General features: G+C 47.0%; 2 protein-coding genes across 3 annotated transcripts in view; one reads left to right on the top strand and one right to left on the bottom strand.

The window, feature by feature from the left end:
• Positions 1–14,645: 14,645 nt before the first annotated feature.
• PRDM11 (PR/SET domain 11) lies at positions 14,646–40,499 on the top strand (the record flags this gene model as incomplete). Of its 2 annotated transcripts, XM_082000723.1 has the most annotated exons (7): positions 14,646–14,761; positions 15,327–15,430; positions 16,344–16,606; positions 17,554–17,621; positions 33,570–33,757; positions 36,847–37,497; positions 38,335–40,499. In XM_082000723.1, the coding sequence occupies 7 exons, from the start codon at positions 14,646–14,648 to the stop codon at positions 40,497–40,499; spliced, it is 3,555 nt and encodes a 1,184-aa protein (XP_081856849.1). The 2 variants fall into 2 exon arrangements, with proteins under 2 accessions (XP_081856849.1, XP_081856850.1); XM_082000724.1 differs by lacking the exons at positions 33,570–33,757; positions 36,847–37,497; positions 38,335–40,499 and adding exons at positions 24,246–24,658; positions 26,444–27,131.
• A 17,308-nt stretch (positions 40,500–57,807) lies between these two features.
• SYT13 (synaptotagmin 13) overlaps positions 57,808–70,908 on the bottom strand; it is a gene marked incomplete at both ends in the record, with an annotated part of 14,579 nt that continues 1,478 nt past the window's right edge. The window contains 5 exons of the mRNA XM_082000454.1: positions 57,808–58,112; positions 58,397–58,526; positions 62,944–63,257; positions 64,870–65,004; positions 66,898–67,120. Coding sequence (XP_081856580.1) covers positions 57,808–58,112; positions 58,397–58,526; positions 62,944–63,257; positions 64,870–65,004; positions 66,898–67,120 — 1,107 coding nt within the window. The remainder of the gene's footprint in view (positions 58,113–58,396; positions 58,527–62,943; positions 63,258–64,869; positions 65,005–66,897; positions 67,121–70,908) is intronic.

The raw sequence follows: 70,908 nt of genomic DNA, 5'->3' as shown, positions 1-70,908 counted from the left end.
GGGAAGAAATGAGCTGCTGAAAGTTGACCTGAAGGTACAAGGCTGGGTAGCTGTAAGAAGTAACAACTCGTGTTCCCAGTTGTGTGAGTGCAGGTGGAAACTTTTGATGCCTACTTTGCGTTGGGAAGATGTGTAGCCGAGACCTATGAACAACCAGTTTTCCTAAGGAAGCCAAAACAAGCAAACATTGCTTTTATTCGGGTTGCAGCTTTCTGGCATTTTAAGAAATCTGGAGTCAGTTGGACGTGCATCCGGGTAGGCTTGATGTGTCTTCTTGCGTCAGCGTTGAGTTCTCTGATCTCAGCTGTCACCTGAGCACAGGTCCTTCGGACCCCAGGGCTGCGACCTGCTTGAGGCACAGACGTAGCAGGTTAAGGTGGGTCGGCACATGCAACACCCTTGGGCATTGGGCAAGTGGCAGAATTCCTGCCGCCCTGCTGCTGGGCAGCCCTGCCGCGGTGTGGGATACTAGCTTTCCGGCTCCACATCTCGCTCCTTGTTGTTGTGCTCGCGGCCTATTTCATTGCAAGCAGTGAAGTTTCTTGGACCAGAGCTCCTGTGCAGCTGCAGACAGTTTTAGTGCCTTCTTTTGCCCTGACCTCTCTGCAGTAGTGGAGTGAAGAAGGCTTTCAGTTCACAGGCTCTGCCGTTCTTCCTGTGACCTGTTCTCTGCTACAGAAGGCTCTTTTAAATAAAGCTTCTAGAGCAGTGGTCCTTCTGAAGCTGCGTAGTGAAATGTTGCTTTTCAGGAATCCCTGCTGGTTAAACTTGCTCACGCAAGCAGATTCCAGTAGCAAGTCCAACCTCCTGAAGAAAAAGCAGAGAGAGAGGTTCGTGTCGCCTTGTGTGGCATCTTCAGAAAGAAGGTGAGGGAAAGGCGCTTCAGAAAGGGACGAAGTTTGCAGGTAAAAAGAGGGCAAACAAAGAGCGATGGAAAACAGAGCAATCCTGTGGCTTCTTTGGAAGGTGCGAGCAGCCAAGGTGGATGGAGAAGAAACCTGGTGAGGAGGGCAACAGAAGCGTCCCATGTTAGAGAAGTTTTTCTTCAAAATGCCCACTGTGAGATAGGCGCTGCATTACTAATAGAAAAGACTGTGAGGATTAAGAGCAAGGAGGGAAAAAATCGGAGGTGAAGGCGCTAAATTGTGACTTGGCATCTAGAATCACATTTACAATGTGAGTTTTTAGAGGTCTAGTCACTGTCCTCACCATTTAGGCTTTTGAATTCAGCTGGAGTCGGTGAAGGTGATACTGGCACTGGCATTTTTCCTCCTTCCATCCCAAACTCTGCACATCATTACAAGAACCCATGTCTCTGCTGAGAGGCAGTCCAGCAATTAAAAATACTGACACTTAAAGCTTTGCTATTGTTCTTCCTGGTCATCGGTCCGTTCGTGCGCGTGGGATAGCTCATATCCTTGACAGCTGTTGTTCAAAGGCAGGGCAGGGAGGCAGCACTCGGAACAGTCTCTCTGCAGTCAGAAGGTAAAAACATTATACATACAATTTAAGGTTTAAGCTGCATAAACTGGCAGCCTCCGGAGAGAGATCAGTAACGTGTACAGCAGAAGACTCTTCCAGCGCAGCCCCTCGGTCACAGGCAGCCATCAGTAGGGGGCCCATCAGAAGGGTACTGTAAGCAAAGTCGTCCAATTTGAGCATGCTCTGATAAATGGCTTCATTCCTCTGCCCCCTTTCTTCTCTCCTCCTTAGGCTTCGGATTTTCGGCAAGGGGAGTTTTACTTCGACTGTAGCAACTCATCCCGGAGGAGGGACTGCCGTTCTGAAATACGTGTTGGCGTTGAGACCCGGCAGGGCCGGTGCTCCCGGCGGCTCGGCCGGGCTGCCTGCGCTGCTGTCAGCTGGGGACTGGGTTTTGCTGATGGAACATTGTTCGTGGGTGCTGAGGGTGATGTATGAGGATGTGTATGAGAGTGGTGAAAGTGCATGGGAGGTGACGTGGGGGGCTATCTCATGCGTCAGCTCTAGAATTGCTTTAATTAGCTACCCCTGGGAGCCAGCGGCGCTCCCGACTTGCGCAGCGTGGAGCCGATGCACCAGGCGTCCTTTGCCGGTCCCCAAACCAGGTCATCGCTGCGCGCTGGGCAGCGCTGGCTCCAGGCTCAGGGTGGCTGTGGGCAGGCAGCCCACAGTGTGCGGCTGTGTGGCTCAGGGCGCTGTGGGCAGGCAGCTCCCGTGGCTCCCCGCAAATGCCCTTTCGGAGCGCTTCAGAGTGTTGAAGGCCAGTAATTGGAGCTGATGTTGGTCAAGGACATCAGCTGTTTCCAGGCTGATAACCGACGTGAAATATTGTCCAGTACATTCCTTTTCGGTACAATGAAGCTTTATTTTGAAAATGTATCATGTAAACTGTATCATAATACGCTGAGCGGAGTTAAATGTGGTCCTTCAACTGCAGGCTCAAACAGCTGAGCAGACTAAGTGTAGATAGCATCTTCCTTGAAAGACGTCATAAGTTTGACAGGGATTACCTTTCTGCTCCTAGCATGTTCCTCTTTACACCTGTAATTTGGATAGACTTCCTCATCTCTGTGTATATTGGGGCGGGTTTGCTGTTGTTTTTTTTTTTTTTAATTTCTTCTGTTCTGAGGCTGCTCAAGTACTTCATGTGGTCTGCTGCTTTCTTTAAGTTGGAGACCTTCTGCTTGGAAAGGCTAATGCAACTGTTAAATACACCACAGTTTGCAGAGTCCACTCCTTTTATCCTTTCGGAGAAAATTAATGAGAACACTTGGAAACTGACTGAAGGAAAAATCAATACTGATGACATGTGAACATACTTCTGTGAACAATAAAGTACGTTCTAGAGTTGTCATGTGTCACCTTAGGCTTGCAGATTATTTTTTTGAGCTCAAATGAGATCAATCAGCTTTTGAAGAATAGAAGCTTTTGAATTACTGAATTTGTCTTCCTTTCATGATTGGGAAGAGAACTTTCTTATGCACAGTATGTGTGAAAGGTGTTTTGTCCTTGAGAAATTTTTCCTAAACCATGTAGCGAAGGACTGCTGGATGAGTGCAGCGGTACCTGACCCTCAGCGCAGAATCCCAACCAGCTAATGCTGCATTGCTGTTGCAAAGGCAGTACCTCCAGGAAGGTAGATCCACTTGCTGCATCTCCTGGACGTGTTGAGAGCTAGCACCAACTAAATCAGATGCTAACATATTCTTTTTAGGTCTGATGGACTTAACTGGTGGTTGGTTGTTGTTTTTTTTTAACTAAGACTCATTCTGTAGTCAGGTGTTGAAATGTTGGTTTTGAATTCTCTTGGGGTAGTTGGTGAACTTTTGTAGTCCCTCCGTGACTTGCATATGTGAAGTCACTGTGACCTGCTCCCTCTTTTTTTTTGGACTGGAATTGAATGAATTCTTGGGCTCTTTCCATGCTTCTGCTAATCAGTGTTCTAAAAATGTCTGTAGTGTAGAGGACCAGGTATTTCTGTGCAACCCAACACCTTCATGTAGAAGATGCACTTGAAGAATAAGGGTTGAAGGGATGGGCCAGAAGTGCTTGGCCCCTGCTGGAAATTTTGTACTTAGCTGCGTTAGGATATACAGGGTCTGAACATCCCTCTCTCTGTGTGGAAGGGAATGTGCTGATCAAGTGGTGGTGGTAGTGAATTCAGCACACGGATATCTGATTTCTTGGCAGATCTGACACTGGGAGTATCTGGACTGCTGCCTGCCCCAAGGAAAAGAGTGTCGGTGTGACCCATGCTCAGCCAGTACTCATCCAAGCAGTGTAACATGAGCTCCTAACCTGTAGACAGTTTTACCAGCCCTGAATAATGTCTCTTGTACTGTGAGATCTTATCTCCCTAATGGCCTGCAAGAGGGTACAAATGAGGAGAAATAAATATGGCTCTTGCTTTTGCTTCCTCTGCATTTTGTGGAACAGTTGATTTTTTTTTTTTTTTTTTCTTGTTATGCCTTGTGTGTTCATTAGTGCTTTTAAAGGACTGAGCTAGTTTGTTAGAATTTTAGGGACAACTGAAAATAAGATTTGCTCCTACCTTCTTGTCACCTCCCATCCCCAAATATTCTTTCCCATTTTGCTGAACAAGTAAAAAGGAAGGAGCTGCTTGCCATGTCCTGAAGCCCAAGTAGAGTCAAACCACTGTAACAAACATAGAGGAACTGTCATGTAACATCCTTCAACAGAATTGAACAGGCACCAACTAGACCAAACGGTACAAAAGCAGGATTTCATCTTTATGTTGCATCTGTACCCATAGGTCCCAATTGAATAGTGATCCCCCTGCAGCGGAAACTACCTGCCTAGTGGTATTGGTGCTGCAGAGGCTTTACAATTTGACGATTTATTCCTGAAGCTTTTTAGTAGGTGGTGGGAAGGGGCATTGCTCAATAACCAGGTGCCTACTGGAAGTCCAGAGGTCTCTAGAAGGGGTGGGGGTTTCTCATCTGCTTTTGGGGTAAAGAGCTTTGGGTTGCAATTTGTAAGTAATACCATCTGCTCAAGAAGCTTGCTGTCATGTGGTGGTATGAAGGGTGAAATTGTGTTTTGTGGTTCATGCTTTTTACGTGACAAAAGTTAAGGGCAGTCTTACAAAAATCACCAGTGTGTAAAAAGGCAGACCAACGCTCGGTTGTCACTGTTGAGCGCATTGTTGGCTTTGTGCAGGAAAAGGGTGCTCTGGTGAAATGCGCTGAGCTTTCCGACTCGATGGGGCAGTTTGAATTTCATGCATAGCTTGGCTGTGGCTTACAGATACGTGTGTGAGCCTGTCCGTCCCATCAGTCCATCCCCTCTAACACCACTAAACATTCACCAGTGGAAGAAAAACACTGAGTACTGCAGGTAGCCTTTTTTTTTTTTTAAAAAAAAAGAAAAAACTTGGAACTTCCAGAAAAGTGTTGAGTGAAAGGCTGTCTTGCTAAAATATGGATGTGCTCTCCAGAGGGGCTAATTTAGCCACTAAGGAAATATATGTGGAGCTGATTGCTGGCTGGGTGCCAGTCACTGAAGGGCACCGGAGGCTGAAATGCCAGGCAGCGCTGGTAGTGCTGGCACTTCAGCCCATGACGGTTGGGTTGCATGAATTATCTCTCTGCCTTCCAGCTAATTTTATCCTGTTGATTTTTCATGAATCATTTCCCATCTCTGTGGGTTAGAAATTAAAGTGGAAGTTTGCTAGCCAGAATAGCCACATCTGCTATTTAGAAAGTAGTGTCTGGGGTTTGCTTCCTGCCCACCCCCACACCTTCCCTTCCCTTTCCCTTTTTACCTCCGTCAATGTTCAAATATGTAAATCACTGGTGTCACTTACCCACGGAAATTTCTAGGCTGGTCAGCCTGCCCAATGCAGGGGTCCTCCTGATGTGCGTGAGCCCGCGGTTGGGTGGCCGGGTGACGCTGGCGGCAGGTGGGTGCTGAGTGCTATGTGGCAGGGTCCCAGGCGCACAGCGAGGCTGGCAGGACCCTATCGGGGCATCTTGAATTTCCTTCGTGTGTCTTATAAAACATTAAAGGTACTCCAGTGTCTTTTCCCTCTCCCAGCACAGCAGAAGAGTGGGAGTGCTGTGGTGCCTCAGCCTGCTGCGTGCCTACCAAGCACTTCCTCACTCCAGCCTTTTTATCCGTCCATGGACGAGAGTAGAAGGTCGTTTGGGCAGTAAATTCACATCTCTGCTTTCTGTAAAAGCCTCTGAGTGATGGAAAACTTACACCCAAACGTAACTTCCCTTTGTTGAGCTGTGTGCGCCTGATTGCTGTTGAGGCTCCTATCTGGGCTAGAAGCAAGGAGAGAATAAGTTCATTATCCAGAAGCTGAGCCCTGTAAGTAGGGATCTAGGGACCCACACAGGAGTTGCGTTAGCATGGATCCTGTGGGTAAGCAAGGTTTTGCTGGCAGCTGTGCTTAGGGAAAAGCCCTTTCTCTTGAAACAAAGTGAGCACTAGATAAACGAGAGGAGGTCTCTAGCTTGCTGGTGTTCATTTTTTATCAGTCTTGGCAGATCATAGCAAATCCAGGAGACCGGAAGAGTGATCACGTTGGGACGGTTCTGAAAATCGCCAAGTGGATGGCCCAGGAAATGATAAGTTGGGTAGCATGACACCAGTCCTGAGCAAATATAAAGTAATTTATGCTTGAAACTTGATGTTATGGGAAGTGTCTTGTACTTCTCAAACAGGTTTGATTTTGTTCTTTGAGAAGCTTACTGTTGGTTTAAAGGAAGATCCGTAGATGTGATATAGTTTGGTATATAAGGCAGTTAACTCGGTGCATGAGGACCCTATTAATATCTAATGCCAAAGAATATCAATGAAATACGAGTGGCTTAGGAAGTGAAGGTAGTGATTGATGGAGAGTCAGCATCCAATAAATAAACTGAAGTGGCAGTATAAACAGTAAGGAGGATGAAGGATACTCCAAGCTAAAGGACAGTATTAGCACTCTAATAAATCAACTGTTTGTGGATTAACTTTAAGATGAAATAGAAAATGGTTTTTCAGCATCAAAAGATCAAGGCTCTGTCATTGCCGCCTTAGATGAGGAGAGCAAATAATCCAGCTATTTTAAGCTAGAGCTTGATCATTTTACAGTTTACAGAAGAGTCTCTGCAACGTGATATGTGGAGACTGCCTTTTCAAAGAAGTAGACTCGATGACCCTTCCCTTCAAATGAGGGGAAGGGAGAAGCCAGTTCTGCCTGACCCTTACTCAATGATGCAGAAAAAAGCGTGACTCTCTGCTGGCGAAACGTGTAGATGAAACAAGTTTGGTGAATTGTAGCTATTGATACGGGCAGGACAGTGTAATGCAGTTTGTTTAGGAAATGGACCCATTGAAACAAAATTATTTTCATGCAGACAAGGGGAGAGTTATGAACCTGGAAAGGCATGTCCCAAACGTGATCTGCAAAGAGGGGGCTGTGTCCTTAGCAGTCCCATGTGAGAACTCGGGAGTTGGAAGAGCGAGCAGCTCCAGGGAGCTTTCTGTGCCAGGTCCTAGCTGGAAAAGATGACCGTGATTTTGGACACACAAACAGGGAGGTAATGAATCAGAATGAGGAGGTAGTTTTATGTCTGTTGCCCTTATATTTACTTCAGACTCAGTCTTACATCAGCGTGGCTTTCTGGTGCCAGCATCTTGAAATAATGTGGAGAAAATTGGAAGAGTTACACAGAAGAATGATGAAGATTATTGGAAAGCTGAGAAGATACTGCATGGGTACATATCCAGGGCTCTGCTCTGTATGTATTTTTATTCAGTTCTTATCGCTATTGCTATCCAAACACCCTTCAGTAGTGCCTTAAGGAACAAGGCTTACATCTGCCACTTGGTTGTACTCTTACTCTGTCCTTGGGGAGAAAAATGTTGGTGGAATAGCATCTTGTTTTAGTACTGGGGTGCTGTGACTGTTTGTTTTAACCTCATAAATCTAGGTACATATTTATGTTGAAGAAGCCAAAGGCAAAGAAGTGCAACTGGTAGTCCTGACCAAAGATGGTGAGGTTTGTTACGGCTGTTAACCTGGGAAGCAATTCTTTCCATTGGCTCAAAGCAGCGTTCCAACATGCCAGGTATTTCAGCCTCTCCCACCGGGTTGCAGGGCCTTTTGAAGGAGCTGCTGACTGGTGCCCAGAACTAGAGAGATTCACATATAGCTTGTCCGTGGTGGGGATTAACAACTGAAATGAAGTGTTGGCTTCTCTTCCCCTTGCCAGACTCAGATGGAGATTTTGTCCTGTTTGTAGGCTAAAGGTAAGGGCATGTGACATATAGGGGATCAGCCAGGTTGACCTAATTCTCCTTCCTACCCTTAAACTTTGCATCTCTGAGATCAATGCAGAGAACCAAATACAGCAAAAATGAGAAGTTTCCAGTTTAAGGGAATTATTTTTAATATATTTTAAAACCAGAAGTCACATTCTTTTAGCTGCAGTAAGTATCTACCTTGGCTCTGTGGCATGCTGCACTGTTTCAGAGGCTTTTAGGCTGCATGGGAGCTTTCCATTGTCAATATCCTGCTGTGTTGAGTCCTTACTCAACACTTAACACAGAGAAATTGTATCAAATAATACCTGGTTTGCAGAGGCTTGTGCTGATCCATGGCACTAGCTTCCCTCTCTGAGATCAACAAAGGGCAAATGCTCCCAACTAACCATAATACAGAATTTTGTGGCAAATGCTGTAAAGTCAGCAGTATTTTCCACCTTCACTAGAAGCCACCATAAGACAAACTTAAGGCTAGTTCAGGGATTATTTCAGAGGTTCTTTTCCTTCCTCCCCCTCTGAAATGCATCTGTCAGTAAGTTGATCATGGCAGGTTTTGATGACGTTTTGCCAATGAACATGTGAGACTGACAGTGTGAACACATCTTGCATCCATTTGGAATGACAGGAGGAGTTCCACGTTAGCAACTGGGAATTTCCCAGTCCCCAGCCTGTCTGCAGTTGGGATGACACCGAGAACTTGGTGTTGTAGCACCATGATGTTGTTTGTCATGTCATTTGCTGGTCTTGAGCAAGTCACTGAAACCACTGGGAACTCCCTGCTGTAAAACGGGTTTAAGTCTTGTGATTATGAAGCTTGCTCTCCAAGCTTCATCAGAAAGCTTCAGTAAAACTGGTGGTGCTTCCAGGTATCTTTCTTGTAGTCCTGACCTCCTTCAGTGTTTTGAGAATTCAAAACTCAAAGAAAATGTTTCATGCTTCTGGTGAATTTATGGTTTCTGACTGTAGTGGAGTAATTGGCAATGATTTAAACAAGTCCTAGTCGCAGCCCATGCTGCTCAAATCCTACATCATCCATGCCCTATAATTGTCACTAATTAAGTTTGAGTTTGTGACTGCCCCAGCTTGTCTCCAGCTCCGCAGGCTGCGTTCATCCCTGCTCTGTGGCTGTCGGGGAAGAGCCCTGGCCTCGCATCAAGGTGGGATGCAGGTCATCGGGACACTGCTCCGCTGCACCGCCGGGTGGAGGACCGCTTTGCCCGCAGGAACGTTGTATTTTGGAGGGGAAAGTTAAGCCAGCGCTGTGGCAGCTGTCAAGGCAAAAGCAATTTTCCCAGCGGAGTATGGGGTTAGCGTCTGTCTGTGGACAGTTGGTCCTCCTCCGAGCTAACTGATTCTCCCTCTTATTTTGTGGGATCTCTCAGTGTTTGCACTGGCTGCACGTGTGAGCTGCGTAGCCAGCTGGTCCTTCATGAAGTGACCTGAAATGGTTGGCATGGCTGAGGACCTTGGTAAGTGAATTCACCTCAGGGAAAACAGTCTTTCGTGGCTGTTTGGAGGGGGGAGCTCAGAGCCTTGAATGCTGTGCTTTATTCCCCCTTCCCGGCTCATCAGTAGCTGACTGTTCTGGATTACTATTTCTGGTAATAATATGCAACTGTAGAAAAAGCATATGAATTCAAGTCCATCTTTCACCATGGGCCTGCACTTTAAAACGAAACCGTGGTACAAGCTAAGCAAGATCTTTCTTAAAAGAAGAGGGGATGACCTCCAGAAGGCTGGCAGTGAGAAACTGAGTGAAGGAGCTGTGTGCTGAGAAGGGGATGGATTCCTATAAGGCTGTTTCACATGCAAGAATGTCCCAATCTGGGAAACTTGCCAGTAAAATGTAAAATTAAAGCTCTGTTTTGGAGGCAGATCCACGCAGATAAGAGTCTGTGGCTGTTAACTAGTAACTACAAGAGGGGCAGTGATAAAGAAGGCATACGTGAGGACAGGAATTCACAGGTTCGTTCATGCTTAACCCCATTTGGATTTTTTTTTCCCTGCATTAGAGATTAACAGCTCAGATGTTCTTGTGGTTTCTACTTCCCTGATTGTGAGCAACATGGTAAAGCTACTGGAGATCTTAACATGTGTCATGCAGAAGCGTGACAGGTCCTTGCCTACTTTGTAAAGAAAACAGGAGAGGTTATGTGGCACTGCCTGTGAACCTGAGGATTACCTCTTGGGATTTGTAGCAGTCGCGCTGGTGTCCTGGGCCTGTGGAGGGGCATTGTGCCTCATACCGCGACTGCCTTTGCTGTCCAAAGGACTTGCTGATGTGTGCAAACTGCAGCTGGATCTTCACAGCATCCCTCTTGCCTAGGGATTGCTCTCTCTAAGATGCTGCTAGGACTTTGCAGTGGTCTGTGTGCACACTGACGCTAGGACCGACTATCCCGATGGCCACAGGGCTGAAGCCCTCCCAGAGGTACTTTCAGCAGCAACCAAAGGAACCTGCTCTGCTTACACTTACATGGTGCTTCTCCTCTGAAGTCCTCCACGGTGTGGGATTTAATATTTAGGTATCAGAACCAAGACAACGATAAAAATTGCCCCAAAAATGGAGTGAAAAGTGCAGAATGTCAACTGGAATCTTGTAGTTGTGGAGAACTAAATGGGGAGGGGAAAGGGCGAGAAAGAGAACAGTAAAATTAAAAGCAGCTTTAAGTGCATCAGAAGCTAAAAGAGTCCTAGAAACACAGTCATGTACTGATGCCTGGAACTGGAGCTGTTGAATGTTTCTTTCCTGTAGCTGGCAGAAAAGCTTGATGATGCTACCAGTTACAGCAGCAGCGTAATGCTCTCTGTTGTAGCAGTAGCTTGGGAAATTACCAAATAGCGGCTACTACAGCAGTACATTTTTAAGTTTGCTGTTCTGGCTAACTTGCAACCAGGGATTTTAAAAGGGCTGGCTGAGCAGCGCTCTCTGGGCCATAAATGCTAATTTTTAATTAAAAAACCATATATGTAGTGAGTTCAACTGAAAAAAATGTTATGTATTAGTCATAAACGAGTAAGCTAATACCAAGTCTAATCTGGGCAAACTAGAAAAATCTGGGCAACCTGCAGTTTGATGTTGGTTTCCAGTAAAATAATGTAATAGCTGATATGGGTTGGATCTGTCAGGAGTTAAGAGGGTGTTAATTGTAATAAATCTGTGCAGATTATTTTTAAAATAAGTCTTTTCTAACATGTTGTGATTATCTGATGTTGCTATAATTTTGCTCGATAAAGGTAAAACTGTTTGATATGTCTTGCATGTTTAATGCACTGAAGTTGTGCCACAGGTCATCGGAATAAGCAGGTAGAGTGATTCAGTGTGTCACACACTGTTGAAGCGGGTCCAGAGGAAGGCCACGAAAATGGTCAGAGGGTTAGAACACCTATCCTATGAGAAAACACTGAGAGAGTTGGGGTTGTTCAGCCTGGAGGAGGGAAGGGTCCGGGGACACCTTATTGCAACCTTCCAGTACTAAAAGGTGGCTTATAAGAAAGATGGTGACAGACGTTTTAGCAGGGTCTGTTGCAATAGGACAAGGGGTAATGGTTTTAAACTAAAAGAGGGTATATTTAGACGAGATATAAGGAAGACATTTTTTATGATGAGGATGGTGAACCACTGGCACAGGTTGCCCAGGGAGGTGGTAGATGCCCCATTCCTGGAGCAGACTGGATGGGGCTTTGAGTGACCTGATGTAGTTGAAGATGTCCCTGCTCATTGCAGGGGGGGTTGGTCTAGGTGACCCTTAAAGGTCCCTTCTAACCCAAATTATTGTATGAATAAACAAAAACATGAATAAATGAAAGGTCAGTGTGACAATGAAAGTAGAGCCATTGCTGATAGTGTATTTCTAGTAGTGTCAGCTGGGAATTGGTTTTTTTTGGTTTGATGCTAATCAAGAAGTGGGTGTCAAGCTCTTCTCCCAAGTAACTAGTGGTAGGCTGAGAGGAAACGGCCTCAAGTTGCACCAGGAGAGATTTAGATTGGATATTGAGAAAAATTTCTTCACTGAAAGGGTTATCAAGCACTGGAACAGGCTGCCCAGGGAAGTGGTTGAGTCACCATCCCTGGAGGTGTTTAGAAGACATGTAGATGTGGTGCTTAGGGGCATGGTTTAGTGGTGAACTTGGCAGTGTTAGGTTTATGGTTGGACTTGATGATCATAAGGGTCTTTTCCAACCTAAATGATTCTGTGATTCTATGAGTCTGAGTTTGTCAGTGTCCTGGAAGAAAACACAGAGTTAATTTGGATTATGTTTGTGGGCAACACAAAGTCTGGGCAAGTCACAAGTAATGAAAAGAAGCAAGTAAGTGGTGGAGTTGTGATGGCAGGTATGCTGGGTGAGACAACAAGGAGTTGTGTGAACATCTTAAAAGTGGGCACCTAGTCACAGAGCAGGTAGGTGGGCTGGCATGGGGTGCGTGGTGGCCTGGGAGGTGTTGCAGGAGCTAGGGCTCTTATGGCAGCGTGGTGGTTCACCGAAAAGAAAACCCCAGCTGGACATGGTGGCCAGAAAGTAGATGCGGTACTTGGACACAACCATGGAAATCCTGAGCAGGGGCAGGGAGGGTGTTATCTCGGTGCAAGGTGCTGCACCCGTCAGCACAGGAGCGCTGCGCAGGAATGTTGCTGATAAGTTGGAGGGAGTTCAGGGAGGGCCGTGAGAGGGGAGGGATGAAAAATGTGCCATACAGTAAAATGAGGAGCTCTGTGTGTAAAATAAACACTGGATTTCTCTTTTTTTGTGGGCTTTTTTTCTTGTTGGAGGTACACTGTAGTTTAACCAGGAGTTCACTGAAGGAGGTGCTGTGGCCTGCCTCGTGCAGGAGGTCAGACTGCGCCGTCGCAGGGTCTCTCACTCCATAATGAAGGAGTTCCCATGAGGGAAGAGTGGGAAAGGAAAAGCCATTGTCTCTTCAGAGGCACTCTTCCTACTGAAGCCTTGGAGGTTGTGCGTGTTTAAACTCTAGGTGCCCTGTCTGCTGGGCTTCCCAAATGGGTGGGTTTTCTGAGAGCATCTTGCTGTGCAGCCTGCGTCCGCCTCTCCTTGCACCAGCGCAGGCCCCACAGCTAACCAGCTCAGTGGCAGCACCCGTCTCTTCTTGGTTTTTAACCTTTCCCCTTTCCCCCAGCTGCTCCTTTTTCCCTCCTGAGCTGCTTTACTGCGGACTTTTCAGGGAAGACCTTTCCTTCTCCTCAAGGAAGAGCAGGTAGCCTCGGCCTGCAGCACTGGCTGATGCATGGGGACAGCACTGGAGAGCTTCCCTCTCGCTCTGGAGAGCACAGACCAGGGGCTCAACCTGTCAAAATAATGAGCCCCTCCTTCCCCTTAATATCGCTTTCCTTCTGACTGGCTGTGGTAATTCGGAAGGAAAATGTATGCTGTTTTGGGCATCTTGTAAAGGCTTAGAAATGTGTGTATTTGCATGTATCTGGTTGTACTTACGCTGAGTCTTTGCTATCAGAGCATTATATGAATATTAACTAGTGCTTGCTTGATACGGGCTCGGTAGAGGTCTTTCAGGCTGCTCGTTGGCATGTGAGAAGTTGGGCTGGAAAAATTAATCTTTGTCCCCTGGCACAAAGAGAAGCCACAGAAACTGGGAGTAGCGTTCCTTCTTGCTGCAAACAGGGCACAGATGCAGACCAGACTTCCATGCTGCTCAGTCCCGTTCAAGCACGTGTGGAATAAGACAATTCCTGTCTTCAGGGGTTTGTGACCTCAGAACATGAATTTTGGGATGCCCAGAGCTAAGTCGTGTTGGGGATGGGCTTTTCCACCAGCACCCCTGACAGAAGGGGTCTGTCTGCTCAGCTGCTGAGGCCCTGCCGTTGGACATAGCGTAACGGAGTGTGCCATTAGGCAGAGGACATGGAGAGGGGCATCTCAAGGGGGCTGTGCGGGGAGCAGCTGTGAAGTCTGTCTGATCTGGTATGGTGCCTCAGAGCAGCCAGTTTGTGTGCCTTGGAGGAAGTCTTAAGACGAATGCAATGAAGAGACAAGCAGCACTCTGCTTTATTCCTCGTCTCAAGATGGAATGCTATGAAGCTTAGTGGCCCTTCAAAAAATGTTAATTAAACAAATTCTGAATTATCATCACACACCTTACCAATATTTTCTTGTCAGCACCATCCCATGGGGGGAGGGGAGGGAAGTGTTACCGTTCTGGAGCTTGCTGTCCTTAAACATCATTAAGTGGTTTCTGGCTCTTGTATAGAGCTGAGAAAAGCATTTTCACTACAGCAGCTTGCATGCCAGAAGGGTGATGGTAGCTTTGCTCCACTCATCACAAGGGACAGGGAAGATTGAGAGCAGGACTTGTGCAATTTTGGTGGAGTCTGGCTGGGTGCTGTAGGCACTTACCTGTTTGTCAGAGGTGTCCGGAGCACACAGAATGCTCCATCTGCAGGATATACCACACTCTGTTCCCAAATGGAGACTGGCATATGTTACATTTGTAGATGGATCCTGGTTCATGCCATGACTTGCATTCCTCTTTTTTTTGTCATTCTGTCCCCAAAGACCTGCTCTGAGCTAGCGTTGACCCATGTTTCCATAACACATCCACCCATCAGTCTTAAATTCCATGCGCAACATTTTTCATCAGCTCTGTGGAGCATACTTCAGATTCCCTGTGCCTCAGGTTGCTCCATGGTGTCTCATGCTCTTCACCTGTCCTATGACTGAACTGCTCTTTCCTCCCCAGCATAGGAAGGAGTTTCCACCTATGTGCATATGTAGGTGCCCAAGCGTGTGATGGCGGTTCTTGCTGCCAGGAGGAAGCCTGCTCTGCTGGCTGCCTCCTGGCCTGGGGGAGGAAGGTTGTGTTTTCCTGGCTACTAATTTTTCTCCTTCCTTCCTTCATTCTTTTTCAGAACATGAGTGAAAACTTGAAGGACTGTTTGATCCAGACTCAAGCTTCCTTAGGGGAGATGGTGACGATAAAAACAGAGGCCTGCTCTCCACACCGGGACCAGGAGTATGGACAGCCTTGGTACGTGGCTGAGCTTTGGTCTGATGTACTCTCCCTCCACTTCCCTCCACAGCTTAAAGTTGGTTTTGAGGGATACACCTGAACCTCTCAAAGTTACTAAAACCCTCCCTTGCGAGGTCTGCCTTGAGGTGTATGACAGGGGTGGTCACCGACTCGTGTGCTAGGCACATCTGCTACGTGTGCTAGTTCACATCAGGCCTTGCGGTGCTGGCATGCGTTGAGGGTGCTGCCTTGCCTTTGAGCGGCACGTTTCCTGGGCTGTAGCAGAATGGCGCTGCCTCTTTGCTGGTGCGAATCCTCTATGCCACTGTCCTGCCCGGTGTGGGACGTGCCAGGTGTGGCATGCATGGAGGTGCTCTAGCTGAAGTCACTACCTGCTGTAGCCTTTAGCCTTAGGCCATCTCAGGTATCTGTTTTTGGCAGGTTGGATGGCAAATTGAATCATTTCTCTCCTGGAGGTGTGAGAACTAAGAGAGTTGTTCAGACCTCGTTGCCTCTTACCCTCTCTGTGTGCAGTCCCAGCGTCTTGATAGGTTAATGTCATGTTTCTGTTGTTCCCTCCCAGCTCTGGAAGGCCTGACCCGCAGTCCATGGAGGTGGAGCCCAAGAAACTGAAAGGGAAACGGGATTTGATCATGACCAAGAGCTTTCAGCAAGTGGATTTCTGGTGTAAGTGTCTTGTGAGTAAGGGAAAAGCAGTGCTTCCACTTGTATAGACTCCGGTCTTTCCTAGTTGGCGCCTTGACAGTTTGGGGGAGGGAGCAGGGAAGAAAAAAGCCAGGGACGAATTTGTGTGCGCTCCTGAAAAGACCAGCACAGTTGGTAGGGAAGCTGTTGCACAAAAGCAGCTTGTCCATCATGAGGCTATGCAGCGGTAGGGAGCTATGTGGAAAGAGTGCTGGAAACATGGAAATGCACTTGGGAAAGCCCCAAGAGTCTGCAAAAGCCAAAGGCTTGAATTCAGAAACTGCACAGGGAACATTATGTGGACAACAACTCTTTCCTTTCCCCCATGTTCTGGGAAAGAAAACTGGTGCCAGTTATGTTGGCACACCTACAAAATATCAAATTGTAGGCCTGAGTCCCTGTCTGGTCACAGACCAAGTACCTGGGGATGCTGTCTCTCTCCCAAGCACAGAATAAAGGCTGTATGATGAGGGTGTTTGTTTTCACGGATGTTTGTTTTAGTTCCCTTCTGGTGTGTGGGGAATCAAACCTTTTGGCTTGAGGACATTGCTGCTAACAAGGGATCTGTAAGGAGCCCCCAAGCCTCTGTCTCTGCAGACGGTGACGGGGCCTTTCCCTGTGTGTGTAGCTGTCGGTGGCAAATCTGTGTAGGGCACCAGGGCTCATGCAAGCACAGACGTTGGTCGAGCAGGTGTGGGTTGGGGCAGAACCTTTGTTGAGAGCAGCCAGTGAAGTGTCTTTATGCATGGAAATCAGACTTTGGGGTAGGGGCTTGGCCAGGCTGAGGGGAGGACGGGGAGCTGGGGCGTGCTGTCCTGAATGCTGTGTGTCCTACGATGGCCTGTGCGGCCATCACGTCTGCCCAGCCTAACCCCTGCTCCCCTCATACCCACAGTCTGTGAGTCCTGCCAGGAGTACTTCGTGGATGAGTGCCCAAACCACGGCCCCCCGGTGTTTGTGTCTGACACCCCAGTGCCTGTTGGCATCCCTGACCGGGCAGCGCTCACCATCCCACCTGGAATGGAGGTGGTGAAAGAGCCCAATGGGGAGAACGATGTGCGCTGTATGAACGAGGTGATCCCCAAAGGTCACATCTTCGGGCCGTATGAGGGGCAGATCTCTAGCCAAGACAAGTCCGCAGGATTCTTCTCGTGGCTGGTGAGTGACGTGTGTCCCAAACAACACCCTAGCCATGCAGCTCAGAGCTGGGGGACTCACTGGCCTGTGGAACCAGGCCTTAGCCATCTTCCCCTTTCTCTGAAGATCTTCTGCTGACCACATGGACAATAGGCAAACATCGACCTGCCATAATTATTAGCATCTTAAGGAGACCAGGTGCCATGGCACCTGAGTTCAGTTCACAGCTGTAGGAAGCAGAGCTTCCTTCTCCTTACTCCTTCTGCCATGTTCTTCCATCCCCACTCAACTTCTAGGACTCCTCCAGAACCTTTGTCTGCTCTGGTCATCATTTTGAGTGTAGAGGAGGAATTGTATTTGGAGATTGCAGAGCTCTCTCATAGGCCTGTAGCACTCCTCCCAGCCCACTTCAGCGGAAAAGGTGGCCCAGGAGGCCAGGAAGGAGGAGATTCAGTCTATCAGGAACTGATCTACATTTGGCCATGCACCAAAACCTGTATTTTTTTCCCCTAGTACTACAGGCCTTGGTTAGCCTATAAGATAGAGATGTCACTATTAATTGTTATGAGAAATGACATATGGGACTTGAGTTGTAAGTGGGAAGAAAATTGAGAGTTGCTCATGTGAAATGCTGCTTATTCTGTCTGTAAAATAAATATGTGTCTCAGCCCTGTCCTGAAAGGGAAGTTAGTCTTTCATGTTTCAGGACCATTAACAATTCTCTCAGCTACATTTATAGTTCTGTGTTATGGATATTTGTACCTAGGAAAATACCTCTTTGTCAGTTCAGAGTACCCTCCGCACACATATCCAGAGCAGCAGCCTGTAGTACTAGGAGAGCTGAGATTCATGACGTAGTTTCATGTCCTGACTGGAGGCTGGAACTGAAGCAGTGATTTGAGAGTCATAGACCTTCTCCTGTCAAGACCACATAGTTGACACACTGCATCTGTTCTCTTGTTCCACAGATTGTTGATAAGAACAACCGCTATAAATCCATCGATGGGACAGATGAAACCAAAGCAAACTGGATGAGGTGAGTCCAGTTCTCTTCTGCCTTCCCTTTTGGGGCTCTGTCTTCCAGAGAGAGGCCATCAAACACTCCTTGTTGTTTTGTGTGACAGAAAAACTAAAATGCCACAACCCCTTCTTGTGCTCTTTCAGCATTTATTGTGATTAGAATCCTTTGGAGTCAGATTCAGTGAAAGGGACTAAGACAAGGATGTGTGTACAGAGAATGGCTATTTTCTGGAAGGAGGACAAATGATAAAGATGATCCTGTTTATCCGCTCTTACAAATGCTGTCAGGTCTCACTCCATTGTTCTTATTTTTTTTTTAGTTTATGTTCATATATCTGCAAAATGCTTTGCATTATCCCCAAGGTAACATTTAATTCTCTTTGGGGTTTTTTGTCCTTTTCCATTTGACAGACGTTGAAAGAGGTACTTCTTTGTTTTTTCTTTCTGGGCTTCACTTGAAACAGTTGTCTGTGGTGGCTGTCATTGGTAGTGTCAACTTTACTGTGTTAGGAGAAATATGGAGTGAGTTGCTGCAGCTCCAAATGCAGAAATCATGCATGTGCTTGCGCTCCCTCTGCCGGCCCCAGGACTCAACAGAGTAGAACCCAAATACCAGTCAGTACTGAACCAGGAGTGGGGTTGGCTCTGGTTTGGTAACTACAGCAGTAAGGGAACGTGTTTCACTGTGATGCAGTACTTCAAGTATTGGCATATTATCTGCAAAATGTAGGTCACTCTTGCAGCGTCTGGACGCAGAGGCAAGGCACTGAAGTGCCTTGTGTGTACGGTGAGTCACAAGAATGGGGCATTGCTGCATAGTGTGGCCCATCCCACATTAGGACCAATCCTGGTTTCAGGAGTGAATTTTGGAAGCAGTTGTTGTCAAGAAGGCATTTCATACAAGAGTAAAGCAGTGTGGGAATTGACTGGTTTGTTGGCCTGGATGCCTAGGATTTTCAGTTCTCACTCACTAAGGGAAAAGTGGAGTACGGGTAGATGCAAGACTGACCTAGCTGGTCAAAGCTGGTTGCACCACTTTTGCTCCATTTGAGTCTTCACATGGATAGCAGCTGTTCTGACACTTACATTCATGAAGTTCAGCAAAAGGATGCAATTTTTCTGTAAGAACTCTAGCTGTTACACTTGTTCACTACTGGATGAGAGAAAACGCTAGACCTGGGCGGAGGCTGGAGTTGTTACTCCAAAAAGCAGCAGTGGTACAGTGGACCGATAGGTAGGGGGACATATATCTTGAAGTAAAGAATGCAAAGTTCAAAAATCAGAGTGAGATTTTTTTTTTCTGCTTAGGTCTGGATCTTTATATGATGTGGGTGATAGTGAAGCTGGGGGGAAAAACAGTCTTGGCAAGCAAAAATCCTATGATGAACTCTTCTTTGTCTTGATGTCTGCATTTAAATGGGCGCTACTCATGGTCGCAGCACCAAAGAACAGAATGTTCTTGTCTAAGCTTTTATTTACCTTGAGACAAGTGTGGTCTGGGCCATTCTGTACAGCCTTGAAAGGCAAGGAGGTTATGCTTTTGTGGAAAGGGGATGTTTGCAACTTTTCTGAGGAAGGGTGTATCAAAGGACCTGTGCAGGCTATACCAGTCCTACTGATCTTTCTGGTTTTACTCTTGAAAATTGCTTCTTATAGCAGTATTATACAGAGTCTGACTGACAGTTCAAGTGGAGATAGTAGTCCTCAGAAAGCATTGGTTTTGTTTGTTAGCACCTTTCAAACAGAGATGCACTCAATATCCTGTGCTAGGACGTTACCTGTCACGGAGATTATCCACAGAAACCATACTTCCAGGACGCTGTAGACAGCGCTCTTTTTGTTTTTCAGATGGTGCTCTTTGCCATCACTCACAGATGGAGTGCTTTGCAAAGCAGATCTACTCACCCTCTGGGTAGGTGGGTATGACGTGGGGAGGGCAGCTTGACTCCTCTCTCTTTCTTGTAGATCTGGCTATTGTTTTTGTTGTTTGACTACCACATCTGACTCCATTTTCATGTTCCCACTGAGGACAATGTGTACACTGCAGGACTTGCTGGTTTAATTTCAGGTGACTGTTTACCCAGAGCAGTGGATGGCAGGGAGGAAGGAATACGAAGCGTACAGGTGGCATGGCAGTGGTAACATCCTCTTGCCCTTTCCCTTGTCAGTCAGTCAGCTGAGACAAATTCCTGATGCTGGGAGTATGTTCTCCTAAGCTGGTCACTGGTGCAAGAATAATGCACCCTTCATCTCCGTCCAGAGTAAAGTGATGTTGTTTCAAATACTTTATGAAACTCCATGGCTTTGACCTGCTGGGATGTGTGCAAACCTCTTCCTCTCTTTTTATTTTTCTGGGGACTCGGGGTGGCTGATTGCCATGGATCGCAGCAAACCTCAGGCAAAATTGGTGCTTTCTCGGACACAAACCATGAACTCCTGCTGATGGGAGTTCTTGGGGCTTCTGAAGGATTGCACAGAACCAGCCGTTGTTCCTGGTTACCTCTGAGGAATTTCTGTTACTCAGTTATTGGGGACCTTTTAAAAAAAATGGATCTGACCAAAAAATGAAAGTAATTCAAATAGTCCAGGAAACATTCCTCTATGTGTCTGTCACTTGGCCCAGACTGAGATGCAGGATAGGAAGTACCAGCGAACTGATGGCGCCTAACCGAATTGTTGAAGTGCCTCATGTATGGGGTTTCCAGGCTACTTTTGGCATTTTAAAGTCTGTATCCCTTCTTATATGTGAGTACTCGAGTTCTCAGGCTTTTGGCACTGTTCAAATTCATCCTTTACCTCAGCCCATGTGAAAAAGCTGATGCAAGACTTCCTCACTTCTTTCTCCTTTGCCTTCCTCTCTGCCCCCTTTCCCCTCCAAACATAGTAACAAAGGGGTCACGGGGAGCAAGACTGTTCGTTATACTCCTTATGTCTGCGACTTGATCTTCATACAATCATAGAGCTTGGAAGGGAGCTCTGGTCAGGTGCTGTAACGGCCTGCTCAAAGCAGGACCAACTTAGATCAGTAGATCTTTTAAGTACTGAGCTGCTGTTTTGACTTCACAGGACCTTTTAAAAACAAAAATTTAAAAGTCAGGGTTACTGTGTCTGCCCATGTGTTCAGGGGCAGTAAAAGCCACTAGCCTATGCACAAGTCATTTTGTAACTGGTCTCTGTTACCTTGCAGGAAGTGGAGCAAATGTTCTTGTCCATTACAGACCGAAATCTATGCAAAGCAAAGGGATTCTGTAAAAAAATTTTCCCCAGGGCTCTGAAGTGGTTATATGCTTGCTTCTTAGAGGCCAAGAAAAGTGGAGTTGGTTGATATCTTTGTGGGGTGATAACATTAAGTACCCACTGTTCACATAGTTTACAACGTCTCATGTGTTTTTAAAGAAATAGCTGTACTGTCTTGCACTTTCAGCTTGACCTGGGCTGAGGTGTAAATTTGCAGCCTCACAGCTGGGGCTCCTCTGGAGCTTGCTAGAACCCACACAGCATCTCCAGAGAGGTACTTCCAAATGCCAGTGACTGCTCTTAGGGACATCCTGCATGCTAGAGGAAATGCATGAGGTGGGAAAAGATCTCTGACAGTAACACAGTCTGCATTTTTATAAGGAGGAGGTTAATGTGCCTGCTGGGAACATAACATTAATTGAATTTGTGATTAAAACTGGCCAGAACTCATTACTCTTCCTGTGATGATTTTGCTGTTGGAATACTTAAATTATCATAAATAGTTTTGACCCAAGTCATGCTGGAGAAAATGAGGGAGAAACCCTGAAATATAAATATGCCAGTCTACCACAGGCTGTCCTAAATACACTTGACGGAATACCCTGTCTGGGAAGAGCAAAAATTCCCCGTTGGTGCAGCTTTGCTATCTTGCAGCAGCCATGAGTAGGGTACCAGTAGGGTACCAGAGTACCCCAGTAGGGTACCAGAGTACCCCAGTAGGGTAGAGGGGGTGCAGGTTTCCTGACCCCGCCAGTGTCTCTGAGCAGCTCCATAGAGACTTCTATTCTGCAAGTGCACCTCTACCCAGAGCACTTTGCAAAATACTGTCACTCCTTTTCAGCAGAGCAGCTTGTCAGCAGAGGTTTGGTTCCAACACATGGAGGCACTGGTGATATTGTGCAGTCGTGAGTACCTGCGGAGAATATACATGAAGCCCAGTTTCACTGAATGTTAAAAACTAAACAGTAAATGGTCCCTTGCTCAATGTTCCACATAGCCTTTCTCCTCCTTGTAGTGTTAAGCTCGGAGAACTTCTTTTTCCTTTTAAGTTTGGGTTGCTTTTTTTTCCTTGAGGTCAGTGTAGCAAGTGCTTTACTGGCTCTCCATCATTTCATTACCATCTTCCCTAAACGCTCCTTCTATTCCTCCATAAATGAAGCTCCACCAAAACAGCATCTCAAGGATGCATTTCTGTTTGTTCCAGGGAAATGCATCTGTGCATTTAGCTCCCAACTCTTCTTGTACGTGGCCTGAATTTGAGCAGCATTTCCTGCTGGTTTTCCAGCTTTAACCAAGGTTAACAGCTTCTGACACTTACCCCAATGGAGGGCAGCGGTGTCAATGAGACTCATTATACAGCAATGTAAAGCACTAAGGAGAAACAAGAATGACATCTGACAAGGGTCCCTCTACCTTTCTGTAAGTTTTTCTTAGTCTGCAGCCCACAAGCACCTTTCACACGAGTGCATCCCAAACCACCTCTCCTCTGCTGGGCCACGGCAGCGCTGAAAGGCACCTACCTCTGAGGAGGTGTTAGCAGGGCCATCACAAATGTGGGACAAGTGGAGAAACTGCTAAGGTCTTTGCTTATACCAACTTTTCAGAAAGTATTTTGGGGTGGCTAAAGTTTGCCTGCGAGAGATAGGACATCCAGCCAAGATTTTAAGATTAAAAGTAATTTTTTTGAAAGAGCTATCCCAGCCAGAGTTTATTCCCCTGACATTGCAAAGATGCTAACAATGGGTCCCAAATTAAATGAAACCAAAGATGCTATTACTAGTAGATACCTAGATAAGCAGAAAGATAATGCGTGGGGAAGCCAAGAAGTTTTCCCTCCTATGGTGTCACTTCAGAGCTACAATTGTTAGGTGTCGTAACCACGAAGATGTCTTATTTCTAGTATGTTACATCTTAATACTATTTTTAAAGATTAGCTGTCAATACAGACGTAGAAAACTAGAGTGATTTATATTTACACTGAAGTCGTCTACCTCAGATGAGTGTTGCTTTCTCCACCATAACTCCATACTGATGTAGATTTCTACCTGAGAACTTCCTTTCAAAATATTAAGAACTGTATGACATGAATGTCAAAAAGGTTGACCCCTTTCAAAAAGGTCCCCAACATCCCTGCTTTTAATTGTTTGAAGACATGTAAAAGCAGTCTTTTCTAACATGTAGCATTAGAGTAACGACTTTGGCATTTTATTTTGCTCTGCTATAATTCAAATCAAGGTGTACACTAAGTTTTCCCAACAGTTCTGCTCCTCTGTGGCCTTCTGATCTCTTCAGTGCTGTTCTACATTCTTACACACAGGTGTCCATTCCCCAGGCTGCAGATTTTTCCTCTGTCTGTAAGCCCACCTTGTTCATGTGCAGAACTGCATGTTCACGCAGTTTGTGTTCTCCTTCCCTATTGAATAGATCTGTCGCTTCCCCCCCCCCCAGTAAAAAGCCATATTTAGGACTAATGTTTTGTTTATTTTTAAAGTTTCCTTTGACTGTGCCTGGAAAAATTAAACCCCAACTTGCTTTGGACAAAACTGCTTGTTCTCAGGATGGCTGCCTCTTCTTCTCAATGGGCTGAGGCTACGAGTTGTTCGTTTGAAGCACCAGAAACTGGGCACAGGCTCCTGTCAGCAACAGTGACAGCAAAGCCTAGCCAGGAAAAGCAAGTGGGTGGCCTCATTCCTTTTGAGAACAATAAGAAACGGCAACCATTTCTGAGTAAAACAAGAGCTTGTTGTGAAGCACACGCTGGCTGTGCAGCACCCCTGCTGCTGAAGAAAGGACTTTTCTTTAGGAAAAGCAAGTTGCATAAATTGCCCGTGAGTCTTCTTGAAATTTTTTTTCCCTGAAAAAGATCCAATTTGGTGTAGCCTCTGCATGACATCCTGCAAGCCTTAACAGAAAGGGTGGTTTAAAAGTTTCTGTTGCATGTTGTGCCAGGCAGGTTTCAGGCCTCTAAATTTCCTCAAGAACCCATTTTCGAGTAATGTCATCTTAGAAGCTAATTCATCAATTTGATTGCGAGTTCTCACGCTTTTTGCTGTGCACAAACTGTGGCAAGCGACGTGTGTCGGTACTGGAATTCTCATACGTAAGTCAGGGCATCAGATGAAGCGTGAATTTTCATTTTAACTATAAAGCTGAGAAGGCTCCTTCACACTAGTGTCGCTTGGTGTTTCTTTTCTTGAGCTTGAAAACTGCCTCTTAAAAACAAAACAGCTGCCTTTTCCTGGTGTGATTGAGGAAAACTGAGAAGTTGTTGTGGGTGGGGGGAGCTGGATCCCACTGAACTCCTCTGCCCCAGTGCTGCACTGGCCAAAAGGTTGGATGCAGGGGGATGCTTTGCGCTGATTTCCTTTTACCCAATTGTGCTTTGTGGGATGTTCAACCCAAGGAATATGGCTGAACGAAAGAGGAAGCCCAAGTTTTCCAAGGAAGAACTGGACATTCTGGTCGCTGAGGTGACCCGAAATGAAGCCATGCTGTTTGGGAGGGAGACAATGCGTCTATCCCATGCTGACAGGGACAAGATCTGGGAAGGCATAGCCAGGCAGATCACATCAGTCAGCCAGGTCCCCAGATCTGTAAAGGACATTAAACACAGATGGGACGACATGAAGAGAAGGACCAAGGACAAACTGGCCTTCATGCAGAGGTCCCTCTCCAGCCCTGGCAGTACGGGGCGGCCCTCGGCCATCGTCCTGACCGCCCATGAGAGAGCCATCGAGTCGACGCTGCATTCGTCACGCCAGATGCACGGCTTCCAGAGAGCGGATCTGGACGTGGTTGACAGCCCGTCAACAAGCTGTAAGTATCATTGCCTTAACACCTCTTTGTCTTATGCTTGCATATCTCAGTTTGACACCAGAAGAGCGTTGTGTGTTTTGTGAGATGCTGGGTTGCCCATCAAGCCAGTCCTACTGCTGTGTTTGGTTTCAAGACAGCCTGCTCTGGTGATCACAGGGTGTTGAGATGGATTCAGGGAAAGCTGTTTCCAAGTTAAGATCATCTTCTTTATCTGTTTATCTAGTGCTTTTCCATACAGTCTTCTAAGGATAGACATTGTTCAGATTCCACTTTCTCAATGGGTCATAAGTCTGAACAAATCCCACAAGCGAGGGAACATCTGTAGTTGAAGTGCAACTACCTCCAGTCTGTGAAAAAGCGTTTGCAAAGGATTGGAGTTCTTCCATCTTGCATGCACCCCAATAAAACAGCAATGCTATCAAGCTGAGAATGATGTGCCAGTCATTAATGGATCACTGCATGGTAATCATCTTCCAAGAGGACTGTTTTTTGGGGTGTGGGGGGGAGCTCAGTGTTCACTGGTGTTTATGCTCTGAGGCCAGGCCACTAATGGTTTCTCACTGATGGTCTGAAGGCTCAGCACAAGTGCTGTGAAAAAGGTAGATAATAATGACTCCCTTCTTCACTGTTTCTTAAGAAGCTACTGGCCCTGCTTTCTGAGTTAATCTTATACCACAACTCTCAAGACACCTTCCAGTGCTGAACCACAAGGTGCTTTTTGCAGGTTCTTTCCCCAGTTGTGTGCATACGGTTTTCTTTGTGGAGGTGAAGCTTCTTTGTCTGTGAGCTTCTAGGGGTACAAAAGAGAGAAAGAGGGAGTAACTTCTTGGGAAGTGAGCCAACTGACATTTCATGAGTGGCACTGTCCTACCGCATTAGGTCTTACCTCATATCTGAAGTAACACTGTTAGTGGGAAAGCAAGGACTAAAATCTTCAAGAACTGACAAAACGGGACTTGATCGTTCTTTGCATCCATCTTGGAAGCCAGTCATGCTATTTCAGAGGTAAAATGAATACAGCTTGTGCAAGGAGATAGTGGAAAGTTGCAACAAGTGAAGTATCGTCTCTTCTTACTCTTGATGTGCCTGTACCTGTGAACTGGCACATCACTAGATGTTTATCAGACTAATAAGAACTTTCCCATGGTGTTTTGCTTTGATTTTGGTTTTGCACCAAGTATACTTGCCCGATTAATATAGGGTCCTGTGGCTGCTACACCTGACTGCTTGGTTATCTTAGTGATGCCAGGCCACATAGTGGCCTTGCAGTACAGACTTTGCAAGCAGCAAGTACTACATCTATGCTTTTCTCAGTGCAAAGGATGTAAGAAATTACATGGGAGCAGGGTTTTGGCATGAGGAGCTGAACGTGTCAGAGTGTTCTGACATTGGACCAAAGACCAGGAGCCTTTGTCCCTCTAAAATGTTGGAGGATTCCAGCTACTTACCGTTTTGGGGAAGGGGAGTCACTGCTACTGTCTGAAATGGATTCATATTCTAGTAATGAACAATGCTGTGTACAGGATACCATGGCAGCTTGGACTCCTCCTCGGTTGACTGTGTTTGCTTACTCTTCAGGCCTCTTATGGTTAGGCTTGTCACCCAGATGTTAATGTTGCAGCACATGCATGTTGACTTAAGCATCAGGAGCTACAGGCTTGTCTCAGCTGGCAGACTGGGGGGAGGGGAAAACCCTTTTTCCATGTACTTTGAGATGCCATGAAACAGAAGTCAGATTTGTGAGGGATTTCACATTAATAATTCATGCTTCCTCTTCTGTTTAAGCTGACGAAGATGTGCCAAGCACTTCTCGGGAACACCCCTTCTCATCGCTGCAGAGGGCCGGTGCAGGAGTCAACCAGCTCTCCAGGCCCTCCTTCCTCTGCACTTCTTCCTCATCAGAGCACTCGGAAACTAGCAGCCAAAGGCAGGAACTGCACCGTCCATCCCCGCGCACCACCTCGTCCTGCAGACCCTCGCACCCCCGCGCAAGAAGCCCACCCCTCTCCAGCTTTGATCGCCAACTTCTCCATTCCCACACGCAGCAAACAGACCTATTCAGGCAGTTCTGCCAGGAGCTGGTGGTTATTCACAGAGACATGGCAGACAGCATGCATGTCATCGGTCAGAGGATGGCTGACCTCACCAGCCAGGTTGGCCAGATGTGCCAGACTCTATCGGAAATCCGTGATGGGGTCCAGGCTTTCCATAGAATACAGGATCGTAGTGTCATGCAGGGGTCTCATCTGCAAGCAGCTTGCTCAAAACAGCCCCCTGAGCCCAGTGCACAGTCTAACCAAACTCCCCCAAAACAGACTCCTCCTGTGCGGACAACCAGGTCACGAAAGAGAAAACAGCATTTTTAATCTGCTTCATATAAAGTAAAGAAGGGTTCCCCTTCCTGAGCTGCTGCATGCGCACATGGCCTCTCCATGTGTATCGGTACTCTGTGGGGAAGGTCAACAGCCGCCCCAACCCATCCTGCTAGCTAACAGAGCAGTGTGAATTATGGCAGCTGAATAGTAGGGCTGGCCCTCTGCAATGGCAAGGAGGAATCTCAAATCTTACAGATCTTGGGATCTAGGACATCTTTCTGTTCATAGAGATTAGGAGTTTCACTGGCTTCCCCATGCATTGAATGCTCTATAAGCTAAGAGATGCAATAGGAATCATTATCCTGATCTCTTCTCGTGCCTGTGAAATGTTATTTACTGAGACTGTACTACAGAGCTCCCTTTGCAATCAACCCACAAATTTACCCTACTACTGCCTTCCCATCATCTTCCTGCAAATGAGTATATGCACTGTGCAGAGAGACATCCTTAACAGCTCTAAAGACTCTCGTTGCTCATTATTTTTACCTTGCATTGAGCAATAATGGGCAATCCAGGTCTTACTGTGACTTACACACAGGTTTGGGGAGAGGGGTGTAAAAGCAGAGCTTGTGCAGGGAGGGGAAGAAGGCACGATGCTGAGGACAGGAGTGCAGGTCCAAGCACTGCGTGGTTTTGGGCTGCTGAGAAGGGCTGCTATAGCATGTGCCTGGATCCTTCAGTACCACATGCAGTTAAAGAGTTTAATCTTCGTCTGCTCCAGTCTCAAACCCCTACCTACCCTTCACAATTGCAGTTAAAATACAATTATTTAAAGAGAATTGTATCGTATTATTTTCTTGCATGTTATAATCTTCAGTTTTGAACCACCTCACTCTCTTCAAAACACGAGAGACTGCACAGAAACAAGGAAAGATGTAGGGCCTGCTTCTGACCTCGGGAACAGTTTGGTTTTGTATCACTGTAATTCTGTCAACTTCAGTACAGTTACTTCGCATTTACTCAGTGTTATTTAGGGTGGGATCTGTACTGTGTTCTCCTATCGTGAAGCGTTTGCAATCTAAATTCACAGCTATATAGGTTAAAATCTTAGACATGTTGGTTTTATACTGCTTTCTTTCCCCATACAGATGCAAGAAAGAACTGGGTTATAACATTTGAATTGCTTTAGTGCTGCATGAGGTTCTCAGGTACAACCCCAATTCTGAAACTAGGCTTTAATAATGTCACCTCAGGTAGTGATAACATATGTGGCAGCTTTTTTACAATATGTCTGTCTTCTCCTTGATTTGCACATCCGCACCTACCGTGCTGCCTCATCTCTGGAAAAATCTGGACCATTATCATGATAATGCTTCAGCAGGGAAAAGGGCCAAGGTGTTACCCACACACAGTTGGCACGCTGCTGCTCTCCGGGCTGTCCTGTTGTATGTGGAGATGGGTTTCAGGAAACTATTCAGATTAATAGAAATGTGCATGCTCATGCCATGTGTGGACTACGGAGTTGGCCAAAAAGTTGTATAAACTTCAGCAGGAATTGAACATAGGCAATGCAGTATAGCAGAAGGATGGCTTGTTTTATGTGATCTTGAAGGATCTTCTTTAATCTATCTGGCCTGTCCTTTGAAAGTATAGTGCACTAGTGTCTCTTCTGGAAAGCTCACTGTATGTCTGCTATGTCAGGCATTCCTGACATGCTTTTCCTTTCTTCTTTTTAATTATTCTGTAATTCTAATTCAAATAATTTTTTAGTAGTGTGGTAGAAGGCCCTCACTCAAGGAAGTGGAGGTCTGGCAAGGAGAAAAACCTCCTTTCTTCTGAGGAATGACCCACACTTGTTTCTTGCAGAGGACATTCCTCATAGCGCTGTTGCCAGACCAGGGCAGTATTTGCTCACCTTCCGCTGAGGATGTCATTTTACTTTGGTGTAACATTTGTATTGTGCAAAAGTCCCAGTCTCTCTTCAGTTGAAGGGAAAGATTGGGAGATGTGGTAGAAGTGAATCTAATTTATGAATCACAGAGAACTGAAAAAATTGTGATATATTTTAAAGGCATTCTGAGTCAATACAGTGCTGCTGCTGCTATATATTAGGAGTATTTTATATTTTTATAATATTTAATCCCTAGTGATGTTTTCCCATGGATATACTGGTAGGATTAGCTCCTCTGATGTTATCCAGGGGGATCCCTTCCAGGAACCCTCAGGTCTGCAAGAGGGGGAGACTCCCACAGGTGCTGGGCACTGGAGGGAGTTGGCGTCGTCGCTGCCATCAGTTTGCCCACACAGATGCGTTTAGAGAGAGAACCCTGTTGTCCTGGCGCAGGATACGCAGCCTTCAATGTCAAACCCCCAAAGGCTGGGCTCTGGTCAGGAGAAAGGACCTTGTACTATAAATTGCCTGATATCTCCCCCAGTTTCCTCTGTGGACTATTACAGATTGGCCCAGATCTGGGGACGTATCTCCTGCCCTGAGTAGACCCCCCCGGTGGAGTGGCTTTTCTGTACTGGCTCTCAAAGGATACTTCCTCCTGCACCCATCATGTTAACTGGCTGTTGAAGTAAGTGCCCGTGTCAAAGCAAACTGCTGTGCTCGACCCTGCTATCTCCATGTCTTGTACATGCTGAAAAAATTCTCTCTTTAAAAGTATTTTTGTTAAGAATGCAATAAATATATAACTCTTTTAACACAGCTGCTGTTGAGTCATTTGTTTCTCTCATACAATTTTTGCCTGAACCGGTAACAAGCCTGTCGCGGGTGCTGGGTCTCCTGGAGGGCACTGGGCAATCAGAGAGCTGAGGCAGGGTTTGTGGGCATGGCACCCCGTGGTGTCTACCTGGGCTGGTGGCAGCTCTCTTGTGCGGGATCTCCTGCCCTGGCCCTGCGCCCAACAGTGATTTGGGAAAGGCCGGTGGCCTTTTCTCTGCAGTGCTCTGCCCTGGCAGAACATCAGTGGAGCATCCCTGGGGCCAGCCAGAGGGTGAGCAGCGGAGGGGCATGGGGCAAATTTTGGGGAGGGAGGGCAGAAGCCTGAGCCTCCCTCCAGCTGTGGGGCTCTCCTTCCTCCTCACTGTCTCTTCTGGCTGCTCCGTTCCCCAACTGCCAAAAAATGCTTTGGTGTTTTTCTGGGTGTGCTCGCTGGGCCATCCAAAAACTTGCAAATTTGGTGTGCAGAGCAGGCTGTGGCTTAGAAAAAAGGGAGACAAGGATGCTTTTTTGCTGCTAGCCAGAAAGGCTGTAGCAAAGGTGCCCCTGCAGAGCAAGGAGCTCTGCCTCCGGCAGCCATGGGGTTGATCCAAGCCCAAATAGCTGCAAATGGGTCATAAATGGTCTCCATTGGTGCAATGACTGGGCCTGAGCAGAATCTGTGGTGTTCTTGAGCCTGGCTTGTCCCAGGGACTGAGCAGGACAGGAGATGACGTATTTGCAGGTGGTGGGAATGCCTGTCTGCAGGAGTGGGAGCAGCTCTGGGTGACCAGGTCTACCCCAATGGTAGTCCCAACCCTGCTCTTCCTTTGGGGATCGCAGTCCCTTGGGAAACGCACTGTGCAAGTGGGGCCATGCCCGTCTGCAATGCAGTGCTTGTGTCCGCCTAGCCAGGCATGTCCTGGGCATCTAAACCAAGGTAGCCATCTTGCCTCCATTCACCTTGAGTGTTTGTCATCCGGACTGGCTGCTTTCCAGCCTTTGCAAGGAAGTGCTCAGGACGTGAGCACTTCAGCCTCGGAAAGATATGTCAGTGAAAACAGACTGGTACAGCCTGTCCTCTCCTCAGCAGGCAGTTTGTGCCCCTGCCTTGCCGAGTGCACTGCCGTGTTGTGGCGTGACTTCCTCTGTCCTTGGGAAAGCGCCTGCCTCTAACCTATGGTGTGCAGCAGCATGAGGTGTATTAGACCCTTAGTCAGGTGGAATTTGGGGTTTATGCAGTCCTTTGTCTGTGGCATTTTTGCCCCTGGGGTCACTGGAGCAGCCGGGGCTGGGCAGTGCTGGTTTGAAAGTGATTAATTTATGTGAATGATCTCATCCCCATTTACGTTACCTCAGGGTAGTATCACAGATGTAAAGCCTCCTCTCTAGCAGCATAAACCAGTTAGTAGCTGCCAGCAGCTGTGAAGAAACATGTCTGTGGCTAGATTATTTAACAACTCTCTGTTAAGGCCTTTCTGCATACCTCCTGCGGAAAGAAATGGGCAGCGCCGGTCGCTGCAGGGCGCTGGATGGGAGCGGGCGGCTGGGCGGTGTGCTGCAGCGCTGCTGCAGTACTGCAGCTCACACCCTCCAGCCTGCGCGCTCCTCCCGCGCCGGGAGCAGCCGGAGCTGCAGGACGCTCTCAGGCAGAGACTTGGAGGGCTTTAGAGGCAGGAGGAGAGCAGCAAACAGAAAAAGCATGCTCATGTTTAATAAAATACTTCATAATAAAAGTGAGCCCCCATGGGAATAGTTAACCAGGCTTTCCACGTAAAGTTGTGTTTTAGAGAATTTTCTAAATCGTCACTGTCAAACGCAGTTTGCTGGGAATGCACCGGACTGTCCTGCCACTGCCCCGTGAATTCCTCAGTGCCACTGGCTGGGGGGATATGGGTCCTGTATGTTATATTAAGGAGCTGTGAGTGACTTCAGGGTGATAAATCTTTGCAGGTAACCAGGCTTCTTCACAGGGGCAGCCTGATCTTGTCATTGCTCTGACTGAAGTTTGGGCAGCGGGATGAAGAGCAGCCACAGGGTCTCTCCTTAGCTGGTGCTAGGAAGCATCCTGGCGTTTTGCTTGGACTGGTGAGAGTGTCCTCTAGGATCTCCTGTGCTGCAGGGCATCAGACTGACCACAGCACGTTGCTGTGTCTCAAGGGTTGTGTATCTCATGGCTGTCTGAATGCCTGATACACCTTTTGTGGAGAGATTGCTGACACCCAGAAGTGACAGCCTGGCTTACAGCTGCCTGCCGTTGCAGAACCTCCTTCCCACCACGCTGGTCCAGGCATTCCGTTCCTTCTCAAATACACAAAGTGGTGGTTTAAAAGTTCCTTTGTTTTGTGATCAAAAGTAAAATAAGGATTAACAAAAGCCAATGTTCAGCTAGTTTTGGCAGTGTCAGAGCCTGCTGTTTGAATAATTACTGAAGCTTGCAGAACATCCTGGGTAGCACACATTAGGAAAAATACAGCTGATTGCAGGCACATGCACGGTTGCTTAACATTAAAACCAGAATTGCTGTAGCCTTGGGCAGTCTGAGACATTGCAGACTTGTTTTCTGTTTTACGAGAAGCTTCACCAAGTTTGTCACCTTATGTGTGTGTGTTGGTGTGACCACATATGCAGGTGGGCTTGTGCCTTTATCTGTGCATGCACATGGCCAGAGAAGGGGAGAGCATTCAAGGAAAAATCGACAGATTTCTTAAGCTGAAGAAATACCTGTGAGCTATAAAGGAACGTTTGGGCAAGGACTAGTAGCAGCAGATGTCAGAGGAGCCATATGCTGCTCACCTTCATTAATGTTACTATGGCAGGGAGTGCTGAATAATAGAGGCAAATGGCAGAAGAAAAAGCTTTTAGCCGTGAAGTGTTCAGATCTGCTCTCAGGTCTACGTAACATGATAGGGCCTCCTCCTGGTTTTGGATGGGTGTTACAAGCTTATGTTGGTGGCAGCTGAAACCGGTATTACCAAGCCTTTTCCATGTCCTCTAGCAAGAACACAGGGAGTGTGAGAGCAAATAATATGATCCTAGCTATAGATCTCTGTCTTACCAGGTTGCACAGAGGGCCAGTTGTTTGGAGCGTGAATTAATAGTGTATTAATGTATTAATCTGTTGAGCTGAAATTTAGCCGTTTTAAATCAGGAAAACAAACTCCATTCCCAGAAAGCAATCTTTCTGTCAGCACTGCCAGGAGAACCCCACAACGTGGCACTGATCTTTCCTAAGACCTGCAGGGCTGTTTGTATTTTTATGTCACACCCCGCTGAACGCCCAAGTGCAAAAGCTTCCAGTACTGTCATGTCCTTGGTTTCCTTTTGGACAACCAGTGAAAACCCCCATGCACATCAGGCGTCCCTGTTTCTGCCCTGAGTATCTCAATTCTGCTTGTCTGAGAGGACAGAAGCAAGGAAATCTGGTTTCTGCTAAAAAAGAAGATGGTGGTTTTGGGAATGAGACAGGCAGAAGGACCCTGACACATTCCTGATGCTCCTGAGAACAAGGGAAGAGGCCCTGGGATGTTAAAGTGATGGTGGGGAATCCAGAAGCCCTTGTTTCCATCACTAGACAAAGAAACTTCTGCCTATGAGAGTCTGTCACCATTACTGGCAGAGATATTCCTTCAGATTGGATGTGCATTGCTGTCATCCCTTCCACAGCAGAAATGGACCCACTGGCTTAGTGTTCCTTGGGTGTCCATGCTCATTGTCCTGTATCTCTGGCAGTTTGCACACCATCACTTATAACTCCATGCTTTCCAGTATGGCTGTGTTGATGGCTCTCTCTGAAGGTCATTCTGGCTTCATCGTGGTTGTCATTCTGGTACAAGGAGGGGCATAGGAGAACACTTTGTACTTTACACCTGCTTTGTCACCTTGCCCTCAGGTACGTGATCATCTCCCGGGAGGAGAGGGAGCAGAACCTGATGGCCTTCCAGCACAGCGAGAGGATTTACTTCCGCGCCTGCCGTGACATCCGCCCTGGGGAGAAGCTGCGGGTCTGGTACAGTGAGGATTACATGAAGCGGTTGCATAGTATGTCCCAGGAGACCATCAACAGAAATCTCACAAGCGGTGAGTCCTCTCCTTTTCCACCTTCTCCCCTGATCCCCTTGGGCTGCCACACTTGTTGGACCCAGTGCGGTGGGTGAAATATGTGATGCTCAGGCTGTACAAGGAAAGCTGCATTTCTAGAAGCAGAGAACCTCTGGGTGAGAACTCTGCGTGGCATGAATGGATGGGTGTACAAGAAGAACAATTTAACCACTGTCACGGAGATCATGAAAGAAATATTTGTGCTGTGTTGTGCTGTGTCATGTGTCGTGTCATGTCGTGTCATGTCACGTATGTGCTGCAAGGGCCTGATGCAAAGCCCAGGGATCACAAGATCCCCTGTCACAAGACTTTCTGGCCTGAAGATTACCGAGCTGGTGGTCCCACAGACAGGCATTAGGTTTCTCTTCTGAACATGCTGCTTTCTCTGGCTCCTGTGAGCGGACTGTGAGGGAGCTCCGGCTGGTTTTGTGTGCATATGAAAGAGACGTTTCCTTGGTGTGTTTGTATGTCCATTTTCCTCGCTTAATTTATCTCCTCTTTCTTCAGAAAGATAATTTGGGATCAACGTGACATCAGCTAGAGACTCCTTAGTCTCACAACCTTAGAGTGCGTGTACCATGTACAGGAGGCTTTGTCCTTGTCCGACTGATTCTTCCCTGGATAAAAATTGTTATCTTATCTTAAGACTAGCCATGCTGGAACAAACCCAGTGGTCCTTTAGGTCACTGTAATGTCAGCAATACAGGAAGCTTCAGAGGAAGGCAAAAATTCTTACTGCATCTGTTCGTCTATACAATGCTGAGACCTGAAGTTAATTAAGGGCATTTCTTTCCAGGCCTAGCCACAGAATGGCAGGGCCTCAGAGGGGCAGCCACACTAAATATAACTTTCTAATTAAGATTCCCATGTATATTGTTACACAGCTGCTGTTGCTGCCTTGACTTGGTAAAAGGTGTCTCCTCTTTAATCATGGGGTGGACAAGATGTTTTGAAAAAGCTGGTTATCCTCCACCACCTTGGAGTTACTATGCATTTGCAGTGTTACGTCTTGACAGCTGTACTGGGGCAGTTCCCACTTCTGAATTTACATTGGTGTGAATGTGCTTTTTTACGTCAATGAACATCACTGAGTGATTAGGTACAGGCTGCAGTGATTTTGCTGCATCCCATGCACACTTTAGTTGTCCAGATGGCTTAGTAGTTTCTGAAAGTATGACAAGAGAAAGGCTGTGCCCTTGAGGCAGCTGCTCTGGAGGGGCACCAAGGCTACAAACAATTGCCCTGCCATACAGACATGCCTTTAGTCATGGTTTGTTGTGTTGTCATGGTTTGTGTGAGCTGAAATGGTAACTCACAGCCTGCTCTGTGCTACAAGTGTGGTGAAGGTCTTCCTCTGGGCTCCTCAGGACCTGCCATAGCCTGCCATACACTCAGATAGAAACCTGTGTGGCTGCAGAGACCATCCTAGAAACCCGCTGCCATCTCGGTGTCCTGATCTTGCGGCAAGCTGGGCTCAGCCTGTGTTTGTGAAAGGAGTGCAGAGATATTGTTAAAATGGGGCATCACTTGGGCCATTGCTAGACTTGTGAGACATCACAAGTCTCAGCTGGGAGAGCACTGCCCAGGGAGCGGCACCAAGATCTGTTGAGTCATTTTCTATTTAAAAGGTTTCAAATCCCCTGCAGGTGAGCCTGTCAAGTGAAGTGGCACGCTTTATTAACTCACAGAAAAATAACATGGTTCCTGGCTTTTGTTTCTGTCAGTAGTTTCTGACCTGCCTCATCAATGGAGTTGAGACCAATAAGAGAGATCGACTTGTGATTTCTAGCTTTTCCATAGGGCTGAACCACTTGTTTAGTTGGGGGGAAAAATCACCGAAAAAGAAGAATCCATTCTCTAAATCCCTACCTCTGCCAGTAGTCATTATAGTCCATAACAGGGGAAATACTAAGACAGAGTCTCAAAACTTTACCTGTAGAAACTCTCGTCAGTGTGTTGAAAATGAGAGCTATTGTTACAAATTCACCCAAGAAGTGGCTGGGTTTGCCATCCAGCATCAAAACCCAGTGCAAAATCCCTGCCATTCAGGCCAGCCCTTTTTACGGTGCCTTGCTCTAACTGTTTCAAGTCTTGCATCTTTTCTGCATTCTTAGCATTGCTCTCCTTAGAGAGGGAATGGTAGCTTTTGCTCCGTAATTCTTATGAAAGCATGAATACACTTTAAAAAAAAAAAACAAAACCAAAAATCAGCATAAAGCAGCGTCTTGTTTGGGAAGCCATCAATGCTTGAAGTTATTTACAAGATAGAAGAATGATGGAAATTGAGCCAAACCTATCGTCTTTTGAATTTCCAGGTAAGGAAATCTGGCTATTCCCTTTATTTTAAGCAATTAATAATTTGTATGAGGTTGCTTTTATTATTTTATTTTTTTTAGTCACTGAATGGCCACTCTCTTAGACTCCACTGGGACAAACTAGATGTCCCATCCTTAGAGGGCATTCACCCGTTGTAGCTCAGCTGACAATGAGTACCTTGGGGTTTAAGAGTGCAAGTTATTTTTACTTGGAGCAGCCTCCAAACCAAACAGGAGTAAAGGGGCTTGCAAACTTTGTGCCATGGCGTGCACAGACGCTGGCGTTGTCATGAAATGGTCCGAAACTCTCACTGCACTGCTGTACACTTGATACCTTTTACCAAGTCAAAACAGGCACAGGTCTTCCAGCCAGCCGAAATGGCGCTTGGGCTCTGGGTGTTAGGTTCCACTGCGATCAGTCATTCACCTCGTAGTCCTCTTCCAGCGCAGGTTGGTTATACCTTTAGGTTAAACAAGCTGCCTGTAGTTTCTCTTCTCTTTAAAGTGTGTGGGTCCTACTCCGCTGTGGCTACCCAGGACTGTCTCTGTTTTTGCAGACATGCCCATTAGCAGGGCTCCTCCTCTCACGAGCCTCGGTTTCCACTGAGTTGTGTCAGTTCCCTGGTTTGTAACACAACGTGCAGACCTGCAGGGATTCAGCCTGCCTTTTTGTTCTTTTTTCATTTGAGTTTTAGATTGAGGGATGTTGCTCGGTTCCTGGTGATAATCCCCACCCCTCATTTTCCTTTCCAGGAGACAAAAAGTTGCAGAGGGAAAAGGCAGAAAAGAATGTGGAAAATCAAGAGGATGCAAGGGGGCCACTCCAGTTTGCCAACTTAAAGCAAGGGAAGAGCCCCTACAAGCGCAGCTGTGACGAGGGGGAATCCCACCCCCAAACAAAGAAGAAAAAGATTGACCTCATCTTCAAAGACGTTCTGGAGGCTTCCTTGGAGTCCGCCAAATTTGAAGAAAACCAGTTAGCAACAAGTACGCCGCTTTCCATCAGAAAAGCATCTAAATACCAGGCTGAAGACATCTTTGAGAGGTGTGGCAGTGCCATGCAGCACAGCTCCCTGAACCTCAGCAGAAACCGGAGTGAAGGGGAGTGGAAGGTCCCCCACAGTTCCTCTTTCAGCTCAGCCAAAGAGGTGGGCATCCTTGAAGATGAGGAAGAGGAGCCCCTGTCACTCAAAGCAGACAGCCCGACTGAGCTGTCACTGGCCTCTGCACAAGGCAACTCCCACGAAATCCCCACCACTTCCTTCTGCCCCAACTGCATCCGTCTGAAGAAGAAGATCCGGGAGCTGCAGGCTGAGTTAGACATGCTGAGATCTGGGAAGTTATCTGAGCCACCTGTGCTACCGCCCCAGGTACCCGAGCTCCAAGAGTTCTCAGACCCCACAGGTAAGCCTTGCCGAGTAACAGCCTTCTCCAAACCCTGCCTAAGGAGAGTAGTGAGATGCCTGTGTGCTGTGTACCCATCTAAAGTGTTTTGCTCCGAGTATTCAGGTGAACGCGTGGTTCCATGGAAGGTTTGTTGTCAGGTTTTGTGACCGGGTGGGTCAGGAGCTGGCACAGCCGTGGGCACAGTGGAAAACACTGTCTGGGAAAGACTCTGTATGACAATTTGCTCTATTTGTTGCCATTGTAATCGATAATGCACTGCCAATAAAAAAGACATTCCATTGCAGACAGTTTGTTTGCTGTATTTTTGATGCATTCTCTTTCAGCGGAAGCCCCTCCGCAGTGCCTCACATGCTACCAAGAAAGTCTGAATGTCTCTGTGGTAACACTGAAATGTGCGCTCTTCGTGTATGAAACGATGTCCTGCTGTGTCCCTTGTTGGAAAGCCCTCTCTGTTTCCTCCACTGCCTTAACACAACCATGTGTCGGTTTCTGAAGACACATTTCATTTCCTCCAGGAACGTACTGTTGAGCAGCCAGGAGCCTTCACCAAAGGGAATGTGTGGGTCACACCATGTATTGTGCAAGTGGCCAGATGTAGTGTCCTTTCTTGCTGTCCATTGTGGCATGTGGGAGACAAGGTTCATATGCAGAAACATGGATTTATTTTCCCTTCAAAGCCATGATTCAAATTCTACCCATAGTGCATTGTGGGCAGGAGAGGGCAGGTTGTGGCCAGCTCATCAGGCAGTGCTCTACTGTCACCAGTGGGATGCTTCTGTAGCTCAACAACTTTGTAAATACCATTTTTTTTTCCTTTTTTTTTTTTTCTTACAGCTTCAGAAAGCATCATCTCTGTTCCCACCATCATGGAGGACGATGACCAAGAGGTGGATTCTGCTGATGAATCGGTTTCCAATGACATGCTTGCTGCTACAGATGAGCCTTCCAAGATGTCTTCTGCGACGGGCCGGAGGATACGGCGGTTCAAGCAAGAGTGGCTTAAAAAGTTTTGGTTTCTGCGGTACTCCCCAACATTGAATGAAATGTGGTGCCACGTCTGTAGGCAGTACACAGTGCAATCCTCTCGGACTTCAGCTTTCATCATTGGCTCAAAGCAGTTCAAGATACACACAATAAAGCTTCACAGCCAGAGCAACCTCCACAAGAAGTGCCTGCAGCTTTACAAGCTCAGGATGCACCCAGAGAAGACAGAAGAGATGTGCCGAAATATGACCCTGCTCTTCAATACAGCCTACCACTTGGCCCTGGAGGGCAGGCCCTACTATGACTTTCGGCCTCTGGCAGAACTACTGAGAAAGTGTGAACTCAAGGTGGTGGATCAATACATGAACGAGGGAGACTGCCAAATCTTAATCCACCATATCGCCCGGGCTCTTCGAGAGGACCTGGTTGAACGCATCCGACAGTCTCCTTTTCTCAGCATCATTCTGGATGGGCAGAGTGATGACTTGCTTGCAGACACGGTTGCAGTTTATGTACAGTACACAAGCAGTGATGGGCCTCCAGCAACTGAATTCCTCTCTCTTCAGGAACTGGGCTTTTCAACAACAGACAGTTATCTCCAAGCACTAGACAGGGCTTTTTCCAGCCTGGGAATACGATTGCAGGATGAGAAGCCAACTATTGGCTTGGGAGTCGATGGTGCTAACATTACTGCCAGCCTGAGAGCCAACTTATTCATGACAATCAGAAAGACCTTACCCTGGCTTCTCTGCCTGCCCTTTATGGTGCACAGGCCCCACTTGGAAATTTTGGATGCAATCAGCGGGAAGGAACTGCCATGCCTGGAGGAGCTAGAAAACAATTTGAAGCAACTGCTCAGTTTCTATCGTTACTCTCCTCGACTCATGTGCGAGTTGAGGGTCACTGCTGCCACTCTGTGTGAGGAGACCGAGTTCTTGGGGGACATTCGAGCAGTGAAGTGGATCATAGGGGAGCAGAATGTCCTCAATGCTCTAATCAAGGATTACCTTGAGGTTGTGGCCCATCTCAAAGACGTCAGCGGCCAGACCCAAAGGGCGGATGCTTCTGCCATTGCCTTGGCCCTCCTGCAGTTCCTGATGGACTACCAGTCGATTAAACTCATCTACTTCCTGTTGGATGTGATTGCTGTGCTTTCACGCCTTGCCTATGTCTTCCAAGGGGAGTACCTTCTTGTGTCACAGGTGGACGATAAAATAGAGGAGGCCATCCAGGAGATCAGCCGGCTAGCAGACTCACCCGGGGAGTACTTGCAGGAATTTGAGGAAAACTTCCGCGAAAGCTTTAATGGCATTGCTGTGAAAAACCTACGGGTGGCTGAAGCCAAATTCCAGTCGATCAGAGAAAAGATCTGCCAGAAGACCCAGGTGATCCTAGCCCAAAGGTTCGATTCCCGTAGCCGAACATTTGTGAAGGCCTGTCAGGTATTTGACCTTGCAGCTTGGCCCAGAAGCACTGATGAGCTCATGAGCTATGGGAAGGAGGATATGGTACAAATATTTGAACACCTGGAGACAGTCCCATCATTTTCCAGAGAGGTTTGCAGAGAGGGGATGGACACCCGAGGGAGTCTGCTGATGGAGTGGCGAGAACTCAAGGTGGATTATTATACCAAAAATGGTTTTAAAGACTTGCTCAGTCACATTTGTAAATACAAACAGAGATTCCCCCTCCTAAATAAAATAGTTCAGATCCTCAAAGTCCTTCCCACCTCATCGGCCTGCTGTGAGAAGGGGCGCGCCGCCCTGCAGAGAGTGCGCAAAAACAACCGCTCTCGGCTCACGCTGGAGCAGCTGAGTGATCTTTTGACGATTGCCGTTAATGGGCCGCCCATTGCCAGCTTCGATTGCAAAAGGGCACTAGATAGTTGGTTCGAGGAGAAGTCGGGCAATAGTTACGCGCTGTCAGCCGAAATGCTGAGCAGGATGTCGTCTCTTGATCAGAAGCCGATGTTGCAGAGCATGGACCATGGCTCTGAGTTTTACCCCGATATTTAGGAAGGAACGCCTCAGATCAGAAAGCTGTTGAATAATTTTTTTAATCTATACTCTAAACTTTGATATATTATATAAAATATATATATTATATATATTAAGGAAAAACCCACACTGAAAATTTAAAAGTTAAGACGATGTGCGTCTGATAGAAGCTAAGCAGAATTTTAAAGATTGAGACAATGTTTAGACATTTACTGGTGTCTCCAACCATGGCAGCTGCAGTGTAGGTGGCAACATTTCATTCTTTAGAAGCATGTGCTGGGGCCATACTCTACATGTTCAAACCTGATGATCTATAAGCTAGACGACGGGTCTTTGTCAGCCTCATCCTCCCGGCAGTTTCCTTTGTATGTGTGTTGTCGGTTTGTTGGGTTGCTTTTTATGTTGTTTTGTTTTGGGCTTGGTTGTTTGGTTTTTCCCCCCTTGGTTTTAATCTCTGCCTCTCTTTCCGTTGTTCAGTCCAGTTATTGAGCCATTTGAGCCTTTTGTTGACGACCGTCAGATTTCTGATTTCCGACAGAGCATCCTATGCATTTATGTTGCCCCCAGCTCTCCAGCTCCACCCAGTTCTCTTCGCTTGAGTGGGAGCTTTCTTCACTCACAGAGATTACTGGCAGGAGGGAAAGGCTGGGGGCGTGATTTTGGGTTTTTCCTCTGATTCAGAAACAAATGCCTCCACTAAACTGTGATGCCCCTTTCTCAGTTCTCCCTACTTTTGGGCTGTAGAGTAATACTTGGCTTTCAGCTCCTTTTATGATAACCATAGTACCAGTCTATCATACATATATTATAACATGATGTCATGTGCAGACTATAAAATAGCAAAATAGAGAAGGCAGGGGGAAATTTTTGCATTTATATTTTTATATTGTAGGAGATAAAAATATATATATATACAACTATTCATTCAAAACCAGGGCTGCTGTGGAAGCTAGACAGCCAATGAGTCAAGAGCCATCTCTGGGCGGAGATTCAAAGGCTTAAAAAATTATATTCTAATTTACATTATTTATACTATGTCTTTATAATCCTAGATTGTTGTGGGTTTTTTTGTTTTCGTTTGTTTTGTTTGGAATGACTGAAAGAAAAACCTGCTGCAGTTTGGTGGCAGGAGCTATCAATGCAAGATTATCTTGGATTATATTCATGTGATGATGTCCTACAGAGGTTCACGTATTCTCTTGTGACCAAGGTAACATGTTCCACAGCACAGCAGACTGATGACAGCAGGGAGAAGGGATGCTCTCCTTCTTCCTGCAAAATTTTTCTTCCTTTCTTGAAGGGATGCAGAGTCCAGCTGAAATGTAAATGGGGGACTTGCACCTTCCATCACAAAGAGATTGTCCTGTGGGCTTGGGGTTCTTCTTTGTTTTATTCTTTTAAAGTAAACAAGCTCCAGGCATTCACATAATATCACTTCAGGTTAGAAAAGCAAAAAAAAAAAAAAAACAAAAACAAAAACAACAAAAAAGACCACAAACAAAAAAGGTGCAAAAACTCCACAGATGCTAGTGCCTTGCCCTGCTGATGTGGCATGGACAGCACCAACCTGACCAGACCATCGTGGAAGTGAGAACCTGTTGTCCAGAAGGTGTCCGAGCCAACGTGTTCTCACTTCCCAGAGGGATGAGCTTTGTGCCAAGCTGTGTTGTTTGGAAACATGATGGTGGTATCAGCAACACTGAACCTTTCCTTTCTCCTGTTACCCCCTGCCCTTGGTCTTGGTGCTAAGATATCTCTAGAACCGTTGCTGCTAGTTGATAGCTTTTCATTTATATAAATATATATATATATAATATTATTTTATTTTTTAAACTTTTTTGTTTGTTTTCAATGGAGATGTAGCATGTTTGGAACCGATCTCTCTCGGAGTCACTTTCACTGCCAGGGTTCACGCACTGTCTTCCCCAGGAAAACACGCACTTCTACCTAGGTCTTGCTCACCTCCTGCTAACCCCTTTGCCCTCAGCAGAACTACACAGTGAGCGCTGGGCAGAGGCCTGCAGCCAAGCCGCTCTGTACTGGCTCAGCTTTCAGACCCCAAGGGAACAGCTAGACTGGTCTTTGTCAGAATGTTGGAAGCGTTTCCCCTCTGTCCCCATGGGACTGAGGGGGGACTGAGCCTGCCTGAAGCAGTAGTGCTGGTGAATCCTTGCGTCCTGACTCTGCCCCCTTTGCTGTAAAATAGGGCTTTTCGGCCGGACGGCCCGAGGGGAGCAGAGCAGACCCCGCAAATGTAGCGGCGAGGGCTGGGCAGGCGGCGTACCCTCCGTAGCACTTACTCCCTGTCCCCTCGGCCTTACCTCAGATGGTGTGTGCAGCCCGCAGGCTGGCTCGGGCGGGAGGGGGCCACCCGCCTGCCACCGAACCCCCGGCGGGGCAGCAGGCACTGGGCACTTCTCCCCACGGTCCTCATGGAAGCATCGCGAGCTAGATCAGGGGCATCGCGCTGTCGCAGCACAGGGGCATCAATACGCAACACCTAGCAAGAAAAAAAAAAAAAAAAAAGGCTTCGTTTTTATTTTTTCCTGTCTTCGCCAATAAATGATGTGATCGAATTGATCCATTCATCTGGAGGAGTAAGACTTAAACTGGAAGCCCTCCGCCAGCTGTGCAGACTTGGGCGGTTGTTTGTCTGATGGTAAAATAGGGATCCCTCCACATGAGGGGCTTGTGGCCCTCCAGGCCTGGCGAGTCAGCTCTGCTCAGGGTGCTGCCACAAAGCTCACGGAGCTGCTCTCTGCCGGGGAGATGGCAGGCTCCCTCCTTAGTTAAAATTTGAGGAGATGCAAAAAGGAAAAAAAAAAAAAGGATAAAAAAGATAGAAGAATTGCTGCTCTGTTAGTCTCTGACCTGGGTGCGGGCAAGGTGAACGTAGACGTTGGAGACAAAAAGTGAATTAACGCACCGGAGGGGAATGGGCAGGTGGGGGAAGAGTCTTCCTTGTCGAGCGTGCAGGCGTCAGCAGAAGCAAAAGTAACGAAGGTGTCCGCTGCAAGCTGCTGCGGCTGCCGGAGAGGCTGTAAAGGCAGTTTCCCTCCTCCCCTTTTTTTTTCATTTTCTCTTTCCTTTGCTCAATTCCACAGCTCTTTGTAGGGGTGGGGGAAGTCGCCTGCCTGTCTCTTTGCGGCTCCTCGGCACGTGGCTCTGTCAGAGGGGCCTGTCAAAATGCCTGTGCTGCGTGGAGGGAAGGGCGCTTGCGGGCAGTCTCCAGGCGCTTTCGCAGACGGAAGCGCTCCCCTGGGGGCTTGTGCTGAGCCGCCCGAGAGGCCCGTTTACAGCTCCTGCTCTGACCCTCTTTGCTTTTGCCGCTGGGGAGAAAACGATGCCTTGCCTTGTTGGCGAGGTAAGAGCTGCCAGAGGCTTGTCCGGAAATGATTCCTCTAATTTGTCTCTCCTCTCCTTTGGTTCGTTTGCAAATCCCGCTCTCCTCGGTGACATCTTTCACCGGCCGCTTTTATTCCTCGTGGCAGAGTGAAACCTGCAGCGAGTGGCGTTTTTTTCTCCAGGCAGTCAGCTGGCAGAGGGAGAGAGCTTGTTTCTTTTGCAAATAACGTTGCGTGCACCTGTGAGCGGTGTCGGTGGGAAGAGTGATTCCCTGCCACGGGGTGTTGCGGATGCCTGCGATGGGAAAGGTCAGAGACCCCTTGCATTTGGTCATGGGGGGAAACGAGCGCCCGGCCCAGCCGGCTCCCCCAGCACAAACAATTCCCCGTCGCCCCCACCTCAGTAACGAAAACCGGCCTTTGTCCTTGGCGAACGCAGGTGCTTTGCCAGCTTTCCCTCTGTGTGTAGCCTGCCTGTCTCAGATCTGGAGCTCTTACTCCCATGGACAGTCTGTGGATGGAAACGTGTCTGCCGGCATGAGCACGATGGCGAGGAGGGAAGAATGCCAATGCAAAATGCCCCGGCTTCCCAGCGCCTGCCCAGCCTTTCCCCGGAGCAGGTGCGTTTCATGCCCTGTTTGCAAAGCCCAAGGGCCTGGCCGGGGGGCAGCGAGGCTGGGGGGCAGGGGCAGGCATGGGGAGGGCTCAGCGTGGTGCAGGGAGAGGTCTTCTTGGCTCGGAGATTGCCATGCGTCGGGTTTAGTGGAAGCCCATCCTGCTGTGCTGTGCGAGCGAGAGGAGGTTGTTTTGAATGTGCTGCTCACAGCATCTTGAACTGCTTTGGCTGCAAAGAGGGAAGGGTTTAGTTTTTCTCAAATGAGCTCTTTATCCTCTCCTCCCTCCCGCCGCGTCTTAGCTAGGGCATCTGACTGTGAATAATGCACACTCCTCCAGACCCTCGGGTTTGTATTTCTAGCCTGTGGTCTTCATGGTTGCCAATTTCCTCTCCCCACTTTTTGCTCAGGCTCCTTGCCTCTTTTACCCTGCTGTGAAGCAGAAATCCATGAAGCACACGCAGACATGTCCTTCTGCAGGGCTCACCAGTGGCCGCAGGGGTCCAGGCCCTCGGGCCACAAGACCGAACTCAGCAGGGATAATCCTCACAAGAGACCAAAGCTCTTCCCATACCAGCAAAAGCGCGCGGGAGCCAAAGGGGGTTGCGAGGGGGTGCGGTGGGCAGTCTCGGCGTGTTATCTGTATTGGGTCTTGAGCTGACCGCAGCAGTGTCTCCCGTGCTGGTCACGCTTTTGCTGATACGACTCCTCAGACATGATTCAGGCTCGGTCCATCTCTCTCACAGCACAAACTCAAGCAGGTGGCCCGCGGGGTCTTTGGGGTCCCCTTTCTTTCTTATCTCATGAGGATTGCTGTTTGTTTGACCAGCGGGTAAGACAACCTAGACAGCCAGCTTGCAAATAAGCAGCAACAGCCTCTGCTTTTGCAAATTCCCCTCTGAGCCCTGTCGAAAGAGGTCTTAAAAGCAGAGAAATGGTACGTTGCTCCCCCAGCCATTGTATTCAATGCAGTAATGCCTATGCAATTCCTGTCTCCCTTGGAGACACGTATGATGTGTGTGCATGTAAGCTAGTGTATGTATACAGTACATATGCATACGGTCTACATATTGTATATACGCACATCCCAGTACATATACACACAGTACAAAAGATTAAAATCACATACTTATATATCTATAAATAAAATCCTATATATTTATATATTTCTATGTTTTCAATAGATATAAAGATATAATATAGAGATAGACTCAACCACCCTTGTGTAAGGCTGGCCCTGTGTTCTGGCACAAGGCACATAACACTGAAGACTTTGGACTTTGGGATAGTTTTAGCCATACACTGAGGCCTACATTTATGTGTATAGCACTCTATGGAGAGGGGCTTTGCTGTGGTTAGGGCAAGGGGTTTCCTTGCTGGCATGTTAACCAAGTGCTAAATAAGGTTTGTGTAACAGGGGAATATCTCGGTGGGGGAGAATGCTCAAGCGTCCTCATCTTCTCCCGAGTAAGCCTCTGGCTGAGGTCCTGTGTGTTCATACCCGGACAGATACATATCCCATCCTCATATGCACTTTTCTCTCTCTGCACGGAAGTGGTTGGCAACTGCAGGTACTGGTGCCGTGAAAACGTGGCTTTCTGCTGTTCCGGCCAGCGTTCCTCGGCGGTCGCCAGCGCGCTGCCGGGGAGACCCCGCGCTTGTGCAGCTCCCAGCGAGAGCGCAGGTTCGCTCCTGGGCATCGGTCAGTGACACAGCTATGGCGCTGGGATAAAGACAGCGAGAGAGCAAAGGTGTTACTGAGTGGAGGAAGGGTTGCTGCCGCGCCGTCGGAGATGGCAGCGATGGCGTACGGAGCTAGAGCAGCACGAATTAGAAGTGACCGTGAATTCGGAGCGATAAGGATGGGAGCGTGCAAGCCCCATTGGGGAGGCACGTGCAGCTCTGTCAGGTCAGGCTGGCCGCTGCTCTGCTGCAGGAGCTGCTCCGCTCCCTCAGGTCTCGCAGCCGCTCCTTGGCCGGTGAGCAGTCTGCCTGGCCGGAGGCCCGGGTGGTTTTTCTGGAGGAAAGGGAATGATGTGATTGCATGGAAGATGCGGTTGGTGTCATACGCGTGCCTTTGGGCCCAGCACATGGCGTGCTGACCTTGCCAGACCGAAGCACCAAAGGGTGCAACCCTCTTGCCCTGCCTGTTCAGAGAGGCACCTATTTTCGCGTGACAGGCACTTCCGTGCCGGGACTGGGTATGGATCTGGGCAATGGATCAGCCTTCCCCGAGTGTCTGCTGATGCCCACGGGATGGACAGCCGCCTCATGCCTCCACCCCTCCCTTCACACCGCCACTCGTAGGACACTGGCCCCGCTGCAGGGTGAAGCCCTTGGCCGGTTCTTGGGGGTACCCGAGAGGCGGCTCTGGCCGGGCTGGCAGCGGGTCACCGTGCTGCTTCCCCACCAGGGTCGAAGGGGAGGCATGGAGGCTTGGCTTTGCATCTCCACGCCGGGCCTGCCAATCACGGCACTCTTCCCCGTTTGTTTTAGTTGTTGGCTTCAGTCAGGAGGAGGGTGCATTGTAATTCCGACGGCCGAATGACTCGTTACACTGGTATTGCGTGAGCAGACGCTGTGCAAGCTCCCCCCAACCCCTGTCACACACCTCGGTGCCCTCTCCCAGGCCTCTCTTCTCCACACAACTGGTAATCCACCTCAGCCGCAACCCGCCCGCCGGCGGCGCCCTGTTCCGCCACGGCTCCTCGGCCGTGCAGCGCCGGCGGGGAGCTCCCCGGCACATGTTCCTCACGAACCTCAGAGACGGTTTCCTCGCTCCCAGCCCCCTCCTTCAGATGCCACTGACACTCGCGTAGGCTCTGCCCGCAGCCTTGCCGCCCGCCCGCCTGTGCCGGCGGCGCTGCCGCCCGGCGAGGGGCTCCCATGCACTGCACCTCATGTCGAATAAGCTCGCTGGGCTACGTGGGGGAACCATGTCTCATATGCTGTAATGTCCCGAATGCTATAGGAGGGCTACAGAGTTTTCTGCCAGTCATGGCATCCTCATAGACTCACCCGACTGTTGGCAAAAATGCATTTCTACTTCCAGAAAACGGGAGGTTTTGTCTCAGACCTCTGCATATCCACATCCAAGCCCAGCCCTGCTTGGATCTCTCACCTACCCACCCACTACACACACAAACACACACGAAATGAGAGAAAAATATCTAGACGTCTATTACTACATATGTATTAATATGTTAATATCACTCTTTTGGAGAACATTAAAATGTTATTACTTTACAGACTATGCTTTATAGTACCTGTGTGAAAGGACCTAGGACACTGGATACGAATAGAGCTATGTTGATATATCATAGTATGTACACGAGAAACCTTCCTTTTGTCATATTATCCTTGTAATGTAAAATGATTGTTAATAAAAAAACATTTAAATTTATGAAATTGGGTTGCTAGTTCTTTACGTTGTTCTTTGAGGTTAATGTAGTTTTCCCAGAGCAAGGGCATCTAAGCTGATGCCCTCCCTCTTCCCCAGCCCACGACTGTAAGGAGCGGGTCCGGTGCTCATTTGTCCAGAAGGGTCAGTCGCAGCCCCCTGAGGTGCTGGTAGCTCTCCCTCCTGGGTGACTCGCTCCCCCGTGTGCTGGTTGTAACTGCAGCCCCTCAATGTCCTCACCTCAGTGAGCAGGTCCAGCATGCCCCGTGACGGAGCTGCATCGTTTCTCCATGGGCTGGGTTATACCGGCGCTGTGCCAAGGCTGCAGCAGCGCAGAGCAGGAGCTGCTGCCGCCCCAGCAGCCCGCAGCCGCCCTGGGTCAGCACCGGCGCAGGTACGTCAGCACGAGCCGCGGTTGGGTAGGGGTGCGGAGCGGGTGCCCTTGCGGCCCCTGCATCCCCCTTCTAGTCTGGTACAGTGGCAGCATTGTTGGCTTCGCTGTGGTGCCTGTGCTTGTAACCCACATTGACAAAACCTTGTGTGTGTGCTTGGCTTGGTTTGAAGAATGGAGAGCTTTTCTCTGAGCTCTGCGTGCTCCAAAGCTGGTGGAAACTGGACTTTTTCTACCATTGAAAGAAAGTGCTGGTTTAACTTTGGATTCGTCTTCTTCTTTGACATGGGAGTTTTGGGTGAGGCCGAGTCCACAGTGGATTAACTAATGGTGCAACTTTTAAACCAGATCAATTAAAGAAGAGTAATATTGTATGTGGAGGTTCTTACATCTGCTAAATCAGCGTGGGCAAGGGAGCCGAACTCTGAAACGAGTATGAGTGTCCGTGGACTAGCACTGGGCTGCGAGTTGTCTTTTCTGACCAAACCTACTGTCAAAGCCGAGAACATTGCCTCCTTGGGCTCAGCCTGGCTGCTGCTGGAGCGAAGGTGCAGTCCTTCCTTCGCTTCGGTTCAGGCTTGCACGGCAGGGCAAGCAGGGAGGAGGTTGCAAATGTTTAGGCCAACCCTGCTACAGGGTGCCCACTGCAGGTACAGGTAGGTGGAAAAACCCCTTCCAGCTCAGAGAGTTTCTCACCCAGCTGCAAACCTGGCCGGTGTCAGTGGGGGGAAGCAGAAAACGCAGGAGGAAGCTGCGCAGCCCACTGAATGGATCCTGTGTGTGGCACTGCGTACTGCGAGTAGAGGTGGAAGCTCTCAGGACTGGCTTTTTAATTTAACTGGGCCTGGAGGGATCTCCGTTTTCTGACTGGTCCTGGGTATGGATACCTGGGAATGGATACCAGCAGATAAGCCAGTGTTACGTGAAGCAGGCAAGCAGCTTAGGCCTCTAGCAAACATTTAATGCAATGGATGCGTACGGTATGAAAAGGTTTTTGCTCCCTCTTTGAGGCTTCGCTTTCGTATGGATCCTCATAGTCTGGGACACTCATAGCCGTGGGCTTTAACCTGATGCCCGGCTGTGTCTCACTGGTGGCTGTTCTGGCAAGGTGCCAGCGATGCGCAGCTTGCTGGTCCTCCAAAGGAAACTCGGGTGGAAATTCTGGCCTTGAGGGAGGTTTGGGCTTAGAGGGCTGTGGGCCGGCGGGAAGCGTGTGTGGGGAGGCGTCAGTCCCCCCGGGGTGATGGGCTGTGCAGAAGCTTTGTTTTCAGAGTGAATGCCCCACAGATTTACAGAGGGACAGTAGCCAGAGGGCTGGAAGGGAAAGGCAATTTCCAGACTTACAGAAGTGCAAATAGCCCAGAATTAGCCATCCATTAGAAAACGTTGCTTTTAGTGACTTCCTCGAAGTCCTCAAGCAGTCCAAGTATTACAAACAATTTGCCATTTTCTGGCAGCTTTCACGGTAGTGATATAAAATTGCTTATTTTTGAGCAGTAAGCAAGCTCAGCAAAATCCTGTCGGCTGTCAGGGCTTAGCTCCAACTTAACAGGCTCCGGGTTTGCTGGGCACCCAGCAGCCAGCGGTGGAAACCTTGCGTCTGGGGTTATTGCCTTTGCTAGTCAATTAGCAGCACAGAAAGCAGGACTTCCAGCAGCTCAACCGTGTGTAAAGAGTTAAGAGCAATGTGGGAAATGCATTGCTGATTTGTAATTAATTTCCTAGCAGTGGTTTTATGCTGTGGACACTTGACTGCTGCCATTGGCAGTGATGAGCCTTCTTGCCGATAACTTCAAACCAAGGACTTAAAAGCAAGAGCCCTTCAAGCAAAGTGCGTGATCTGAGCCAGTGTCAGGAAGGGAAGCTTGCGCGAATTTATCTGATCTAGGGCTAAACGTGCCCTTCATTTTTAGGACCACTGATTCTCGTGTCTATGTAAGTGAAGAGGAAATTGAAAAATTCCTCCGTGATGGTTGTCATAGAATCATAGAATGCTATTGTCATAGCATTAAAGCCCGGCACGCTCTTCCCCAGCTCTGCTGGTGTCCTGGACATGCTCCACGGAGATGGCTGTTGTTAGCAGCTGGCACTTAAAACCCGATTTAGGGAAAAAACCCTATGTGTTGTTCCTTCCTGGAAATGGGAGGACTGCGGGGCCTTTGATGCTGAGGGCTTGCGGGCATAACTGGAGGGGTTTTGCCGTGCTTCCCGGGGGCTGTCTTCCCTATCTGCTTCTCCTGAGGTGGGAGGGAAAATGTGGGCAGCTGCGCACATCAGTGGGTTTAAGCGGGTGCCCCCCTGAGGTGTTTAAATCGGAGGGCGAGGGCAGACGTTGTGGCCATGGGTCCAGCTCTGCAGTGGCACAGAGCAGTGGCCACAGGGGACCACAGGCTGCTTCTCCCAGAGCTGTTCCCACAAAATGGAGCCACAGCTCATTTAGAAGGGGCTCTAAAAATATCTGAAGGATAATCAAAGGCTCCTGCAGAACAGCACATGCGCTAACTAGACTTTTCGTCTCTCTGAAGTCCCCCGTTTGAAGTTGTTTTGATCCAAGGGGAAAAACAAGTGTGCTGTCTGCACTGCTGCCAGACACCCTGTTTCTGAGGAGGCTGGTAGTCCCTCCGGAGGCGTGCAGGGACGGGAGAGCAGTGCGGAGGCGGCACAGCGGGCAGGACGGGCTGGGACGGGGAGCCGTGTGTGGCGCGGGGACGGGGTTTGCAGAGCTGTGCTCCGGGCCGCTGCCGCACCTCGTGACGCTCGGGAGAGCTGTCCCGGAAAACTGGGTAGCGGGTGGGTTTCAGGTCTGAGCAGTCTTCTCAGGCGCATTTTGGAGCCCCTTCCTTGCTGGTTTTATTCCACGTTCAGCGGTCACTAAGAGCTCAGGGAAGTGAAGGCAACCGGCTGCAAACCTCCACGGCTAGCACTGGCAATGGCTGTCACACAGCTGCTGGATTAGGTGCCACTCTCTCCTGGCAGACAGAGGATTACGGGCCAGTCCCGTTTTAATTTTTAAATACCAGAGGAGGAGGGGGAAGCTTCCAATAAATCTGACAATGAACAGCAGCGTTAAGGGAAGAATGGTTCTGTGATGGCTATGGCTGCTTTTCAATACACTGGGCTGGGAATCACTGAGTAACCCCGCACTAACGCCCTGGGCGGGAAGGATTGTCCCCGGCAAATGCACCACCCGTGTTCAGCGCCCTGTGCGGCAAAAACGCAGCCCCTTTCCCTCCACCTCTATGGCGAATCCTTCAGTAGCATCAGCCTCACTGTGCAGCTGACAGGCTGGTGGCAACCCTCTTTGCGAAGCCAGCAGCAGCCTGGGGCCCCAGCAGACTCGCTTTGTTTTTTCTCCTTGTGTTTTAGCACTGACAGTGATGGGTGAGAGAGTGTCCCCAAACTGTCAATGAGGTAAATACTTCCCACTCTTGCCCCAAAAATCTGTTTTCTCTTACTTTTATCTGCAGTTTTTGATCTCTATGTCTTGTTAGGAACCAGCTAATTCCAGTGATGGTATTAGGTCAGCTAAGTAGGTATTCCTCCTTACAGATGCACAGTTTACAGAGTATCTTCATCACCACCTTGAAAGTACTGAGAATGGCAAAAAGACTGAATCCAAATTCACTTCTTAGTTTTGTTTCGGTGTTGGAGTCAGCATCTGTGAGGAACCTGATTCCCAGATCCTATTCCCTAACCTCCTCACAGCTGCAGGAAAGCCTTTACATCTTTGTTTAGCTGCCATCTTGCTGAAAAAGCCCATAGGTTTCCTATGCTTGGCTAGGATAGGACTCCTCTATTGCTGACTGCTCCCCTTCTCATCACATACTCACCCCTTGATGATACCCTTCAGAGGACCTTCTGTTGACTCCCCCCAGTACTTTGTAACCCTGACATGAGCTGCAAGCAGAGGCGACCTATCCTAGAGTAAACAATGCACTCACACTGTTGATACAGTTTGGAATTATTTACTTGCAGTGATTTACATGTTGTGCTGTAACATTAGACACAATGGCTGAGCCTCATGCTCTGTTTTTGTGCTTTGGACTGTGCAAACAATATAGAGTCTTGACAAACAATATCTGGCTCTGTACAATAAACACACTGGGACACTAAAGGACCGAGTAAGCAGAAAAGCCTTCTCATGCTAGAAGACCACGAAGCACTATTTCACTTTGCTACTATTCTTGTGCAATTTGATTATTATCAACAGAAGAAACAATATAAAGTACCAAGTATTAGTATTTACTCATCATGCTTCTCTTTCAGCAAATGAACCAAATACATTTTGAGACTTAGTTAAATTCTGAAACATATAAAAAATGCTGCCAAAGCTCTGCCCTTCAGTTCAATCAGACTTCACATTGACCTTCAAAAGAGTGCAAGAAGCGTAGTCCAAGACACCTTAGCTCTCAGCTCTTACCAAATGTCATTGTGCTCAACTCATCTTAGTCATCAGAAGAATCCTTGGGCTGTATTTCTAGAGCCCAAATTACAACTTCCTCCATTTTGGAAAAAAAAAAAATGAGTGTCTTTAGACACCACTTCCAGATAATACTGATGACAGATGCTAGCAAATACAAACTACTTTTGTTCAAGGTGTTGAAAGCACAGTAATGCCTGGGAGAATAGTTGAGCCAGCCCTGTTGAAGGGAAGTTTCCATTAATTTCTGATGTATCACCTCTTTGCAAAGAAAACATGGTTCCTATCACCATGCAAGGATGTTTGGGACAAGAAATTATGGGAAAATACTGAAAAAGTGTTACCCTTACAAGAGACCGGCTGCAAGCACTCCCCCTTACCAGTTGGGAAGGGGGCTGAGGGTAGTAATGAGTCAAAAACATCCCAGAGATGTTTTATTGACTATCAATGATCTGTGCTTTTTAATATCTTCTACTGTAGCACAAATTGCCTAAAATCAAACTAGATCATTTGTTTGGGAAGACCTAGCTGTGAAGGCATGTTGAGGCACATCAACATATGGCTACAATTATATTTTAACCAAGTAATTTGTTAACATAGTCAAAAGTTATTTCTTTTGTCCCCTCCTCTGAGCAGAGGACACAGCAGGAGACCACCTCTCCCAGGCGATGCTGTATACAATATGGGAAATGGAATTCTCATTCTGTTTTACAGTAGGCATGTTGTTTGGATTTTGTCACTGGACGAGGGACTGTGAATCCCTGTCCTTGAACTGGCAGCTCTCTGGCCCTTTGTGAAAAGGATTGTTCATTCTGACCAGGTAGACTGCTCCCCATCTTCCATTTTTTTTTCCTTCCTCTCTACAGTGTCTTGGCTTCCAGCTTCTTCATGTTAATGGGTTATAGTAGGCAGAATAATCAGTGCAACCACCAAATAGCCACTGGGGACTCTAATGGCTATTTTTGGTCACAAATGTAGCTAAGGAACATTAATTGCCATAGATGTTTTTTTTTGCTTCTTCCCTTATGATGCAATTTGTAAGCAGCACCCTTTAATTTACAACATGTTAGTGGTGCTCGCTGATGCTCCTGTATTTACAGCTTCAGGAGCTGAAAACCATGGGGCTGCCTGGCTCGGTTCTCTAGCCTTATTGCACTTGAGTGATACTTTAACGTACTGTGTTGCTGAAGCTGCTTGATACGATGGCACCGAGCTTCTTCAAATACTTTGCATTTATATTCATGACGTTGTCATCTAGCACAACAACTCGCTGCAGTTTGACTGCTTGGGCCACATTAGCACCTCCGGCCCTCGGGGTGCTGGGGCTCAGGGGCATACAAGCATTGCTAAACAGGCGGTACAGGTGGTTCAGAGGGATAAGGGCAGGGCTCTGGGCAGGCGCTGGAATGCGATGACGAACAGTTCCTATTAACAGAGTTCAAAAGGGCCCAGGCTGAGCATCCGTGCACCTCCTGTACCACACGTACGCAGCATTCCTCCTGTTCACGACCGCCAGCACCCTTAACTGTGCTTGCTTTCAGCCTCGACGCAGCAAATGGCTGCCTCATTAAATAAACACCTGGCAGTCTTTGTTCAGGCTGCACCGAATGAGAGAAACATTCTTTCGAGGCTGAAATGCCAGACAACAAAAATGATCCAGTCGGGAAAGATGCATGCATTTTTCACCCTTCCTCTCTTCCCCATTTAAATCCCATTGCAGCAAAGGAGGGAAGGAACAAGACCCTACTTTAACACTGATGGCACCACTTTGCTGGTAAGACAGATTTGTGGTTAAGTAGTGTGTATACACCTATTTTTGTGCTGTAAAAGAGGGCATTATTTTGTCACAGCAAAATCAGATTGTGAGGGGCTATTCCTTTAGATGCTATAAGATTGCTATCTAATTACAGGGTGTGCCAAAATCACCAGGGGCAGAGGCAGATAATGCTGTTTACAATCAGTCACCAAGATGTTATAAAAGGCTCATTAAAATAAGCAGGAGGCAGAACTAGAGAAATCTCTTGGCAGCAAGGCAAATATTTGGCCCTTCAGGCTTTCCGGTGCCAGCCAAATAGCATCATACCATGAAGTTATCCTTCTTATCGTTACCCGAAAAAGAAGGAAGAACCACAGCACTGCCAGGATCCTATATGTAGCGTAGGGTAACATCACAATGAATTTTGCACTTAAATGGAATGAATTATTCCAAATCTATAGGAATATCTACAGGCAAATCATGAACACAGCAACTATTAAGAATACACTATCAGCTAAAACCCTGTGTCCATTTTATTCACGGTATCCTACAGCTTTTTGTTAATAAGCAAAAACCCATAGAGCAAAATAAGAAGTCAATTTTCTTTTTGTTTACGTCCCCTCAAGGCAGAAGAGCAATATCAGAGATTAAAACATTGGGTATAAGATTCATTGGCATACTGAAATTTTCTGGTTTTTTGTTTGGCCAAAGCTGGTTTTATCACTCACTTCAAAATTGCAGGAGTCCTGTAACTGCTGGCTACACTTCCTATAAAAGCAACAGCAGTGTAAAGATAACAGAATTTTCAGTTTGCATCAACTTTGTTGGTCTCTTCACAGAATCACAGCATTGCTGAGGGTGGAAAGGACCTCTGGAGATCATCTTGTCCAAACCTGCACCTGCTCAAAGTGGTGTAAACTAAAGCAGGTTGCTTAGCACTGTATCCCATGAGATTTTGAGTGTCTCCAAGGATGGCAACTTGTTCCAGTGTTTGACCTCTTGGCAACTTGTTCCAGTGTTTGACCATCCTCACAGTAAAAAAGTTTTGGGGTTTTTTCTTTTTTTTTTTTTTTTTTATGTGTTCAAATGGAATTTCCTGTATTGTGATTTGTGCCCTTGCCTCTTGTCCTGTCACTGGACACCACTGAGAAGAGTCTGGCTCCATCTTCTTTTCTCCTCTCCAAGATCAGATGTTTATACATATTCCCCCCTCGACCCTTCTCTTGATCAGACTGAACAGTCCCAGCTCCCTCAGCCTCTTCTCCTACAGAAGGTGCTCCAGTCCCTTAATCATCTGCATTTGCTGCACTCCCTCCAGGAAGTCCATATCTTTCTTGCACTGGAGAACCCAGAACTAGACACAGCACTCCAGATGTGCCCTCACCAGTGCTGAGCAGAGAAGAAGGATCACCCCCATTGACCTGCTGGCAATGCTTTTCCTGATGCAGCCCAAGACACTGTTGGTTGTCTTTGCTGCAAGAGCGCATTGCTGGCTCATGTGTCCACCAGTACACCCAGGTCCTTTTCTGGAAAGCTGCTTGCCAGCCCCTAGGCCTGCAGTGGTGCATAGGATGGTTCCTGCCCAGATGCAGGACTTCGCACTTCCCCTTGTCGAACTTCAGAAGGTTCCTGTCAGCCCATTTCTCCGGCCTCTCCACATCCCTCTGAACGGCAGCACAACCTCCTGGTGTATCAACCACTACTCACGGTTTTGTATCATCTGCAAACTTGCTGAAGGCACACTCCGCCCCATTGTCCATGTCATTTATGAAGATGTCAAACAATGTCAGTCCCACTACCAGCCTGAGTCACCACTGGTGACTGGCTTCCAGCTGAACTTCATTCCCCTGTTCTATGGTGCTTCAGCCAGTTTTCCGATGCTGGTTCTGGTGGTTTCCCTTTGCCAACAGGATGGCAGCCTTCACTTGACAGTCTGCTAGACTTGTTTGACTAAGTCATCAAAATGGGATGGATACTAGATAAAGCCTAGCTTAATATTTTGAATTAAACAGAGGATCAAGCTGATCCTGCAAAAAGAAGATCTCTGTTTTCCAGTGCTACAAACGATATGGTTCTCGTCTTAGATTTTTGGATGCCCCATGCAAGTCCCTTAAAGCTGTCTGCTACTTGAAATAAAGTGGTAGGACAAGCAGTGTGCTTATGGGGTCGTAACATCATCATTGCCAATGCCAAATTTTCAGTCCATCTAGACACAAGAAAAAGACAGTAAACGGTAACACTTAAGCCATGTCAAATCTTGAAAGTGCACACAAAAAAAACAGCCCTGGAGAGTCTGTCTGGTCAGTGAATTCCTTCTGTCTGGAAGTGATGAAATACATGGCAGTTCTTAAGGGTTGTCTTTGAGTAATGCTGGTATGAGGATTTGAGTGCAATAGTTAACTGTCAAACCAAAACCATCAATCAACTGCTAAGGTATGAAATGATTCCGCTTCTTTTGTCTAGTCTTAGATGTTGCCTGAAATACAAATTACAGTATTTGAAACTTTCTAGCTCAGAAAAACCCAAACAGAAAAGATGGTAGTAAGCAGAAAGATTTGGTACAAGTTTTTGGAGGTACATCAACAGTAATTTTTTGTCCATGTTTAGGGTCTTCCTGGGTGCCACTGTAGAAAGACAGTAGATATAGGCATTCTGCTAAAGGATCCTGAAACATTCATGTTTTCATCAGTTTTCATGAATCCTAAATACAAGGTATCAAACACTCCAGGAAACAAAAGTGGGGGAAGATATTTGACTTCTTGTTTGGCAGTGTTTGCTTCAAAGGTTACAGAGGATGATAATGTTGACTGTCTCACTCTCTCATCTTCCTCTGCTCTCTCCCTAGTTCTGTGTCTTTTTCTAGGTATCCATCTACTGCACATGGTCTTTACTCTGTCTTTTATACTGATACTTTGCATCTGCAGTGAAAGTTAGTTTTGTGTCTTCATTTCTCACAGTCTTATGAAGTATTATGAAAAACAGCGACTGATATAACCTGCTGCGTGTTTGAGATTATGGAGCCAGCTCTCATCAGGGGACTTGGGTGACAGTGCTAAATGCCAAGGAGTGGCTTACATTTCCATGATACCTTTGCTCCCTTCTGCTCCGCTACAGAAACAGGGACCTCACAGAAATGACAGGGGCAGGCCAATAAAATTCATTCAAATCATCCAGGCAGCCAAATCTCCTGTTTGAGAGAACTGCTCGATTAGGTGAGAGATTGTCCTCTATTTTCCAGACAGTTTCCTGGGCTAGGATGAGGCAGGAAAATCAGAGAAGGTGGTGTAAGAAGAATGCTGTGCTGAGCAACTTTGTGGAGGGGAAGATGGAAGGTGAATGCAGCTTATTCCCTCAAGCGCAGAGGCCTGGTGGAAATCTGGTTGGCAGTAATCGTGATGAGCCTACATGTGGAGCTGGTGCCACATGGCTATCTGTCTCCTGGGGTTCCTCAGCATTTCTTCCCAGTGGTTCCTCTCCGTGCCCATGATGTGCAAGCCCAGGCTGCACTTGCCAAGCACGTGGCTCTGCCCAGCACCATCCTGGCTCAGCATTTCCAGCTCCACACTGGAGGCACTCAGGAGCTCATGAGGCACCTCAAACATGATCATCTCATTCCACACAGGGTTGATCTTGTGTTTTGCACGTTTGGTCTGCTTCTTTTTCAGCTTCAAGGACTGATGTCTCAGTGTCACCTTGACAGAAACATCTGTATAGGAAGTGAAGAGAGACACCATATTAATGAGCATGCAACAAAATGAATGCAAGAGAATTTTAAGTGGTGACAGTTAAACTGGTGACAGACTGAGAAAGAGAACATAAGAAACATTGATCTTGGCGGGTTTGGTTTTCACTTGTTAGAAATTATTCAGGTGTCTTTGGCTTTCTAAGCCAAACATCTATTTCTTTCTGCCAAACACCACCCTTTCCACTTTCTTTCTAGATTTACATAATAACAGAAGCAACAGTCTGTTTTCTTGCTATTCTACTCACCATTACCAAGAAGATCTTTCAGCTGCTTGGAATGGAGATTTTTAGCCTTAATAATCACCACCAGCAGGCGGTTAGCTGCTGGCAGGTAGCTGATAGAGAGCAGAACCTCCCCGTGGCCTGTAGACGGCTCCTGGAAATGGAGACACAGAAAGGGTTAATTTTTTATACAATCTTGACCATAACATTAAGAAAACTAAACAGTATAATGTGGTGGGTAGAAGGTTGTGGACCAAGCAAGTTGTCTCCCTGTCTTCGTCCAGGAGATCCTTCCAGTTACACTGGATGAGAATAAACCTGGCAAAGATGTTTGAGAAGGCTCCTCCACTCATAAGGCCCTGATCATGTGAGTTACTGCTTTCTTCTGTTGCTGGAAAGTAACTGCTTCCTAGCATCTACTTTTAGTGGAATATTTAGTCAGATGAAGAGGATTTGGGGCTGAACTACATGCAAGATACTCCTTTTTTGAGAGATTATCTAGATGTCCTTTATTTACGTCCCCTACTTCCACTACTGCTGTTCATAATTCACTCTCCATTTCAGCTGCTCTTTTTGTGGAGGGAAGGTGGAAGGTGAATGCAGCTTATTCCCTCAGGCGCAGAGGCCTGGCGGAAATCTGGCTGGCAGTAATCATGGTGAGCCTACATGTGGAGCTGGTGCCACATGGCTATCTGTCTCCTGGGGTTCCTCAGCAGTTCTTCCCAGTGGTTCCTCTCCGTGCCCATGACATGCAAGCCCAGGCTGTGCTTGCCTGAGGAAGCTCTGACCAGACGTGGCCCCAGGTCCACACTGCCTAGCAGGAGCGTAGGGCTCCCTGGGAAAGGGTAGGCGATACCCGGGGCCATGCCACACAGCTGGACCCTGGAGCTGGAGTTGAACTTTCTCTGGCACCTTTATTTGGTATGGGGAAAAACCCGGCCAGCCTGAAAGCCTCCATGAGCTGGGGACAGTGCTTTACTCTTCCTTCCCGGCCTGCCGTCCCTCAGGCCTGTGAGCAGCTCTCCCTGCTGCCCCTGCGGGACTTCCTCCAGGGCAAACGTGCTGAACCATCAGGTGCTCGCTTCAGGGGACCACACATTTCCCTTTCCCTTTCCCTTTCCCTTTCCCTTTCCCTTTCCCTTTCCCTTTCCCTTTCCCTTTCCCTTTCCCTTTCCCTTTCCCTTTCCCTTTCCCTTTCCTTTCCTTTCCTCCCCTTCCCCTTCCCCTTCCCCTTCCCCTTCCCCTTCCCCTTCTCCGTTTCTTCCCATTAGTGATTGTCCTCTTAGCCTCCTGACTTTTCTCCCCTTCCTTCCCGCTTGCCCTGGACCAGCACTGATTCGCCAGAGGGGGAAGCAGGGGGGCATAGCCACAGCGCCCATCGCTCTCCCCTGGGAGAGCACAGGGCCATTTGCCCCTCGGGAGCTGGCGGGGAAGGAGAGGAAGCCGCCGCCGGTGTGTGCAGGGCTGCCAGCCTGCAGCGAGGGGCGAGCAGTTATTCTCTCAGTGAGCAGGAGCTTGTGACAGAAATCTGGTTTAGCGTGAGGTTAATGACCCAGAAGAGTCCCAGAAAGCCAATGTCAATTCAATAGACTCCCTTTGGACTCCTTAGCATGATTTACACACTTTAGGACAGACAGCCCTTCTCCAAGCCATTTCTGTGCTCTGCACTCTCACTTCGAAGTGAGCCATAAATATTTCAAACTAAGTTTTCACCCGGTTACTCACAACAGGCAAGGACAGGCCCCTGTATGCTCCCCATGAGCTGACTGACTCTCCAGAAAACATGGCTGTCATCGCTGTCTGGTTTGAATGACTTATCTGTCGTGCACAAATCAGGTGGGAGGCCATTAGCGAGGAAGCCTGCAATTCAATCCCAAATCAGCCCGAGTAAATCCTTTTTCATGCACTCAGGTAGCAACGAAGGCTGCATATGTATTTCACTTACATAAATCCTGTCCTACATCTAAGTGGATCTTAAAAAACCCCACACATAAAAACAGAGGCAGATTCAAACGGCTGTAAGTCCACAACAAAAGAACAGGTGTTTGTCCATGGAGGGACAAATGCAAATACCACCTCAATACAAATGCACTATTTAGGCAAGTAGTAAGTTGCTTTTGTTTATTTACCCCCTCTACATCTCACCAGGTCCCGCTCTGTAGCTCTTGGCCAGAATTTGGTTCCCGTAGCCCCAGGCACAGGTAGATACGGTGGAGACTGGGCAGGCTGGGGGTGGCAGGGCTCTGTAGACGTGCACAGACGCACGCACACGCAAACACACACCTTGTACACATGTGTCGCACCTTGCGCTTATGGCTTTCTGGCTCCTAATACTCTAATCAAGTTTTTGACCAGCCTGTAACCACATGAAACCAAAAGCTACAATGGTTGGTCTCTGCTGGAGTTTTGTGTGAAGAGACCAAGCCACAGGTACTTTTCCTTCCCCCTCCTGGGTTTTGTTTTTTTCCTTTTTCCTATTAAAACCCATAACCTGCACTTTGTGCTGCAACCTTGCATATTCACACAACCCCCAGAGCTTCAGTCTTCCTTTCTGTGCAATAAGGATAAAAAGCATCAGGGGGTCATCAATGAATTACGTGTGCAGGGCACCATGAAATCACAAAAGGGAAGGTGCTATGCAAGGAGCCACTATCATCACTGCCATTAGCAAAGCACTGGGAGGGAAGGAAGACAAGATAAGGATATCAGTCTGCAATATCTACGCTTTGCATTGCTCACAGCAGTCCATGAATTCCTGAATACTAATTACATTACCTGGTTAGCTGTAAGCTTGCCTCTGAGCCCCTTCCCTTACGTGTGGGAGAATTACTGGGAAGGTAGGAATGAAATTTCTGCACCTCATGGCTTTTCAAGGAAATGTCAGACTTTAAACAAAGCCCAGTAACTTTGTTCCTGGATGGATGCCGTCAAAAATAGCTCCTCTTTTTTGATCAGTTCTTCCTCACTCCCTCCTGCTCTGGTTCTCGATGAATGATTCAGGATCTGTATATAAGCTATCTGTGCAATGGTTGGCTCTCTCAGGTCCCAGATGACGCAAATTCAGCTTTCACTGCACATCCTCAGCTCAAACTGGGGCACTGTTCAGCAGTACTGTTAGTGTTAACCTTGTGCTGTCAGCCTGGAGAAGAAATGAATGCTGCCCTGTTTCTATGCATAGTTGTGAAGCTGGACCAAGGCAGAGTCAGGACTCCATCAGGTGTACTTGAGTGACAACTGACCATTGCTGTGAACAGGCTGTTCCTTGGGTATTGCTTACAAAGTAGATACTACAGTAGATTGGGGGGAAGTGGGTTCCATCTATCTATCTCAGCTTAGGAATTTAAATCATTATATTGGAACAATTTCGTTTGGACGTCTCTTTTTATAGCAGCAGACTGGGGACACCTTTCAATTTACAGCTATTAGGCAAATATTTAGCCTTGTGCTTGAAGTCTATTAAACTGATTCAGACCACCCATTTGTTTCTGCTGCCTCTCTGCCAGAGGTTTTTTAGAGTGGCCAGCCCTATTAACATTCAAGTGGTGATCAGATAAATTAGCGTTACTGGAAATCAGAAATGCTAACTCTGTAGTCTGTGATTGTGACCAACTCAGTGGAGATCCCTCACCCCTGATGGTGACAAGCAGTAATTTATTTTAGCAAACCTAGCGACAATGCTGGTGTTGTTTTGCATTGCTTACTCCGTCCCATACCAGAATACAATAGGTACCTGTTAGTAGCGATGTACTAGTACCAACAATAGCAGCACCCTGCTGCCATGTTGTTAAGTCTATTGCTGCTGCTAGAAAAATAATCTAGTTCATGGCAGGGAAAAGGCTTCTGAGGAAATGTGCAAGAAGTTAGTGCACATGAAGCATCCCCTGTACTGACTTCAAGTACTGTTGGAATCCTTCCCTCCATTTTCCCTGTCTGTGCAGCTGGGAAGGTGTGGAAAAGGAAGGAAGGGAGTTTTTGACATTTAAGAAAACCAACACGATACGATGAGTGATATTTTGACATCTCCCAGAAAGAATAGCATTGCTGGATTGATCCAGTAAGGATAAGTGGTCTTCAGTCAAACATCTCATTCCCAACAATGTATTTCAGTCCTAGCTTAAGGCTCCCTGGGGTGCCACTGTGTGCCCTGCCTGCACCCAGCTCTGCAGAGTCCCTCTGTCCTGCTCTGTAGGATCTCTGTAGGCTCTTGCCACCACAGTCCCGCATAGCTAATTCACAGAAACTCATGTAACTTTTTCTAGACATAGGCTTTGAATCACATATATCAGTGTCAGATTGTCATGTAATTAAGGGAAGATGAGAGGGAGTTTTGACACATCTTAACTGCCAGGAGCTGTAGATGGAAGGGCTGGGTTGATGGGCCTTTGATTGCTTTCTGAAATGATTAGCTACGAACCAACACAGACCTCTGCAGTCACACATCACCCCTCTAAACCTGGCTGCAAACAAATAAAGCCACCCACTGACATGCAGCCATCTTGGAAGAGAGCTTCGCTTGTCCGAACAATTTATCATTAGAGTTTCTGGACTACCGACACAGACTGAGTCCATACCTTCTCTGGGGTCTTTAGCCTTTCCCACTGGGCCATCCCAAAGGACTCCTCTATGTTAGCAAGACTCAGTTTGAGTTCCCCCACAATGCTGTGTCTGGAGAACTTGTCACAGTTTCTCAGGGTGAGAGTCAGTGTCCCCTCTGGCATATCCTCCTCCATTAATGGGAATCGCAGGACCTCCTCCCAGAGGGTGTGAAGCACCTTCTTCTTCAGCTCTGTCTGGGCCTCAGTAATACCGGACTTGCTCACCAGTGTGCCCAGTATGTAGCAGTGGCAGCCAGCATCTTGGTCCCCACTCTTTCTGCCATGCATAGCTGGAAAAGAAAGATTGATTGTAAGGACCTCTCACAAAAGACAGCCCATAAACATCTGTGGCTCAATTGCTCATTTCATGAGACCCATAAAATACAACAGCTGCATTGTTGCAGACATTGACCCCTGTTCCTGGTTGCATGGGCAGACTAAGTTGTGAGCCCATGCTGTGGTGTTTTCCTCATGCTGCACAATGTCCTTGTCCTTCCACCATTACAGAAGGATTCTGTTAGTGTTTGGGAGAGCAACAGCTCAGTTCAAGGAAACATGTTCTGTTGAAAGACGCAGAGCAGCAATGAGATGAGACACAGCAGGACACAGGGATGGGCAGCTCTCATTTATTTTTACCTTGGCACAGAAAGAATCCTTCTTAAAAAGACTTTAAAAGCAGGTTGGCCAGTCACAAGATATCAGAGGTGAGAGAGACCTCCCTCTTGGCACACATCCACCCCTGCAGGTCAATGTGGTGTACGTCTAAGAGTTATTGCATTCTGCTTGTCCAGCCTCTGGTAAATGACTCTTCCAGAAGCCATCCCACAACATGAAAGAGTTGTGTCAAGAGACTTTCATCCTAATTTTAGATCCATTTTATGTTGAAAAGCCTAGAGTGAGAATGACGTTTCACACTCCTCTTCAGCTGCATCAACAGAATTGCGCTGCCTTCTCTGCAGCAAGAGGAGCACGCCTTCCTCTGAGGTGTCATGAAGCAGTATGGCTTTGTGGGCAAAACTGAAGTCCTTGATGCAGCCAGTCCAAGGACAGATGCTCCTGATCTACCAAGTCCCATGGCTCACAGGTTTTGCTGGTTTCTCGGGGGATCAGAGCTGGTGAGCGGAGCTAGATCCTGCCCAGGGAGGAGCAGGCACGGGTGTTCACCCTGGAGGGAAGCTGTGGGCTTGCTGCTGGCAGGACCCACAGCAGCGGCTGCCATTTAGCACCCTTTCAATTCTCGCTTCAGAGGGTGTGATTTGATTAGGTTCCCACAGAGATCTGTGTTGTTCATGAATTATTCAGTCAGCTTATTTTACTTTCCCAGGGGAACTGATGATGCTCCAGCCCTGAGCGGAGAAGCTGTTACAGTTGTCAGTTCCCACTTCGGAGAGTGACACAGAGCCTGCCTGCCTGGTCAGGCGCAGCCAGAGGGACCTTCCTTGGTGGCCTACAAGATAAGTCTGCTCTCTCCAGCTCAGCCTTTGACTTGACTTGAGGAAGAGGCAGAAGGGAGTGGGTCAAGTTGAAGAATGAAAGTTATAGAAAGGAAGGAGATAGCAACCCCCTTCCCCCTGCCCCCAAAGGGAAAAATAAAAAGAAGAGGTTGCTTTGTACCATATCTGGGACTCAAGGAGCCCATTCTGGTTCCTGACTTTTTGACAGGAAAGTTGACAGCTTTTGAGCTGTGCAAACAATTGTTCCCAAGCCATGCCCTGCACAGTCACTTCAAGCAGTGACATTGCCAGGTATTTCTATTCTGCAAGCCCAGAAACAGTCAAACATTCAGTGGTCCTGGGGACACATGTTGATTTTACAGTGGGAGGGGAACCTTCTATAAAACCAACAGGTGTCTTGTACCCTCCAGATGGAGAATCACCAGTGGAAGATGTCTTTCCCCCTTACCTTCCAGAAGGGTCACACGCAGCTCGGCTTTTTGTTGATCATATGCAAGGGAGTAGCGCAGCTCAGGGGCCTGGTTGCAGTTGGCCGCCCTTTCTGGGTTCAAGTGCTCTGTGACACACACGTCCTTTACTACACCTGGAACTGAAATAACCCCTTTAGCAAACAGGTCTTCGCCTTCCAAGGAGAACAAATCCACTCTGTCTTGACTCAACTTTTTTAAATGCCTTACTATTCCTGCACCTTGTATGCAGGAACATCATTTATGTTCCTTCTCCCTCCATCACCATATCTCCTTTTTGCTCTATTTTCTCATACTTTCAGCTCTTTCTACAGCACTTGGACAAGTCTTCTGTTCTCTACCACCTTTTGCTCTAAGACGGTTCACAAACTTGTGCTTTTACCTTGTGTCTAAACTACACTCTTTACTTGTTATATTGTTTTAAATTGTTTTTAACTCGCGTTGGTGAATTAATTCTTGTGTTCTTTGGAATGAGAACTTGAGTCTGCTTTTGAGCTGCCATGCAACATTGTGTTAGTTCAGATATCTCTAAACATTTTTTATTTTTAACAATACAGTCTTTGTCCTGCAGAAGACCCCTATTTCCACAGGATTGACCAGGTTGAATATAATGACCTTGGGAAGCTGTGAGATAGTTTCTACACATGCAATTTTGAAGTTGAGTACATATTTCATGCTGAGATAAAGCAAGTTGCAAGACTAAAAGGGAAGCCACAGCTTTTTGTCATCAAAAACTGTTATCTGCATGGTCAGTTGTGATTCACACAGAAAACAATAGTGGGACCAGGACTTTTCCTCCTAAAAATCTCGGCCACAGTCCAGACCATTTCAATGCAACACCAAAAGGAGAATGCAACAATTTTTGTTTTATTTATGCAACACTTGAGCTATGAAATCAGGCACAGCAGGAAGCAAACTTGCTTGTGCCATTAGCAGTGCAGAGAGGCTCTTATACCAACTTATTTAATGCTTTATCCTACATGCAGCAATCATCCTTCAGCCTCTCCACCCTATAATCTTCTCCCTGATACCTAAGGATGTGGCTCAGACAGTCTCTTCCTCCAATGAAGCTGCTTCTCATAGTACTTTCTTTTCCATACTCACAAGTCTCAGGGTGGAAGGGCGACTGTAGCAATCATCCTCCCAGAAGAGCAAAAATATAATCTCAACCAATCTAAAAAAGCTAAGAGTTGTCTTTAAAAAAATCATGACAGATGGCATTGTATCTCTGGCAAATCTTCAGGAAGGTTTTATTAATGTGGTAACCATAAGAGTCAATTATCTTGTTAAAAGACAGCTGTGAAGGTAAAAATCAGTATGGAAGCAACACAGACATGCTGCCAGATGTATATAATTAACATTGCATTTTCTCTCAGGCTCCAGGAATCTTATGTTCTAGGCTTTGGCATGTTACCCTTTGGTCTGGCTGGAAAACAAGAATTCTGTTTGGCAAAAGTGTCTGAGGTGTCAGCCTTTGGTTTCACTGCACATTACAACAAGCCAAGACCATTTCACCAAACTGGTGGAAAAAAAGCAGCACATAAAATAAAGTAGAAGCTTGAACCCCTGCTGCCAGTGTCCCTGACAAGGACAGTTGTTGGACAGCTAACATTTGTCCTGGAGGAGATACTCTGCCTAATTTTGTCCGGATATTTCACCTATACTCTGGCAACTGCTCTCAGTAAAACTACGCTAAATACGTGCTTTTCTACAAAATGTCTGCTTCCAGTGAGCCAGATTCTTCAACACAAAGATGTTTAGGTAAAAATTTTACAACCAGACACAACTACAGCTTTGTTATCTGAATGTCCTGATGAGCTCTGTGACTACTTTCTATTAAACACATGCGCTGAAGAGAGAGAACTCACAATGCTCATGATAAGAGAACAAAAAGCACCTCATCTTCATTTCCACATTTATTTCTCTAACTACAATCACATTATGCTCAGAAGTATTACAGAACTACACCCAGAAAAGAAATTGTTTGTCTGAAGACCAAACGCTCCTACCGTTTTGAGGGAGAACAAACAGCTCTTCATTGACTTGTATCTTCATCCTGTTCTCATCCAAACAAGTATGTTTTCCAGTAGCTGGTTCTTCTGTTGTCTTCAGGGAGTACTGCGTGTAGTTAACAATTTCAGGTGAAGTTACTTCTGGTTTGGGGCCATAAATGTTGGGAAACTTCAGGAGTGGTCGAGGCTGGACTGGCTCTGCAGTTTTCTTAACGTTGAACTGAAAATTAAAACCTTGTTGGTTACTTTGCACTAGTTAGACTAATTCTTCCAATTCTCTCAGTGTGAAATGTGCTGAGACAAAGGGAGAAAAGACAGTGCCTCTGGTCATTCTTACTGTCATTGGTTCTTGTGTTGTAGAAACCACTGCCTGTATGTCCAGAGATTTTCTTGCCAAAGCTGATACCCTTCTACTTGGTGTATGTATTTTCAGATTTACTCCTCTACAGAAGTTTGGTTGCAACAAGAAAAAGATATGTTCTTATTGTTTGATTATTCTTCTGCTCTTGTACCAGTTATCCTTCTTCCATAAGTCTGTTTTTTCTCTTAGCACGGAAATCAACCATGAAGTTAATTTTGCTATGACTGAGGTATGATATTTTTTACCCTGATGTTTGAAGTCAAATCCAAGGTCAAGGAGCTATAGCCACCCACAGATTTCAGAGAAATTTATATGAGTATGTAGTAAGCATTAGAAAGGCAAAGGCATGGATCATACAGTCACTTGGAGCAAGTACAACCATGGTGTAATAAGACGAAGGGCAACTGGTTGAACAAATGAGCCTAGCAATGGCATACCAAGAGTAGTTGCTTCAGTGGTCATCTCAGCCTCTTGGACTGTCTTGGCTCTGTGGACCAGAGCTCCACCTGACCCTCAGACACACATTTCCCCTTTATTATACAGGGATTGAAATTTGGATTTATGTCTGAGTTTGATCTTAACATTTCAATTTCCTGATGAATCGTGAACATGGAATGAGCAGAAGAACCTGCAAGATGGTGTAATGCTCAGGCAGCCCAAGCAAAGGTTGTCACAACGGCATTACTGTTCTCTCAAAACAATGAAAAATATTTTAGTGGAATATAACAGTCCTGTTTTCCTTATATCCCAAGAAAGAATCCTGTCTGCTCACAACTGAAATCATTCCTGTTCAATGGGAAAGAACAAAAGCTGACTAGCAAATGACCGTGACTCTTGAAACAGATTTTATTAATGTTTTCAAAACACAAAAGACAAAAAGCAGAAGTAAAACTGCCATTTTGGTTGATTATTGTGCAGTGGGATTCTCTCCAACCCCTCTGCCTGCCAACTTATTCTGTGTTAAGTTTAGATCGAGGGTGAGCCAGAAAATGTTTGCAATTGTAATTAAAGTTTTTCATTAGTCTCATTGTTTCCTATTAATAATGGATGTAGATGATGCCTTGAAGCACTTGTCTGTGTTGGGACTTTGTGGTCCCAGTTCACATGTCCTGAGGGAGCATACCTATTCCTCAAGAAATAGAGCTGAAGAAAAACATCAATCTTGGACTTCAGCTCTTTAGTCATACTCTGCTTATGGACATCATAGTACTATGGTTGCATGCACTTGGCAGTGGTAAAGAATTAATTAGGTCAGTGACACCATCTTCTCAAGGCAGCCAGTGAATCAGTGTTTGGGAAGTCTACTATGTAACATAGCATTGTGTCTTGTCTAATTTTAAAGGCTCTGAAAGAGAAGTGGGTTGAGAAAGAAAGATGTCACTGTGTGCAGTCCCCACCTAGCATTCATCTGAGTTGAGATGTTATGCAAGACATACGGTGTGGGTCTGTAAGTGAGATCCCTCTTTTAGACATGTGAGCCTCATCAGTCCTAAAATACACAGGAAATTTGAAGTTACTCATCCAAACCTTAAATGCAGCTCTCCGTTCTCCTAAAATTAAAGCAGATGAACCAAGCAAAATATGTTAGGAATCACTAGACAACAGCTCGAAAAACCAGGTCGCTTTTGTTCTGCAAAGGCATTACTTCTAACATGCATGCAGTGCCTGCCGTGGTGGTCAGTCTCTGCTGTTCTTTCTCCCCTGAAGCCGCTGTATAAGGCTGCTGTCCTGCCAGTCATTGACCATCACACCAGCGTGTGCTAGCACATGAAGCACTTTGCGATCCTTTGGGATGAAAAACACCATACAAATGTGAGGTATTGTTAGCACAATCTTTTCTTCTACTCGTTAAAAGCCAGACATTTAGTCAGGAAATCCATCAGCACAGCAAGTCAGAGCTCTACTGGTTCTAAATATTCCTCTTGTCTGTCTGCTTTGCAGAACTAGAGATGAGAGACATATGCAAGCACAGTGGGACTAGCCCACCCCCTCTTCCAACTGCATCTGCCTCTGTTTATTATTTTTGATGCCAGCTCTGTTCCTAAGTTCTGTTTGCTAATCTAGTTACATAGCAGTGCCCTATGGAAGCTCCCTTTGCAAATCAGTATGAGTATCTTAAATAAAGAAATGAGCAGAAGAGTTGAGATAGTCCTGCATAAAATGCATGAAAGCAAAGGAACCAAAAGTAGCAAGGAGGCTGCAACTGACCCTTCTGGGTCTCTGCCCAGTGTCACTCAAACAATGCACCAGTTTGTTGCCGTTGCTGGGTGCATTTAGGAATCTTCATTCTGCACTCTTTGCTGAGACATTGGAAATTTATAGTATTTTTTTAATAGTTCTGTAGATATATCTTTGTGTTTGAACTCTTCCTCCTCACGTATGCAGGGCATGTCCATGGGGAACCTCTGTCTATAGTAAATACAAGCATCACTGTCATGGGAGATGCGCCAAGTGAATAAAAATCAGTCTTGCTTCATCTTGCTTTTGTCATCTCTGTTTATCAGAACCTGTGGCCCTGACAGGCTTCAATAATTAAGTATGTCAAGCACTGACTAGGATATACAGTGTACTAATCTAGTTGGAAAAAAGTCTCGACAGGATAATTTATAAACATAGACACAGATGATAAAACTGCACAAGCTCAGAACTCAATTTGAGGTTCGTTCCTTCAAGGTATATAGACTGATTCTGAACCAGTGACAGCATAGGAGAATGCATGTTCCTGGCAAGAAAACTATTTTAATTGGAAAGAATTGTTAAACATATGGAATATGCAAACTAAGAACATTTTGCACTTTCTGTCACAGAATGTTCATTCAGCTGCTATAATTTGGCCAGATTTCTTTAAAAAAAACAATAAAACCAGTAATATTAGAAATAATACTTCTAATTAGTCTACAATGCTAAAATACAATCACTCAGGTAATAGTGATACACTGAGGATAGGTTAAATAATTTGGTCCCCTGTTGGTCAAATACTGGATTAAGTTATGGAAAAACTTGATGAATGTAGAAATATTGTGAGGACCATAACCTAATAGCTGCTGGGTACTGGAGGCTTAATTGGAGTTCATGGTGACTTACTGCATATTTCAGTCATGCAAGCAGGATGACACCCTGGAGGACAAGCTCCAGTATGAATTAACATTTTCCCAAGATGTTCCCAAAAGGCTGTATAAAGAAAAATGTCCAGTCCAAGGGTGGAGATAAAGTAAAGATTTGAGAGGTTTCTGAGCTAGAAGATTACAACAACAAAAAGTGTCTTGTAGAAAGAGACTGATGGTAAAGTTGTCTGTGGGTAGGGTTGTTCCAGACAACAGCTAGAAAATAATGCCATGCAAAGTGGTATGACTGCCAAAGTTACACATTCCTCATTCATTTTAACAGCAAACTTGGAAAATCTCAGCATTATTGTACACCTTTATATACAGGAGTTGGCAAATCCCCTGTATTGCTTAGAAAAGACAAGAAAGGAGCCTGGAAAGGACATGACAAAACTCTCAAACAGAATAGCAAGTGAAATTCATCCTAGGAAAATGCAAACAGGTACTAGGAGGTATTCACTGTGCTCATGGATGAACGCTCAGAATTAGCAGCAATCTCTTGAGAAGTCCTAAGCTCAGTGCAGATGTTCATCCATGGTCAGT

The sequence above is a fragment of the Phaethon aethereus genome (genome assembly GCF_964289735.1).
Source record: "Phaethon aethereus genome assembly, chromosome: 5".
Lineage (NCBI taxonomy): Eukaryota > Metazoa > Chordata > Aves > Phaethontiformes > Phaethontidae > Phaethon > Phaethon aethereus.
The sequence above is the reverse complement of the archived record's forward strand: the minus strand, read 5'-3'. Positions and strand labels throughout refer to the sequence as shown.